At 50.7% G+C, this 67,519-nt stretch overlaps 3 protein-coding genes and 1 pseudogene across 4 annotated transcripts; 2 read left to right on the top strand and 2 right to left on the bottom strand.

Annotated features, from left to right (window-relative positions):
- Positions 1-4,819: 4,819 nt before the first annotated feature.
- Positions 4,820-5,779, bottom strand: LOC311216513 (olfactory receptor 14C36-like; the record flags this gene model as incomplete). The annotated part of the gene is made up of 1 exon (XM_084298038.1): positions 4,820-5,779. One exon carries the CDS (start codon positions 5,777-5,779, stop codon positions 4,820-4,822), a length of 960 nt encoding a protein of 319 aa, XP_084154164.1.
- Positions 5,780-12,327: 6,548 nt separating this feature from the next.
- On the top strand, positions 12,328-21,964 carry LOC311216514 (olfactory receptor 14C36-like; annotated as a pseudogene). Its single transcript has 3 exons — positions 12,328-12,335; positions 12,890-12,937; positions 21,000-21,964. The product of its transcript is annotated as an olfactory receptor 14C36-like (transcript).
- A 7,299-nt stretch (positions 21,965-29,263) lies between these two features.
- Positions 29,264-58,453, bottom strand: LOC311216515 (olfactory receptor 14I1-like; the record flags this gene model as incomplete). Its single annotated transcript, XM_084298039.1, has 2 exons — positions 29,264-29,569; positions 57,800-58,453. 2 exons carry the CDS (start codon positions 58,451-58,453, stop codon positions 29,264-29,266), a joined length of 960 nt encoding a protein of 319 aa, XP_084154165.1.
- Positions 30,062-47,367, top strand: LOC311216662 (olfactory receptor 14C36-like; the record flags this gene model as incomplete). The annotated part of the gene is made up of 3 exons (XM_084298190.1): positions 30,062-30,089; positions 32,139-32,242; positions 46,414-47,367. The coding sequence occupies 3 exons, from the start codon at positions 30,062-30,064 to the stop codon at positions 47,365-47,367; spliced, it is 1,086 nt and encodes a 361-aa protein (XP_084154316.1).
- Positions 58,454-67,519: the final 9,066 nt, after the last annotated feature.

Below are 67,519 nucleotides of genomic sequence, written 5' to 3' on the forward strand. Positions count from 1 at the left end.
AAGTTCTTCCTAACATCTAACCTAAAACTCCCCTGGCTCAACTTAAGCCCATTCCCCCTCGTCCTGTCACCAGGCACGTGGGAGAACAGACCAACCCCCACCTCGCTACAGCCTCCCTTGAGGTACCTATAAAGAGCGATAAGGTCGCCCCTGAGCCTCCTCTTCTCCAGGCTGAACAAGCCCAGCTCCCTCAGCCGCTCCTCGTAGGACTTGTTCTCCAGGCCCCTCACCAGCTTCGTCGCCCTGGGCATAGCAATCATGAATTAATAGAGTTTTTGATTCTTGGAGAGGTAAGAAGAGGGGTTAGAAGAATTGCCACCCTGGAATTCCAAAGGGCTGACTTTGGCCTGTTAAGGAGCCGGCTTGGCAGAGTCCCTTGGGAGGCAGTCCAGAAGGGCAAAGGAGTCCAGGAAGGATGGACACACTTCAAAAACGAAATCCTAAAGGCACAGGAAAAGGTCATCCCCATGTGCTGAAAGATGAGCCAGCAGAGAAGGTCAGCATGGCTGAACAGAGCTTTGGCTAGAGCTGAGGAAGAAAAAGACAGTTTATGACCTTTGGAACAAGGAGCAAGATGCTCAGTAGGACTAACTATAAAGATGTTGTGAGGCTGTGCAGGCAGAAAATTAGAAGGGTCAAAGCCCAGCTGGAACTCAGTCTGGCTACTGCCATAAAGGAGAATGAAAAATGTTTTTATAAATGCCTTAGGAACAAAAGGAGGACTAAGGAGAATCTCCATCCATAACCAGCTCAAGGGTATTGAAGGAGCTGACAGAAGTACTTACCAAGACATTTTCTGTAATTTATCAGCAGGCCTGGCTGTCAGGGGAGGTCCCAGTCAACTGTTGGCTAGCAAATGTGATACCCATCTACAGGAATAGCCAGAAGGAGTACACAGGGAACTACAGGCCTGTCAGTCTTATATTGGTGCCAGGGAAGGTTATGGTGCAGATTATCTTGAGTGCCATCATACGACACATACAGGATAACCAGGTGATCAGGTCCAGTCAGCATGGCATGAAAAGCAGGTCTTGCTTAACAAACCTGTTCTCCTATGGAAAGGTGATGCACTTAGTGAATGAGGGAGAGGCTGTGGATGTTTTCTACCTAAGGTTTAGTAAAGGTTTTGAGTCTGTTTCCCAGAGTTAAATCCAATTGGCAGCAGGTCACAAGTGGAGTCCCCCAGGACTCAGTACTGGGGCCAGCAACAGGACAAGAGGAAATGGCCTCAAGTTGCACCAGGAGAGATTTAGGTTGAATATTGGGAAAAATGTTTTCCCTGAAAGGGTTGTGATGCACTGGAACAAGCTGCCCAGGGATGTGGTGGAGTGGTCATCCCTGGAGGTGTTCCCAAGACGTGTAGATGTGGTGCTTAGGGACATGGTTTAGTGGTAGATGTGGTACTGTTAGGTAAATGGTTGAACTTGATGATTTGAGAGATCTTTTCCAATCTACATTATTCTATGGCTCTATGGTTCTATGAGTCTAACATAAGTCACAATCATTGGAAGGCAGCCACTGCAGTCTGGGAATTCAAGACTATGGCCTGGACAAGTCTGTAGGTTCTGCAAGGGATTCCTCTGGGCTGGCACCACACGTCCTGGAAGACTTTCCAGTGGATTCCTGGAGTTCACTACACTTGAAATTGCCACTGAAACCCGAAGATATTCATGTTTGTCCATGTGTGATAAACTCAGGCTGAAAGACTCAAGAATAGGTGACTTTAAGTGGCTGTGGCAGAACCAGCTGCTTGTCCCAGTCTGGGAATATGTTACATTCCAACTAGGGAAATTAAAAGGGATTAGTGTAAACAGACCCATCAGGTCAATCCTCACAGTAAGGGAAAGTAATAGTTACTGCGCGGTGCATTCGGGCATCAAGAGACTCAAGCAGATGTAATCCAGTTCATCTGTGAGCTAAAACAAACACCGTGAGCAGAGCAAAGGACATGGAGTGGTGCCCTCCCATGAAGGAGGATGCAGAGTGCATCTGTAAGAGGCATTTTGCTTGTGCCACAACCAATGCAGGTTCAGCTGATGTGAAAGCCCCAGCCCAGCACCAATGGAGTGAAGGTCCCTGGGCACAACTGCAGAAAGACTTTGCAAGACCTCTGCCAGTGACAGCTCGAAACACCAAATGCATCTTAGTGGTAGTAGGTCCTTTTGGCATGTTAGGAATGTTTTAACAATTATTGTCCATAAAGAACAGTCCTGTCTGCCTCTGGGCCCTGCACTGGCAATTTAATTCTTCAACCACAGATGCAGTGTGTCCCAGTCTCCCCCTCATTCTAGTCAATTTATCAAGTCTTCAGAAAATACTCCTCAAATTTATGAACCTGTTTGCCTTTGTTATTCCGGACTTCTATTTCTAACAGTTACAGCCTTTTTTTTGTCTTCTTCGAGATTAACTTAACACTGCTATAGGTGTGACTGTCCCTGTGAATGGCTGGTGAAGAATGTTTTAATTACTCGTGAAGTGTCAATAAGAAAACTACTTGTGTTTGTATGAAGTCTTTGATGTCTGGGGGTTTCAGAACAACTGATAACAACTAGTGACTGTTATGGGATACTATGCAAGCCTCTGATATCTGGCCAGGTGGCCAAGAGATTAAGAAGAAGAAAAAAGAAGCTGAAGGACGGTTGGGAGACAAGACCTGCAGGGGATGTTCTATAAACTTGATACGGTGCCAAAGGAGTACAAAGCGGAAGGACAAGAAAAAAACTTGGAGAGGAAGACTACGAGCCTTCAGCATGAAAGACCCCTAGAGACCCCCAGAGGGACCACCGGAGACTGATGCGCATGCTCCAGTAGGAGGGACTGGACCCCGGAAGCTAATTATAATAACCTGTTTTTTTTTTTAGAAGTAGTAATGAATATGTATTAATCTAGGAGCATAAAAATCAGCTACTTGATGTAACTGGTGTGCGTCCTGGTGGAGCGGAGACTCCTGGTGCACCCAGCGCTGTTTGCTTACCTCTATTCTTTTAATAAATCCTATCTTTTTATTTAACCTTATTTTGAAGAATGAGCCATTTCTAACAATTACATGGGCAGATGTCCTCCCTGAAATTGTCCTGCACATCAGAGAGCCCCCTGGGCAGCAATGACGTCACTGCAGAGGGGAGGGCGAGGGGCTGGCAGAGCCCCATCGAGGGGCTGGCTGGGGGTCCCCTCTGCTCCAGCCACCTGCCGGTACGGGGCAGGCAGGAGGGCAGGCAGGGCTTGTGACCACTCTGCTCAGGAAGAGCCCTGGGTGAGCTGGGTGAGAAATCTGAGCCTTAGCTCCAGCAGAAGCTCTTCTCTTTGCTCTTGACTTTTCTTGATAACACCACTTGCAGGTGAGCTCTGCCCTTGCTAAAACCATATCTCCATCTCCACCATAAATTTATGTTTTGGAGCCCGTCCTTGCTGTCACCCCCTGCCAGCTCATTCATGGCTCCTCTCAGAGCCCTGTTCCTGCATCGTCCCAGCCCCACTGCCCCACACATGGTCCCACATCCGTGCCACCACGGCACCGCACATGGCAGTGCACATTCAGGGCTGGGAGGAGCTCCCCCCATTACAATCCCAATGGCACCCTCAGGGTCCCTTCCTGCTATGGCCTTCCTTCCTTTGCAGCGTCCTCCAGCCCATGGCCCCTGCTCTGACCCAGCCACCTCCCATGGGGCCCTCTGCAGACAGCCCTGCTCCAGGTCTGCAGGGCTCTAGGCCAGGACAAAGGCCGACAGAGCTGGCTGTTCCCCCAACACAGACCTCAAGCACGGCTCTTCCACCTCCCTGACCTCTGCCCACCTCCCCACCCTCATCCCAGCCCAGTGGCAGTGGTCCTCAGGCTAGTGCCCACTGCAGGCTGCTGCAGAGCTCTGGGCACTGCCACAACAGCCCCAGCCCCTCTGAAGGGCACAGCAGCTCCTGAGGCACAAAGGGCTCAGCCCCACAGATGGGGACTTCCATGGCACAAGCATACAGAGGTCAGTGTCCCCTGCTGTGTCCCCTTCTCTCTTCTGCAGCAGATCCCCTTGAAGCCTGCAGCCCCTCAGTGCCATCCCTAACAGCACTTGACGTCCATGACATCACTTTCCTAATGGCAGAAATGGTCTCTCCTTGTGCTTCTGGTTCCTTGTGCGGTAGATGAGGGGGTTCACTGCTGGGAGCATCACTGAGTACAGGACAGCCATCACCAGGTCCAAGGATGGGGACGAGATGGAAGGGCACTTCAGGTAGGCAAGAAAGGCAAAAGGCTTCCTGAGAAACAGGAAGACCATGGCCATGTGAGGGATGCACGTGGAGAAGGCTTTGTGCCATCCCTGCTCAGAGGGCATCCTCAGCACAGCAATGAAAATCTGCATATAGCTAATGGACTCTCCTGGCAGCTTCACATTTATGTCCTGGAGGATGTCCTCTGCTGTGTCCCATGTGGGACAGTCATGCCTATGTACCTCAGTGACCATCTCTGCTGCCATTAGACACCAACAGGTTGGTCCTAAATCCTATGCTTGGTCTCTCCCAAATCCATGCAACAGCATGGGGAGCAACTGCACAGCCCTGATTTTGGCACAAGCTGTGAAAGAAGAGTGAAGCATTCAGACTGCACTATGAAGATCCTGTTTTATTAAGCAGATACTAAAACAGGCAGTGCTGTCCTGCTGTCCTACTGTGAGACATGTTTATAGAGCCTCCAGAGTAAACAGAGCGGTATCATTACTCATTACAGACATCTGCAAATGTTTCTCTAAGAACATAAATGGTAATGACATTAAAGATAACAATGAAAATATACATATGAAACAAGGATGAGGCCTTCATGGGGATAGGAATGTCACTTGTGTGGAAAGAAGGGAAATTTATCACTACACAGAAACATCCATGAAATCATTTGTCTAATGGCACCCTTGAGCTCCTGGTTTCTCATGCTGTAGATGAGGGGGTTCAGTGCTGGAGGCATCACCGAGTACAGAACTGCCACCACTAGGTCAGAGGATGGGGAGGAAATGGTCAGGGGCTTCAGGTAGGCAAAAATGGCTGTGCTGAGAAAAAGAGAGACCACAGCCAGGTGAGGGAGGCATGTGGAAAAGGCTTTGTGCCGTCCCTCCTCGGGAGGCACTGTCAGCACGGCCCTGAAGATCTGTACATAGGAAAAGACAATGAAAGCAAAACATCCAGATGTCAAACAAGCATTAAACAGAAGCACCCAAACTTCCCTGAGGTAGGAGTGTGAGCAGGAGAGCCTGAGGATCTGGGGAATTTCACAGAAGAATTGGTCCAAGGCATTGCCTTGGCAGAGGGGCAGGGAAAATGTATTGGCAGTGTGCAGCAGAGCATAGGGAACCCCACTGCCCCAGGCAGCTGCTGCCATCTGGGCACAAGCTCTGCTGCCCAGGAAGCTCCCGTAGTGCAGGGGCTTGCAGATGGCAATGTAGCGGTCGTAGGACATGATGGTGAGAATTGAAAACTCTGCTGATATCAAGAAAACACACAGAAAGACCTGTGCAACACATCCTGTGTAGGAAATGGTCCTGGTGTTCCAGAGGGAATTGGCCATAGCTTTCGGGAGAGTGGTGGAGATGCAGCCCAGGTCGAGGATGGCAAGGTTGAGGAGGAAGAAGTACATGGGGGTGTGGAGGTGGTGGTCGCAGGCTACGGCGGTGAGGATGAGGCCGTTGCCCAGGAGGGCAGCCAGGTAGATGCCCAGGAAGAGCGTGAAGTGTAGGAGCTGCAACTCCCGTGTGTCTGCAAATGGCAGGAGGAGGAACTCGGTGATGAAGCTGTTGTTGGACATTTGCTGCCTGTTGGGTATAGGGATCTGTACAGGTAGTAAAAGATAATGAAAAGTTAGAACAGTCTTCTCTGAGTGAAACCTATACCGTTCCTTGTAGACCCTCCCCCTGCCATACTTACAGGCTTTTCCTTTCTCTCCTGGAATCTTTCAGTTAGCTCTATGACATGAGCTTCATTTTTAAAGTTCACTGCACCATGAGGAGCAGGGAACTCTGCTCCTGGGCTCTTGAGGGAATCAGTCCTGACTCAGTGCAGTGAGTACACAGGAGCACAGCAGCTGGGCAAAGTTTTATATTCAGATTTTGTCAGATGAAATCCTTTCTCACACAGAAGGGCATGTCAACATCTGCATTCCTGTGCTACAGAATGTAGTTGACAGAAAGGAGTTTTAGGGGCAATTTTTTCTACATATCCTCTTCCCCCTCTTCGCGCCAAAGCAGTGTTCTCTACAGTCAGAAATTCTGAGGATTTCTGCTGCACTCACAGTGAATGGTTGTGAGACCTGAGAGGCAAAGGGATTCCCTTTAGCTCAGAGCAGGCTGAGGTGAGCGGGCTGGGCTTGTTCACAATGGCCATGATCTTGCAGCTTTTGGAGATGGAGGATAATCACATTTCTCTTACCCTGAAAAGAAGCCAGACACTGCTAAGAGAGGAGGAATGCTCTCTCACTGCCAATCCCTCAATGCCCAGCCCTTCTCAAGGTACCTGAACAAGGTCTCAGCACCACACCTTTTGCCAAGGACACCTAACATTCATGTCTACAGCCCAATAGCATGTCTTTGCATTTAGCATCTCCTCTACTATGTATGCCTTCCAGATATTACAAACATACTATGGGAAAGATTTCTATCCTCAGGACAGCTCACAGCTCAAAAGACCAAGAGGGCAGCGACTTTTTTGTTTAGGTGGGAGAGGAAACTAGGGGTAGGTTAAGAGGAAGGGGTCTTCACTGAATGGAGGAACATGGACTTTTCTGATGAATTAGCCCTCTGATTTACCTTCCTCTCAATCCTTGATCATATCCCCGCTGACAGAAAGTTTTATTTCTGGGAGCTGTTTCCTTGTCTCAAGTCCGTTTCAGCTCACAGCCTCAACCCAATCTCTGTGCAGTAATCTTTGCCCTTCAGCAACCTCCTGTATGCAGGGGACTGGCTAGTAGCCTGTGCATGTTTACAGGTGGAATAGGACCTGTAAAAATGCCCGGATGGGTGCAGCAAAGATGATGCTGTTGCTTTTGATAGGAAGAGGAGAGTCTGAAGGAACTTTCAAAGCAGCTCACAAACATACTGATCATCAGTACCACAGTTCAGGAGTCTCAGTCATGAGCTCATATTTGGCAGCTCCTTTTCCATTTCTCCCTGCTATCCGTCCCCATTCAGAAGAGCAGGTAACTGGCAAGAGGACAGATTATTCCTAATTGGACTTTAAACATGAAAAATTTGCCTGCGAAATGCCACTGGGTGCTGTGTAGCTGTGAGCAGGCTGCCCTAGGCAGCGGCCTCCCATCAGCAGCAGGACCCTGCCCTGCCGGGGGGGCTCCTTACACCCGCAGCTTCTCCCCGCAGCGCCCTGGGCAGCTCCCTGGGCAGGCTGAGTGCTGAGCCTGGCAGGTGGCAGAGGCCCTGCCCCGGCACACAGCCCCTGGGGCACAGCAGGGACCCTGCTCTGCACCACAGCCCTAGACACCTCTTTCAGCCACCTGGCTGCAGAGCCTGCTGCCAGCCTGTGAAAAGAGAGCACTCAGGGCCCAGCCTTTCTGCATTTTCCTTCTGCCACAGACTTACCCTGTAATGTGCTGCAAGCATTGATTCCTCATCGAGCTTTCAGTATCCTCTCAATTCACGCAGCCCGTAACCTCTATCTCCCTTCTCTCCCCTCCCCGTGCCAGCTGCAGGCAGTGTCCCCAGCCCTGCTGCGCTGTGCACAGGAGCTGCTCCTGGGCAGAGCTGTCTCTCTGCAGCGCTGCCCGCTTGCCAGAGCTCCCCTTGGGCCCAAGAGCCCGGCCCAGCTCAGCAGCAGAGGCCCAGCCCAAGGCCTCCCTTGCTCTGCCCCCCACCAGGCTCCCTGCACGTGGCCCTGGGCTCCAGGGCTCACAGCTCCTGGAAGGCAGCAGGGTCTCTCCTGGGGAAAACACTTGGAAGTAGACCACACAAAACACTGACTGGCCCTCTCTAAATACTGTGCTGACTTATTCCTGAGGCAGCAATTGCCCTACTTGAGTGTGCAGAGCTACAGGATGTGCCAAATTTCCTCTTTCTGTTCAACTTAATCATCAATGAAGTGGATGATGTGCACCCTCAGCAACTTTGCTGATGACACAAAGCTGGGAGGAGTGGCTGATACCCCAGAGGCCTGTGCTGCTATTCAGAGGGAGGAACGATGAGGCAGAGGACTGACCAGCAGGAGAGCAGCTCTGCAGAGAGAGACCTGGGAGTCCTAGGGGACAGTGGGCTGAGCATGAGCCAGCAGTGTGCCTTGTGGCCAAGAAGGCCAACGGGATCCTGGGGTGCATTCGGAAGGGTGTTGCCAGCAGGCCAAGGGAGGTGATCCTCCCCCTCTACTCAGCCTACACAAGTGCTTGGTGTTATTCCTCAATATCCCTAGGAAGGAGACACCACCTTTTCTTTGTGATGTCAAATGCATGAGAAGCCTGACAGGGTCAGAAAAGTGGCCATTTAGTTGCAGAAGAAGCAATAGGGCTGGATTCTCCTGAAATGCTACTTGTTGCTTGACAGAGCGGCACACTGCGACAGCCATGGTGACAGCCTGGCAGCCTTGTGCCTGGGTATTCCTGTGAGATCAGCCAAATGGGATGAAGGCTTTGTTCCCTGTACCGTCTGCTGTGAGAGGGGTTTTGCCTCTCAGCAAAGCATATTGTTGTTGCCTGGGCTCCTTCTGTAAGGTTGACATCTGCCATTGGGGCCCAGAGATGTGCAAAGTCTTGGTTCTCTTGCTTTCCAGTATCCTCTGGCATTCAGTCAATGCGAAGCAACCCAAGGCCTTCACCACAGCTGGTCATCATGGAAAGGGTCACCAGGTCATGTCGTGTCCCCGTCCCGGGTCCCCGGGTCGGGTCAGGACCCCAGCTCCAAGTCACTGGGTCATGACAGCTCCCTGGCCTGGGTCCCCTGGTCAGGTCAGCACACCGGTCCCATGTCACTGGGTTATGTCGGGTCCCTGGGTCCGGTCGGGAACCCAGCCACGGGTCCCCTGGTCATGTTGGGTGCCCTTGTCAGGTCGGGACCCTGGCCCCGGGTCACCGGGTCATGTCAGGTCCCCGGCTCGTGCGCAAATGTCGGGTCCTGACCCTGACCCCAGGTCCCCAGTTTGGGTCGTGTCCCCTGCCCGAGTCCCCGTGTCGGGTCAGGTCCCCGGCCCGGGTCCCTGGGTCGGGTCGGGACCCGAGCCCCGGGTCCCCTGGTAACGTCAGCTCCCCGGCTTGGGTCACAGGGTTGGGTCGGCACACTGACCCCGGGTCACTTGGTTATGTTGGGTCCCTAGGTTGGGTCGGGACCATGGCCCATGTCCCCTGGTGATGTCGGCTACCCGGGTCAGGTCGGGACCCCGGCCCCGGGTCACAGTGTAATGTCAGGTCCCTGGCCCGGGTCCCCAGTTTGCATTGGAATCCCGGCCCCGGGTCAGCTGGTCATGTCGGGTCACTGGCCGGGGTCACCGGGTCGGGTTGGGACCCCTATCCCGGGTCACCGGTTCATGTCGGGTCCACAGCCAATGTCACTGTGTCAGGTCGGGACCCTGACCCCGGGTCATTGGGTCATGTAAGGTCCCACAGCAGGTCCCCGGGTTGGGACGGGACCCTGGACCCAGGTAACCAGTCATGTCGGTTCCATAGTCCAGGTCACTGTGTCGGGTCGGGACCCTGACCCCAGGTCATTGGGTCATGTCAGGTCCCCGGCCAATGTCTCTGAGTCTGGTCGGGACCCCGGCCCCGGGTCCCCGGATCAGGTCAGGACCCCGGCCCCTAGTCACTGGGTCATGTCAGGTCCCCAGCCCGGGTCCATTGGTCAGGTCGAGACCCTGGCCCGGGGTCACCGGCTCATGTCCAGACAGAGACCGTGTCCCCGGGTCGGGTCGGGATCTCGCCCCCGACTAACCGGGTCATGTTGGGTCCATGGCCCGGGTCCCCTGGTCGGGTCAGGACCCTGGCCCATGTCACAGGGTCGGGTCGGGACCCCAGCCCCAGGTCACCGGGTCAGGTCGGGTCTCCGGACCAGGTCCCCTGGTTGGGTTGGGACCCCGGCCCGGGACCCTGGGTCATGTCGTGTCCCCGGCCCTGGTCCCTGGGTTGGGTCCGGTCCGCGGTCCATGTCCCCGGGTCTGGTCGGGCCCACGGTCCAGGTCTCTGGGTCAGTTCAGGTCCACGGTCCAGGTCCCCGGGTTGGGTTGGGTCCCCCGCCTGGGTCCCTGGGTCACGTCGGGACCCTGGCCCCGGGTCACTGGATCCTGTTGTGTCCCCGGCCCGGGTCCCCGGGTCAGGTCAGGACACCGGCCCTGAGTCACTGGGTCATGTCTGGTCCCTGGTCCGGGTCCACCAGTCAGGTTGGGACCCCGGCCCCGGGTCCCCGGGTCATGTTGGGTCCCCGGCCCGGGTCCCCTGGTCATGTTGGGACCCCGGACCTGGGTCTCCTGTGTTGCCTTCAGGGGGCAGTGCCGACATGACCCAGTGACCCAGGGTCGGGGTGCCGAACCCATCCGGGAATCCAGGACGGGGAGCTGACGTGACCAGGGGACCTGGGGCCAGGTTCCCAACCCGATAGGTGGACCCGGGCCGAGGACCCGACCCGACCCAGTGTCCTGGGGCCAGGGACCCGACCCGACCCGGGGACCTGGACCACGGACCGGACTGAACCCGGGGACCCGGGCCGGGGACACGACATGACCCAGGGACCTGGGACCGGGGTGGGGACCCAACCCTGATACCCGGGCCGGGGAGCATATATGATCCAGTGACACAGGTCCGGGGTCCCGCCCCAACACAGTATCCCTGGCCGGGGAACCGACATAGCCCGTTGACCAGGGGCCGGGGTCCAGACCTGACCTGAGTTCCCGGGCCAGGGACCAGACATGACCCTGGGACCTGGGGCCAGAGTCAAGACCTTACCCGGGGACCTGGGTCGGGGACACAAACCGACCCAGGGACCTGGGCCAGGGACGGGACCCAACCCAGGGACCTGGGCCGGGGACACGACTTGACCCGGGGACCGGGGACCGGGGCCCGACCGAACTCACGGACCCCGGCCAGTGACCTGACATGACCCAGGGACCTGGGAACTGTGTCCTGACCCAACCCTTGGAGCCGGGCGGGGACTCGACATGACTGGGTGACCTGGGGCCGGGGTCCTGACCCAACCCAGGGACCTGGTGGGGGACCCAACATGACCCGCTGACCCGGGACCTGTGTCCCAACCCGACCCGTGGACCCGGGCCAGGGACCCGACATGACGCACTGACCTGGCGCTGGGGTCCCGACCCAATCTGGGGACCTGGACCGTGGACCAAACCCAACCCGGGGATGTGGTCTGGGGACGTGACATGACACACTGACCCGGGGCCAGGTTCCCCACCCAACCCGGGGACCCGGGCCGCGGGCACGACACAAACTGGGGACCTGGGGTCAGGGTCGGGACCCGACACTTGAGCACGAGCCGGGGACCCGACATGACCCAGTGACCCGGGGCTGGGGACACAACCTGACCCGGGTACCCGACATGACCCAGTGACCCGGGGACGGGGTGCCGACCCGACCCGGGGACCCGGGCCGTGGAGTTGACATGACCAGGGGACTCAAGGCCAGGGTCCCGAACCGACCGGTGGACCCAGGCCGGGGACCAGACATGACCCGGTGACTCAGGGCCAGGGTCCTGACTTGAACCGGGGACCCGGGCCGGGGACCTGACCCGACCCGGGGAACTGGACCGTGGACCAGACCCAACCCGGGGACCAGGGCCGGGGACACGACATGACCCGTTGACCCGGGTCCGGGGTCCCGACCCAACCAGGGGACCTGGGACTGGGACCTGACCCGAAAGGGGGACCCGGGCCGGGGACACGACACAAACTGGGGACTTGGGGTCAGGGTCGGGACCCGACACTTGTGCATGAGCCAGGGACCTGACATGACCCAGTGACCCGGGGCCGGTATAACGAACTGACCCTGGTACCAAACATGACCAGAGGACCCGTGGCTGGGGTCCCAACCCGACCCAGGAACCCGACATGACCCAGTGACGCGGGGCCGGGGTGCTGACCTGACCCGGAAATTCAGGACGGGGAGCTGACGTGACCAGGGGACCCGGGGCTGGGGTCCCCACCCGACCAGTGGACCCGGGCTGGGGACCCGACATGACCCAGTGACTCGGGGCTGGGGTCCTGACCTGACCCGGAGACCCGGGCTGGGGACATGAAATGAACCGGGGACCCAGGGCCAGGTTCCCGACCCAACCCGGGGACCCGGACCAGGGACCTGACATGACCGGGTGACCTGGGGCCGGGCTCCCAACCCAACCCAGGGGCTTGGTCTGGAGACCCGACATGACCCGGTTAGTCGGGGCCGGGGTCCCGACCCTACCCAGGGACCCGGGCCGGGAACCCGACCTAACACTTGCATGCAGGCCATGGACCCGACATGACCCGGTGACCCGGGGTCGGTCGGGGAGCCGACCTGACCCCAGGGACTCAGGCCACGGACACGACATGACTCGCTGACCCGGGGAGGGTGTCCAGACCCAAACCGGGGACCTGAGTACAACTACCAGATTTGTCTCATGACCAGTAATTTTATCACAACAGAAGGCAGTGTTAGGCAGTAGAGTAAACTAATGACCATAAACCAGCCCCCACAAAGGATAAACAGCACAACAGGGAACACACACAGTATGTAATGTGCTATCCAACACAGTGCTGAGACCAAACACAACTACTACACTGAGATAAAACCAAAATGAAGTCTGTGGTCAGCAACTATGAAGATGACATACTGCTTGTATGCCCGTGATGATAATTGGTGCCCATGACAATATTTGGTGGGTGACCTCAAATTTTACGTCAACTCTTGAGCTCTTTTCATCATATTTTCTCCCCCTTTTCCTTGTAGGTGGGGAAGTGAAAGAGCAGTTGCTGTGGAGTTTGCCTGTGTAGCTGGGTAAAACCACCACATTAGGCACGTGGAAAGGATTCAGCACCAGGATTGTGGCCATCCAGGGATGGCATCTTAGCACCAAAGACATGCTCTACCAGCCTGGTGGCACAGGAGGGGCTGGTTCCCCTGAAGGAGGGCAGTAAAGGGGAAGGCTTAATTTCCAGCTCAGGCAGTTCTGGAACATTTGTGAGAGGCCTGTGGGAGCTGCAGGCCACACCAGTCTCTGGGACACCAGAGGTCTTTCCTCCCAGAACCAGATCCCAAAGAGGCAGCAGCCCCCAGGGAAATCTGGTCCTGGATTGTCCCCATCATGAGGAGGTTGAGCCATGCGCAGAGGAGCCCTGGGGCTCAGAACAGGACCCATCATCAGGAACCAGGGGTCCTGGCTGCCCCATTGTCCCCTGAGCCCAGTGGGACCTTCAGAAAGGGCTCTCGCAGAAGCCACTAGTTCTGTCCAGTCCCCCCCACAGCCCAGGACTTCCAGCTTTGGACAGCTGACAGCCCCTGGGCCACCTGGAAACGGGCTCTTGACACCCACACCTTTACACTCAGAGGATGGAGAGGCACTGGAACACGTTGCCCAGAGAGGCTGAGGATGCCCCATCCCTGGAGGCATTAAAGGCTAGGCTGGATGCGGCTCTAGGTAGCCTGCTCTAGTGGTCAGCAACGCCTGAGAGCCACTGGACCACCCCGTGGGAAGGGACTCCTGACAGCATTACCTTTGGGGGAGAGATGCAGGAGCACTGGGAACAGGGAAGTCGTGTCAGAGGCGATGGTCACCCTCCAGCAGCCCTCCCTCTCGCTTGCTGTTGGCCCTCAGCTCAGGACAAAGGATGCCGGCCCTGGCTCCTCAACCACAGCTCCTCTGCAAGGTGCCCCTGCTCCTCCGCCTGTCAGCGAGGGTCGCCCAGTGCAAGCTTGCTGCCTGCTGACCCCACTCCTGGCCACAGAAGGACAGCGCTGGGGAGCACCCAAGCAGTGCCCAGCAGGGACCAGGCCTTGCAGGGAAGTGCCGGCACTGCCGCTGCTCCAGTGACGATATCCTGGTGATGCAGTGCACCCCCTGTGACATCAGCACGTGTCATTTGAAGTCCTATAAGGTCAGTATCAAGGAGACAGAACAGCCTGGGATAGAAATGACAGGTTTCCCTTCTTGTCCTGAGAAAATGATACCTCCCTTCTACCGTGTTATATTCCAGCATTTTCTGACAAATCTGCCAGGAACATCTCTAAATGGTGACAGAGCCCACAGAATAAAGGAAGTGGAGTACTGGAGAAGTCCCTGCTGTGTCCCTGCACTAACATGCCTCTGTTATTGGGAGCCCTCCCAGGAAGTTGCAGTTTGAGGCTTATCCTGGGGTGGGCTTTTTTCAAAAGATGGGAGTGAAGGCACCTGGGATGCAGCAGCCCCTCAGTATACCTGAATTCCTCTTCACTGCATGTCGCTCACTTGGAGAAGTAGTAGGTCTTATATGGAGGAATTGCAGCGCATGCCAGGGCTTTCCTTCCCAGATATCACATGGGGATCTGAGATTTGAAAAGGCCTCAGCACCATCCCCCGGTCTGCCATGCAGGAGGCAGAGGTGGTACAAGAGGGAAAGGAAAACATATTCCCTGTTTATCATCCCTGCTTGTCTCTTCTGAAGAATCTACCCCCATTCAGCACAACACCCCAAGCTGAGGGACCTGTCCCCCCACACCTCAGCAGCTCCTCCATCAATGTCCCTGCCCTGTGACAGCAGGTGGGGATCCAGCTCCTCCTGCCTGTGCCCCAGGCTGAGGGCATTGGGGCACATCCGGGCTGCAGCACCTCAGCTGTGGCACAAGGGCCAAACTCAGACTTGTCCCAGACCTTGTGCCCAAGAGCCTGGCCATGCACACGCTTTCCATCACAGCTGCCGTGGATAGCAGATGGCCAGAGGAGGATGAAATAAGGGGTCCCATGGAGGGCAAGCCCTGGTGTTCCTGAGGCCAGAAGGAAACAGGCCTGGGCTGTGCTGCCCTGAAAGCAGAGGGCCTTTGTGGTGTTGGTGCAGCGCTGAGGACCTGAGTGTTGAAGGTGTGCCCATTCTCCAGGCATGAGAATGAGCTGCTGAAAATGTCTTTGGCTACGGGCATCCTGTGATCCAAGGACACAGAAAAAATCACTGTGCCTGGACAGTGCCATCAGAGTGATTAAAGGATGGGGATGAGAAGCAGCAGCAGTGTTTGCAAACCAAAGGACACAAGTGTAAACCCTGGTGTGATGTGCCTCATATTCAGATAACACCTACCTTTTGTGGTGGTTTTACCGTGCTGGGCAGCTAAACCCCACAACCGCTCTCTCACTCCCCCTCCTTTAGATGAGGAGGGGGAGAAGTAAAGCAAAGAACAACTCACGGGTTGAGATAAGGATAATTTAATTAAAGGGAAATAATTATAATAATTAAATAAAGACTACCATGAACTAAACAATTTAACTAAGGGGAAATAAAAAAGGGAAAGGGGAAAAGGGAGGGGAAAAGGAAAAATAAAAAGAAGGGAGGAAAACAAACAAACAAAATAAATGAAGGCTATGTGGAAGTACAGAGGAAAGAAATTACTCTCTACTTCCCACAAATGAGCGATGATTGACCACGTCCTTGAAGCAAGACCTCAACGCATGCAGCTGGTGTTCGAGAGAAGGACCGACGTTTTCTCAACGAGAGCCCACCCCTCCCCTCTTCTTCCTGTTTCCACCTTTTATTGCTGAGTGTGACACCACATGGTATGGAATATCCCTTTGATTGGTTTAGGTCAGCTGCCCTAGTGATGTTTCTCTCCTCACTTTTTTGCCCACCCCCTAGGAGGGTTAGAGAAAGGCCCAATGCTGTGCCACTGCTGCTCAGCAGTAGACACAACACTGGTGTGATAACACTGCTGTTCCAGCTACAAGTACAGAGTACGGCACTGAATGGGCTGCTGCTGGGAAAGTTAACATTCCAGCCAGACCCAGTACAGTTCCTCAGCTTGGGGTGCTGTGCTGGATAGGGACATATGGATGGGGGGATCAACAACAGGATATTGTCCTCCATTTGAAGGAGCCACTCCTCTATGGGATGGGCAGCAGGTTGGCGGAGCACTTGGATGAGGGTCAAAATGTCAGTTAGTCAGGGTGACAGCATGGCAGGAGGTAAATCTCTGCAGTCAGGCTGAAGAATTGGGGAAAGTCTTATGGAAGCCATTGGAGTAAGTTGAGTGCAATGACCCCATGTCATACTGGGGGCCTTTAATCGCTGAGTGTCACAGGACAGTGACAGTGCTCGGTGCAAACCTTCCAAATGTTTTCTATGGGTTCTTGGAGACAGCTTCTGTGCACAGGTGCCAGATGGGCCAACCTAGCTGATGTTCACCAGGATCTGGGACTTGCAAACATAAAAAATTGTGTCTTGACACTCCTCTTGAAAAATGCATGTTGTAGTCCAGCTGCTTTTCAGCACATGGAAAGAGATGAGGTTTCATCAGGTACATCAGTGTGCAGTACAGTCAGGGGTTGTAGTCCTGCCTTCAGCATGCCACAGGTCTCCTGAAATGAGAGAGCTTAGATCCTAAATCAGGATGGGTTCCTCCTCCATTGTGGACACCAAGACACAAGTGGTCTCCTGCAGGCAGATCTGGCAGCCCAGCTGCAAGGGGCAGGCTGCCCCTCCACCTCAGCCTCTTCTGTGGTCTCCACCTCCTCTGAAGGCCCAAAGCTGTGCACCATGGGGAGGCTGTGGCAGCCTAGAGGAGAGCATGGCATCCGTCCTAGATCATTCTCCCCACTCCCCTTTTTGCCTGCAGTACTGCCCTACTCTCTCTCATCATGACATGTTGAGGGTACGTCTGCCCTTCCCTTGTGTACCACCTCTGCCTCCTGCATGGCAGACTGGGGGATGGTGCTGAGGCCCTGGCATGTACTCCAATTCACTCTGTAAAACCCATCCTTCTTTCAGAAGTGAGTTACATGCAGTGAAGAGTTCAGTCACTCCGAGGGGCTGTTCCATCCCAGATGCCTTTGTTCCCATCTTTTGAAAAATCCAGGCCCCAGGACAAGCCTCAAACCCAACCATCGTGGGAGGGCTCCCAACAGCAGAAGCATGTTGTTAAAAGGGAGCAGTAGAGGTATCTCCAGGGCTCCACTTCCTTTATTCCATGGCCTTTGCCACCATTTGGAGATGTCCCTGATCTGTTCCTGATCCCAAAAAGAACTGGGCAGAAATAAAAACATCATACGATGGGTGAGCAATTGGCTAACGGGCAGGGCCCAAAGGGTTATGGTAAATGGGGCTGCGTCAGGCTGGCGGGCGGTCACCAGTGGGGTCCCTCAAGGCTCCATTTTAGGGCCGGTACTTTTCAATATTTTTATAAACGATCTGGATGTAGGAATAGAAGGTATTTTGAGCAAGTTTGCTGATGACATCAAACTTGGAGGAGTTGTGGACTCGAATGAGGGTGGAAAGGCCTTGCAGAGGGATCTGGATAGGTTGGAGAGCTGGGCGATCACCAACCGCATGAAGTTCAATAAGAGCAAGTGCCGGGTCCTGCACCTGGGACAGGGAAACCCTGGCTGCATGTACAGACTGGGCGATGAGACGCTGGAGAGCAGCCTAGAAGAGAGGGATCTGGGGGTCGTGGTAGACAGCAAGTTGAATATGAGCCAGCAGTGTGCCCTGGCAGCCAGGAGGGCCAACCGTGTCCTGGGGTGCATCAAGCACGGCATCGCTAGTAGGTCAAGGGAGGTGATTGTCCCGCTCTACTCTGCGCTGGTGCGGCCTCACCTCGAGTACTGTGTGCAGTTCTGGGCACCACAGTATAAAAAGGACATGAAACTGTTGGAGAGTGTCCAGAGGAGGGCTACGAAGATGGTGAAAGGCCTGGAGGGGAAGACGTACGAAGAACGGCTGAGGTCACTGGGCCTGTTCAGCCTGGAGAAGAGGAGGCTGAGGGGAGACCTCATCACAGTCTACAACTTCCTCGTAAGGGGGTGTTGAGAGGCAGGAGACCTTTTCTCCATTAACACCAGTGACAGGACCCGCGGGAACAGGGTTAAGCTGAGGCAGGGGAAATTTAGGCTTGACATCAGGAGGGGGTTCTTCACAGAGAGGGTGGTTGCACACTGGAACAGGCTCCCCAGGGAAGTGGTCACTGCACCGAGCCTGTCTGAATTTAAGAAGAGATTGGACTGTGCACTTAGTCACATGGTCTGAACTTTTGGGTAGACCTGTGCGGTATCAAGAGTTGGACTTGATGATCCTTAAGGGTCCCTTTCAACTCAGGATATTCTATGATTCTATGATTCTATGTTTCTTTCTCGGTTTCTAAAAGACATGGTAAAGGGTGTTCAGAAGGGTGAAATGATCCCTGGCTGTCATGTCTGAGGTGACCTGCCACATGGTGAGAACACAACAGGGGTTAAATGAGGAAATCATTTGTGCTCGTGTTTGACAAACACACTTTAATAGCACTAATCTCACTTCTAAAATGCATCTCCCCTGTGTTCAGAGAGGAGCAGTCAGTGATGACTTCAGTCTGCTTCAAACACCACGCCCCAGCAGAAACCCTGCTGCCTTCAGGAGCTGTCAGCACTGAGGCCTTGGGGACACCTGGAGGGAGCCCAATGGCACAGAGCAGCGATGCCACAGTCGGGTGCTGTGCTGCTGAGCTGGGCCAGGCTCCTGGGCCCAAGGGGAGCTCCTGGCAAGCAGGCAGCGCTGCAGAGAGACAGCTCTGCCCAGGAGCAGCTCCTCTGCACAGCGCAGCAGGGCTGCAGGCTCTGACCACAGGTGGCACTGGGAGAGGAGAGACGGGAGAGAGAGGTTATGGGCTCAGTGGACTGAGTGTATAGTAAGAGATCATTGGAGATTTAATGACTAAAGCACATAATATGGTAAGTTTCTAGCAGAAGGAAAATGCAGAGAGGCCAGGCCCCCAGGGCTCCCTTGTTGCAGGCTGGCTGCAGGCTCTGCAGCCGGGGGTGCAGGCAGGGGTGTCCAGGGCTGTGGTGCAGAGCAGGGTCCCTGCTGTGCCCCAGGGGCTGTGTGCCAGGGCAGGGCCTCTGCCGCCTGCCAGGCTCAGCACTCAGCCTGCCCGGGGACAGGGCACTGCAGGGAGAAGCTGCAGGTGTAAGGAGCCCCCCCAGCAGGGCAGGGTGCTGCTGCTGGCGGGAGGCTGCTGCCTCGGGCAGCCTGCTCACAGTTCCATAGCATAGCCAGGGTGTATTCAAGCCACCTTGCAAGAGAGGAGAGAAGGCAGGAGTTAGCTCCTTGGATCTCTGCTTTCCTGTGCCTTTTCTTTCAGTCTTCTGTTCTTTGGACGAGTGGGAATAGAAATAGACACTGTTATTTCCTAGAAAAGGCTATCATTTCTACACCATCAAAAGGAGCTTACAAGGATCCCCATCAAGTCCCGTTCTTGCCCCTCAACCCATAGAAAGCTCCAACACCACGTGTGCAGGGTCAGCAGGGCCTGTGTGAGCTGGGCTCTAGGACATGCCCCCAGCGAGCTGCCCCTGGGCAGAGCCTTGCTGCCAGGAGGTGTCTGCAGGGCAGAGCTGAGCACCCAGCTCTGATGGGGTGGGATGGGGGCTGTGAGCTGCAGGCAGGTGTGGGGACAGGGAACCAGCTGCAGGCAGGGACAGCTGCAGGCAGCACAGAAGCTCTCTGTGGGAGTGAGAGGGAGCTGCTCCTAGAAACACCATGGCAGGGGAGATTTGGACATCTCTCTGACATCTGTGCACTGCAGACACACTCCCTGGAGCAACCCCCTTCTCATCCACTATAGTACTTCAGACATAATGTCTTGGGAATTTGGTCATGAGTTTCCTTTGGATTTCCTGGGGTGGTGGTGTGAGAATTCACACAAATTCAAACCTGAAATAGGTTTCTGTGTTGGGTCTGTCTGAGCTGGAGTCACCTTTTCCCTGCAGCAGCCCACACAGTGCTGTACTCTGAACTCATAGCTGGAACAGCACTGATATCACTCCAGTGTTGTGTCTATTGCTGCGTAGTGCTGGCACAGCATCAGGACTCCTTCCAAGCCCCCAAGAGCCAGCAGGCTGGGGGTGGGCAAGTGATGGGGAGGAGACATTGCCGGGGCAGCTGACCTAAACCAACCAAAGGGATATTCCATAAGACCTGATGTCACACTCAGCAATAAAAGGGGGGGGCTCTCGTGGGGGAGGGGGCTGTTCCTCCTGAACAACCACTACACGTCTGGGGCCCTGCTTCCCAGGACGTGGCCGAACACCGCTCGCTGATGGGAAGTAGAGAATAATTTTTTCTCTCTCTGTGCTTCCGCGCGGACTGATTGTTTCTTTGTTTCTGTTTTTCCTCCCCATTCCCTTTCCCTTTAATTAAACCTTTCTCATCTCAAACCTCGAGTTCTCTGTGTTGTATCTTCTCCCCCTTCCTCTTTGAGGTGAGGGGGAGTGAGAGAGTGGTTGTGGTGGAGCACGGCTGCCCACCTGAATAAAACCACCACAGTTTCTCAAGTGAAAGTTCAGGTATGGTCTACCTCCAGGGTAGAGGCACTCAATCCTCTATTTGATGCCCGACAGGCAAGCCAGACTGTTGGTAACGGAGGAATAGTGTTTTTATTACAGATTGAGGCTCCTAGAGCATTGCTCTGGAAAAGGTCTGCATGTCTTTAAAGAACCTCAACAAGTTCTTCCATAGACCTCAGCCTACAGCCAGTGCCACCATCAATTTTATTGTTTCTTGAGAGATTATCTGACCTGCTCCTCAGGATCTGCAAAGAGGGAGATGCCCCTCGCCAGCAGGCATCTGAGGTTGCACCCAGTTCCTATGCCTTTGGCTGCAGAGCAGAACTGACTCTCCCTGTACCAAAAGGCAGTTTCTCCTGCTCACAGAAGGAACATCAACAACAGAACCCAGCCAGAACTCTGGCCAGGGAGTTGCACGGAGGTCTTCCAGAAAGGAGTAAGGCAGTGCATGTCTGTTGTGTGTTGGTGAGAGAGAAGTAGCTTAAACGACCTATGCAATAGATTTTGTAGATGTTTGACATTTCACTTGTTATTCCTTCCTTGGACAGAACCCCATGTCCACAGGCAGCACGTGTACAACAGCAGCTCCATCACTGAGTTCCTCCTCCTGCCATTTGCAGACACAAGGGAGCTGCAGATCCTGCACTTTGGGCTCTTTCTGGGCATCTACCTGGCTGCCCTCCTGGGCAACGGCCTCATCCTTACAGCCATAGCCTGCGACCACCGCCTCCACACCCCCATGTACTTCTTCCTCCTAAATCTTGCCCTCCTCGACCTGGGCTGCATCTCCACCACTGTCCCCAAAGCCATGGCCAATTCCCTCTGGGACACCAGGGCCATCTCCTACACAGGATGTGCTGCACAGATCTTTCTCTTTTTCTTTTTGATGTCAGCAGAGTATTATTTTCTCACCATTATGGCCTATGACCGCTACGTTGCCATCTGCAAGCCCCTGCACTACGGGTGCCTCCTGGGCAGCAGAGCTTGTGCCCAGATGGCAGCAGCTGCCTGGGGCAGTGGAGTTCTCTACACTCTGCTGCACACTGCCAATACATTTTCACTGCCACTCTGTGGAGGAAATACCCTGGACCAGTTCTGTGAAATCCCCCAGATCCTCAAGCTCTCTTGCTCTGACTCCTACCTAAGGGAAATTCGGCTTCTCACATTTTGTATTTTTGTTTTGGGGGTTTTTTGTATTCATCGTACTGTCCTATGTGCAGATCTTCAGGGCTGTGCTGAGGATTCCCTCTAAGCAGGGGCAGCACAAAGCCTTTTCCACGTGCCTCCCTCACGTGGCTGTGGTCTCCCTCTTTCTCAGCACTGCCTTTTTTGCCTACCTGAAGCCACCTTCCTTCTCCTCTCCATCCCTGTATCTCATGGTGGCAGTTCTGTACTCGGTGGTTCCTCCAGCAGTGAACCCCCTCATCTACAGCATGAGAAACCAGGAGCTCAAGGATGCACTGCGCAAAGTCATGAGTGGGTGTACATCAGAAGTTATGTACTATCTGTCTTCTGCAAAGCACTCATAATATAACTCATGATATGCCAAGCTTGTCTTTTGTTCTTTGGTGATTTTTGTTTGTTATTAATGAGGGCAACAATGTTTTCCATATAAATTGTCATTATCAATCCTACTCACGTATTTAAACAAAATAAAGGAACCTGCAGTGAAGAGTGTGTCTGAGATGCTTTTTCTGAGAATTTTGCTGGGGGTTCCAGGGTAATGCCCATGGGTGGAAATGAAGAGGAATATAGAGACCCACCATAGCAGCACTGCCAGGAAGCAGCAGGGTTTTGTCTGTCCAGAGCTACTTTCATCCCACTTCTACAATCTCCTTCTGAGTCTTTTCTGTTGGCATAAGCCTGATTGTTCCTGTAGCTTGGTCACAGTACTGGTGTGTGGCAATCCTGTGACCACAGGCAGGGACTGGCAACGGGCATTTTTGTGGCACAGCTGGCCTCCAGAACAGCATTTCCATCCCATAAAGTGATTCTGCTCAGGGTAGTGCCTGGCGGCTCAGGTGTTCCTTCACAGTTGCTGTCAAGAACATTGCAGTCCAGAAATGGTCTGCAAGAGGGACCTGGCTTTGCCTGTTTCTCCATGGGCTCAGGGTGAAGTGATCAGAGCCCCAGCTGGGTGTTTGAGGGCATGGGGACTCCCTCAGGTGTTGCTTGTTGGTGTCCAGCACTCAGGCAGATGGTGAGGAGGCTCCAATTAACCTGCCTGTGGCACTACAGCATGTGCTGGGGCTGGTGGCAGGTGAGCATTTTTTGGAAGGAATCAGGAGCTGCCAGGAGAGCCTAGGGGAGCTGCAGGGACAGTGTGTCCCAGGGGATCATCAGAGAATAGAGCTCACAGAGCACGAGCCTGTGCCAGGTGGAGTCCCTGCAAGATAAAATGCTAAATTGGGGTGTGAGCAGGCAAAGGAGAGTCCTGCAACCCAGGGGACACAGAGGGGACAGGGAAAGAAGTCTGGTGAGTGGTTTTACCCCTACTGAAATGCTATAGGCTGGATATAGTGCAGCACCCAAACACTTCTCATGGCACTGGAAAGAAGGCAGGCTACCTCTGAGCACCCTCGACAGCCACAGAAGAGCTGGTGTGGGAGGCAGTCAGTGGAAGAGCCCTATGAGCTGTCCCTGCCTCCCAGCCTGCCCAGCACAGACCTGCAGAGTGCCCCTGTGTCCTGGACACCACAGCCCCCTTGCTCTGCAAAGCAGTACCACCAGCTGGGACTGTGGGGAGCATGGGGAGAGGGTGCAGAAATGGACCAGGCCAGCACAGGCATGCTCCTTCCTGGGAAAGGCTCTCTGTTGAGGTGGGAAGTCCTGGGAGGAGAGTGGGGCCCCGTGTGTGTGCAGGGGATCCCTGGAAAGAGAAACCCGTGGGTACTTCTGCAGCTTGGAGCAGGCTGCCAGGGCTCGGCGGCAGCAAGAGCTGCCTGAGGATCTGCAGGACCAGAGCTCTCAGCCCAGTTCAGAGAGGTGGTTTGTTCCTCTGCAGCAGGACACAGAATGGCTCAGTCAAAAGTCCAGATGTGCCTGGTACAGTAGAGGCTTCAGCATGCACATTGTGTACATGCGCTGAGGTGAACCTGAGGCTGCACAAATGCCCTCAGCCTTTGTCCATTCCTCATGCTGTGGAGAATGAAGGCTGGTCAGCCTCACCTCAGTCCCTGCGAAGGTGATGGGGCAAGCTTTTCCACAGCCACCTCCAGGCACTTGAAGGACAAAAACAGGATTGATGAACCCATAGAGGAAGGGAAGGAAAGGGAAGCAAAGGGAAGAGAAGGTGCTTACTTGTCTTTAGCAAGGCCTTTGGCTTTGTCTCAAAGAATTCTTATAGCCAGAATGGTGCTATGTGGACTTAACAAATGGATGAGGCTGTGGGTGGGCCAGTTTGCTGGACAATCAGGCCCAGGTATCATGCATGACACATAGTGCTGTCAGCCAGTTCTTAGCATCATCCCTCAGTGATCAGCAGTTGGGCTAACACTGCTGAATGTCATTATTAACTTTCTGAAATACCGGATGGAGCACACTTCCAGATCTTTTCTGGATGGTGTCAAGCTCAGAGGAGCCCTTGGGTAAAATTATCTATTTAGTCTACCTTGAGCAGAAGAGTTGAAGATAAAAATAAGATAGAAATCAGAGGTCTCTTGGAATATTTATTTATTTGTTTAGTGTGATTCAATGACCTTTCCTTTGGAGAGCTCTCTGAAGACTAGCAGGAAGAGGAATAAGAAAAGAGAGAGAGGTAGAGGCAGAGATACATCTTATGTTACTACTACCACAGTCAATCCTGCAAAGAATGATTCAATATTTGAAGCAGTAGTAGAAAATATACTTTATAAACTAAGGGTAGAAAATATACTTGATAAGCTTACATTTTTACTTCCTCAGGCCCTGGCTAACGATGACAGTGACAGGTGAATAATTTGAGGTCTGTGGTTAAGACACTTAACACCCAGTAGGAAGCCTCTGGTCACCTCTGACTCTGGAGCTGACAGGCCAGAAGCAGTAACATGGCTGGGGACAAGGCCTGTGAGGTGACCCCTTCCTGAAGCAGCTGATGTGTCAGCCCTTGTCTCCTGGCTGACATCTGTGCTTTTCCACTTACACCAGCCAGCATCCCTGATAAGGCAGCAGAAGGCACCTGCTTGGCACACTGATTGTGAGATGCCCTCTGTCTGAGAGCCTGACAGGCCCCATGCAGGAAGAGGCCTTGGGTGTGGGTTTTCACATCCCTTCTGCCTGAGCACATGGTGGACCAGCAACAGGCACACATCTTGGTTACATCTACCTGAGAAACTGGAAGGCCAGCAGCAGCCATGTGGCTTGGAAGATCCTGATGAGGATTCTCTGGTGGTGGGAAATAGCAGGAGAGAATCAAAGGGGGGACAAAGTGTTGCTTGGAAGGTGAAGAGTGGTGTTATAAATAGCTCAGGATTCAAATCAGGATTAAATAAAAAAATAGGATTTATTGAAAGAATATAAAGGAATAGAGGTAAGCAAACAGGGCTGGGTGCACCGGGAGTCTCCGCTCCACCAGGACGCACACCAGTTACATCAAGCAGCTGATTTTTATGCTCCTAGACTAATATATATTCATTACTACTTCTAAAAAAAATAGATTATTAAAATTAGCTTCCGGGGTGCAGTCCCTCCTACTGGAGCATGCGCAGTCTCCTCTGGGGTCTCTTCTGGGGGTCTCTAGGGGTCTTTCATGCTGAAGGCTCGTAGTCTTCCTCTCCCCCTTTGTACTTACTGGGCACCATACCAAGTTTATAGAACATCCTCTTCAAGTCTTGTCTCCCAGCCGTCCTTCAGCTTCTTTCTCCTTCCTCTTTATCTCTCGGCCCCCCCTAACCAGATACCAAAGATCCACATAGTATCCCATAACAGTCACTAGTTGTTATCAGTTGGTCTGAAACTCCCAGACACACGAGTAATTAAAACATTCTTCCCCAGCCATTCACAGACACATCTATAGCAGTGTTAGAAATAGAAGTCCGGAATAACAAAAGCAAACAGGTTCATAAATTTAAGAAGTGATAAATTGACTAGAATGAGGGGGAGACTGGGACACACTGCATCTGTGGTTCAAGAATTAAATTGCCAGTGCAGGGCCCAGAGGCAGACAGGATTCATACAGAATTGTTCTTTATGGACACGAATTGTTAAAACATTCCTCACAGTGGGAATGAGGAGGAGGAAATGTCACTGAACAGGTAGTGCTGTAGGACCTGACATCACCCAGAAGGAGTCTGTGGTCAGCCCATGTCACTGCGTTTCAAGGAATAGCCATGGAGACTGGGAAGAAAACAGTAAAAAGCAGGGAAAAGTGGGAAGGGATTGGGCAGTGCAAAACAGCTTGTGGTGGAGAAGACCAAAAGCACTGGCAAGGCTGCAAGGCCCCAACAGCACTAAGGTCTTTGTCCCCCTGGCTATGGCAGTTGTCTCTGCTACTGAGACCCATAAGGACACATGCTGTGCTCATGACACTGGGGCCTTGTTGCCTCCTTGCAACCCAGTGGGGAGGCCAGCAGGTGTCGTAGCATTGTCCTTCACACAGCATCACATACCCCACATCCCACTGCCCCAGGAAGAGCCCTGAGCCATGGGTGAGGGACAGGACCTCCCTGCCCAGGGGCTGGGGGCCAGGACTTGGCCTTCCTGCTTCACCAAACAAACCAAGGCCTTTACTCAGCATCAGAGTTTCCTGCCCAGTGCCTTTGCCTACCTGCAATCATGGCCTCCAATTGTCTGCTCTAACAAGTCCATGGGGAGGCTTTGTCAGTAATGACCCTCACTGGGGCCCATTAGTACTCCCAGACAATTCAAAGTTTCCTTCTGACTTGAACTTCTCCTTCAGTTACATCATTCTCTTCTCACTACCTGAGGTTCATGGATTCAGCACCAAATGCACCATGGGGATCATTACAATTCAGCCATTTTCTTCCAGTCTTCTAGACTTGTACAGTTAATTAGTGAGATTTCAATCCTGCAGTTAAAGAGAAACTTTTCAACAAGCACTTTATAGAAAGTATTTTCTTTATTTGATTAGTTTCCATTAGTTTTAAATTTTGTAAAGAAGTGATAGCACCATTCTCTAGTTGACATGGATCCAATGTGCCTCCTAAGTAGATCTGGATGTGTAGGAAAAGCAGTCCCTTGCAGTCCTAGACTGTATGGGCAACCTTGCTGCTCACCTCTCCATCCCCACCACTTCTCTCATCAGCCACCTGGGACTTGCATCACTTTTCCTTACACTAGACTTCTCCACTGCAGTCTACAGCTGGATGTTACTGCTTTTGTTTTTTTTTTTTTTTGCACTAACTCCTGCCTCCTTTCCTCAGACATCTGTCTGCACATGTTTTTTGTTGTTATTTTGTTGTGTGAGTGTCTTTGTTTTCAGTTTTTATAAAAAAATATATAAAAAAGAAACAAACACCAACAAAATGAAAAGAAATAAACAGAAACCAGAGCCCACAACCGTGAGCTAACTCTAACTTGCCTCCAATGAGGTGCACCATCCACAACGGATGACTGTACAAGAAATTTTTGGCACAGAGTGATAGGAAATGGTAGAAGAGAAATGCAGCTACAGAGTTGGCTACAGGGATGATGAGAGGGACTGCTGAAATACAGGCAAGCTCAACCTCCCCAAAATCCCTAGAAGCAACTGGGTATACGAGAAGTGTCTGAATGACCAAAGAGCAAGAGCAAGTGAAGGGGAACTCTGCAGAACAGTGGAAACTGCACATGTCCACACATTCTGCTAGAAAGGTGACTTCCAGCATGGTCTATTTTGTATGCCCAGGTAGAAATACCGCAGAGACTCAGGAGATGAAGTACAGTACTTAAGAGAAAATCTGGCAATGCAAGTACAGTGGAAGATCAGTATTTGTCTCCCACTATAATAGGCATTCTGAAATATGATAATTTTGATGTCGTGGGAAACCTTTCACATTGTATTAAAGCTGTTCAGTTATTTCAGCTGACTGTAATGTGCTGGTTGAGGTGAAATGTTTGAAATGCTTTTAAAAAAAAGTAGTTAATACTCAGGCCTACAGCAATAAAATGACAATTTGCTGTCCTACATGGAGCTCTGAAGCCACAAAACCCTCCCTGCCCAGGACTGTTCATGCCACCCCTCACTCCTGGCACAGAGAAAATCTGTGGTTTGTTGACCTCTCCTGCCTGTTAGAGCAGAGAAAAACAGAGTTAAAAAGGGTCCCTGAAATGCTCCATCTTTGAATGGGTAAATTTGTGACAATCATACCTATACTCTCTGCCTTTCTTGGTGGAAATATTCACATTTTCTGTCTGTATAGTGAGATATATATTTGTATAGCTAGAGCTGTAACCACAGCTATACGTGCAAGTAAAGGTAAATGTATATACAGAGTTACACATGTACAGATGGATAACTGGGAGAGAGGCAGGCAAGTGGCTGTAATTCTAGGATTTTTCATCACCTGAATTATCAGGAAACCAACCCAGCAATGATCGGCTTGCTGGGTTGGCTAGGGAACATTTCCAAGGATACTAGAGGTTTCCACGTGTCTTTCTAGGTCCAGCTGGTGGTACTTTGCTGAGGGCCACAGGAATCCTTCTCCATCATCCCTTCCCTGAGCAGATTGGTCTCCCCCAGAATCCCACACTGTAGAGTACTTCTTTTGCTGTGGACATCTAAAGCTGGCGGTATCCCTGTGGAAGGTTCCACCTTGGGTGTCTCACTTTGTGGGACTTCAGTCACTGCCCACCCTGGCTCGCAGAATGGCAATAAGCTACTTGTCTTCAGTTCCAGCTGGCTGAAAAAGGACCAGCCATTGGCCAAAGCTGAGCCAACAAGCAATGCTGGTTGTGTCTCTGTGACAGGATATGAAAGAAAGGAGAAATTCTACTGCACAACAGCAGCTGGGAGAGAGGAGTGAGAACCTGTAAATAGGAACAGCCCTGCAGACACCAAGGTCAGTGCAGAAGGAGGACAGGAGGTGCTCCAGGTGCCGGAGCAGAATTTCCCATGCAGCCCATGAAGAGGCCCCTCATGGAGCAGGCTGTGCCCCTACAGCCCATGGGTCCCACAGCAAAGCAGATCTCCATGCTGGAGCCTGTGGAGCAGGTGGACGTGGCCTGAAGAAGGCTGTGGACCATGGCGAGCCCCTGCAGGAGCAGGCCCGGGGCTGGAGCTGCAGCTTGTGGAGAGGAGCCCATGCAGGAGCAGGGGCACTGAGTGACCGTGAAGGAGCAGCAGATACAAAGCATCATGGAGTGACCACAGGCCCCGTTCCCCTGCACTGCTCCAGGCAGGCAAGAAAGTACAAAAGGGTGGGGAGGAGGGAAGCTGTTTTTATTTTGTTTTTAGATCCTCACTGCTCCACTCTGTTAGTTAAAGCTCAATAAATTATCCTAATCTCCCTACACTGAGTCTGTTTTGCCCATGACTGCAATTGGTAAGTGTTCTGCCTGTCCTTTAAAAAAAAAAAACTGGAGCCCTTTTCCACTGTGTTGTCTCTGGCTGTTCCTTTGAGGAGGGGGCGAAAGCGCGGTGTGGTGGAGTTCAGCTGCCCATCAGTGTGAAACCACCACACTCCTCAGCCATGTTATTGGCACCAGCTTTGAAAGAAGAAGCATGACTTCAGGCAGTCAGTTGGGGAGACCCTGTTTTATTAAGCAGATGCAAAGTGAGAGAACTGACAGAGCAGTTTCATTCCTCAGTGGACAGTAGATATATAAAAAACATTTTCCTAAGAAACTAATGAATGGGAATGTCAATGAAGATAAAAGTAACAATAATGATCATGAAACAAATACCCAGGAAGTCATTTGTGGAGAAGGAGGGGTAATTTATCACTTTTCATAAACATTCCTGAAATCATTTTCCAAATGGCACCCTTGACCTCCTGGTTCCTCATGCTGTAGATGAGGGGGTTCAGTGCTGGAGGCATCACTGAGTACAGAAATGATACTATGATGTCCCGGGCTGGAAAGGAGGCTGAGGAGGGCTTCATGTAGGCAAAAAGTCCAGTGATGACAAACAGAGAGACCACAAACAGGTGAGGGAGGCACGTGGTAAAGGCTTTGTGCCGGCCCTGCTCAGAGGGCATCCTCAGCACAGCCCTGAAGATCTGCACATAGGAAAAAAGAATGAAAAAAAAGCACATGGATGCTAAAGAAACACCAATCATAAGTACCCAAACATTCCTGAGGTAGGAATTTGAGCAGGAGAGCTTGAGGATCTGGTGGATCTCACAGAAGAACTGGTCCACAGCATTGCTTCGGCCCAGTGGCAGTGAAAATGTATTGGCAGTGACCAGCAGAGCACAGAGAGCCCCACTGCCCCAGGCAGCTGCTGCCATCTGGGCACAAGCTCTGCTGCCCAGGAGGCTTCCGTAGTGCAGGGGCTTGCAGATGGCAACATAGAGGTCGTAGGACATGATGGTGAGAAGAGAATAGTCTGCAGAGAGGAAGAATAGAAAGAGAAAGACCTGGGCAGCACACCCTGCATAGGAAATGTCCCTGGTGTCCCAGAGGGAATTGGCAACGGCTTTGGGCAGAGTGGTAGAGATGCAGCCCAGGTCGAGGAGGGTGTGGTTGAGGAGGAAGAAGTACATGGGGGTATGGAGGCGGTGGTCGTAGGCTACGGCTGTGAGGATGAGGCCGTTGCCCAGGAGGGCAGCCAGGTAGATGCCCAGGAAGAGCGCGAAGTGCAGGAGCTGTAGCTCCCGTGTGTCTGCAAATGGCAGGAGGAGGAATTCGATGATGAAGCTGCTGTTGGACATTTGATGTCTCTTGACCTTGAGGCCGGTCTAAAAGGAAATAAAAACAACATTTGTGTAGACATAATATATAAAGGAACTTTTCATCATTGTTGCAGAAATTCACTGAAGTGCAGGGCTTGGTGCATAATGTTTTGTGTATTTTTTTGTACTTGTCCTACACACCTGAGAAGTCCTTAAAGGTAGAAATCCTTGGTGTATTGCCCACCAAGTGAAATCTTGGGGGTCCTGCAAGGCAAAGGGACTGTCCCTCAGGGCAGAGTGAGGACAGAAGGTGTATCAATCAGTCCTGGTCTCAGCTGCCCCGTGCAGGCACCTCGGGAGGTTGGTCACACTTAGGTGTTCCTCTGACTTGACCCTTAATGCTACTGAGAGCAGAGGACTCCAGGTTCAAAGTGCGCATCTCCAAACCCCTCACCCATCTCATCATACCTAAGGAGGATCTCAGCACTCTGCTTTTCCCCAGGGACACACAGGGATCACAGCAGCTGCCCATATACAACCATTCAGCAGCATTTCTATGGCCTCAGGACTGATGTGTCTTCTCCATGGCACTGCTAGATAACACAGAGCTGCTAGGGCAGAGTTGTGCCCTTCTGCATGGCAGCCTGCAGCCCAGCAGAAGCCCCACGTAAAGAGTCAAACGTTGTTAGATGTGATGTCCTGAACAGAGAGTCAGCTCATTCCCAGCCACACAAACATTTCCCAGAGGCCCAAAAGTTTGGAAGAAACATCGATGCTTTTTTCATGGACATACCTGAGTGACAGGAACATCATCAGTGTTTGAGCTGCACCTGAATTTTCATCCCCAAAACTGCAGTGAGTACAAAGCAGCTTATAAAATTTCAATGACATTACGGCTGGAGATCTACGCTCGATGAGAAAGAAGACCAGGAGATTGCTAAGGGGAAGGTGTCTGCACTGCAAGGATGGCAGGGAGGTGCCCAAATCCCCCCTCCCATCTTGCTGCTGGGAGCAGCTCCCTCTCACTCTCTGCCCATGGCTGTGCTGATTGCAGCTGTCCCTGCCTGCAGCTGGTTCCCTGTCCCCACGCCTCCTGCCTGCAGCTCACAGCCCCCATCCCACCGCTGGGTGCTCAGCTCTGCCCTGCAGATACCTCCTGGCAGCAGGGCTCTGACCATGGTCAGCTCACTGGGGGCACGTCATAGAGCCCAGGTCACACCAACACTGCTGACAATGGTGGTGTTGGAGCTTTCTATGGGCTGAGGGGCAGGAAAGGATCTTGATGTGATCCTTATAACCCTCAGTGAGAAGGCTTAGCCGTATCAGCCTATTCTTGTAAACTGCAGCTTCTATTTCCATTCCCACAGAAACAAAGGAGAGAAAAATGAAAGCAAATAGTCTGGAAAACTGAGACTGAAGTATCTAACCCCAGATTGTTTTCTTGCCTTAGATACATCCCAGTTTTGCTGTGGAACTGAAAACACTTCCACCCGCAGCTTCTCCCCTCAGCGCCCTGGGCAGCTCCCCGGGCAGGCTGAGTGCTGAGCCTGGCAGGCGGAAGAGGCCCTGCCCCGGCACACAGCCCCTGGGGCACAGCAGGGACCCTGCTCTGCACCACAGCCCTGGACACCCCTGACTGCACCCCTGGCTTCTCCTGCCTCCAGGAACTGTGGCTGCATTGCCCTCCAGCCAGAGACTTACCGGGTTCAGGGCTGGGAAGTCTTCTCCGGCAGTGAGCTCTGGGCATCCTGCCACTTCTGCCTGCCTTTAAGCACTGTGTCTCTGCAGGCAGTGCCCCCAGCCCTGCTGCGCTGTGCACAGGAGCTGCTCCTGGGCAGAGCTGTCTCTCTGCAGCGCTGCCCACTTGCCAGGAGCTCCCCTTGGGCCCAGGAGCCCGGCCCAGCTCAGCAGCAGAGGCCCAGCCCAAGGCCTCCCTTGCTCTGCCCCCCACCAGGTTCCCTGCACATGGCCCTGGAGCTACAGGGGAACCTGCTGGCAAACAGCCTGAAGGAATCCCTGGAGCTCCAGCCCTCTGCTGGGCAGACACACTTCTTGACAGTAGGCTCATTTCTCCTAGCACAAAAACAATTATCTGTAACAATCACCTCTTCTTACATCAGCTGATGGTGGGACACCCAGATAAGGTCATAGAAGTAGCTCCTTTAACCCCCTGCTTAAGGAAAGGATTCAGCAGAGTCAGTTAAAACATCTCCTGCTGGGTTTTTGTCCTGGGGCTGGAATGGGACTCAGATCCCTCCCATGTCTGCCACAAACCCACAGGACCTGAGAGTCCTCTACATTCAATTTAGTTGTACATAACATGGGCAGCGACAGGTGAGCTCCTTGTCTCATCTCCAGGATCATTAATGGAGATGGAGGAAATCAGGGGGTTGCAAACACCTGGTGACATGTCAGGGGGCAGAGAGGTACGTGCAGGCATCTGCAAGCTCTCATGGAGGTACCATGAGGGACAGGGCAGCACCTGAGTGCATCCCCTTGGAGGATGGTGGGGAGTGCCTTTGGCCAGCTGAAATGACAGCAAATGCACCCATTTAGGACAACTAAACCTGTCCCTCCTCAGTAGGCTCAGGGCAGCCTGTAGAGGCATCCACCTGACCCAATGGAGAACTGTGCCACAGGGAGAGCTGAGTCTCTCTCTCCCTCTTCTCCACCTGGTTTTCCCTCCATCTCCAGGGACTGTAACGGCACTTGTCTCTTGGACATCCCTACATTGCCTAATGAAATTTGGGGTAGCTGCTCCATTTAAAGGCAATTCCAGGCCTGCAGTGCTACCTGAGATGCCAGTGCTGCCCAGCACCACTGGAGCATGCAGCTGACATGGGCAGCACAGGACCCACAGGGCAGCTCTGGCCATTCATAGCTGGTACTTAATGGGCACCCCTGAGGGCATCTCTGACAGACCTGGTGCTTATGAGCAAGTGACCACTTCCCAGAGAGCCAAGGTCTGTCCCACTTCTATCTGGTAGAGGCAGGCAGTGCATGGATATGAAGCACATCACACTGGAGTTTCCACTTGCGTCATTCAGCTTGCAAGCACTGATGCTGCTTCTTACCTCCATCCTTCATTCACCCCTTTGATGGGTGAATCCATCCACACACAACGCAATGATTTTTTTTCTGTGTCCCTGGATCACAGGATGCCCATAGCCAAGGATATTTTCAGCAGCCCCTTCTCCTGTCTGGAGATCTGCCCCAGCTACAGCACTGGCCCTCAGGGCTGCACCAAAACCACAAATGGCCCTCTCCTGTCAGGCTGGCACAGCCCAGGCCTGTTTCCTTCTGGCCTCAGGAACACCAGGGCTTTCCCTCCTTGGGACCCCTTAATTCATCCTTTTGTGCCCATCTGCCATCCACGACAGCATATCTGCTGTGATGGAAAGCCTTTGCATGTCTTGGGTCTTGGGTAGAAGGTATGGGACAAGCCTGAGTTTGGCCCTTGTGCCACAGCTGAGGTGCTGCAGCCCAGATGTGCCCCAATGCCAGCCTGGGGCACAGGCAGGAGGAGCTGGATCCCCACCGAAAGGAAGCTGTGTCAGCGTTAAGGAGTATACTGCATCTGTCCCAAGCTGTTCTCCCTACTCTCCCCTTTGTCTGCAGCACTGCCCTACCCCCCTCCCTTACCATGAGGTGCTGAAGGTAAGTTTGCCATTCCCTCGTGTGCCATCTCTGCCTGTGGCATGGCATGGGGGATGTCCTTGGCGAGGGTGCTGAGGCCTTCTCAGAGCACAGAGCCTTGTGGGACATGAGGGGAGGAAGGCCCAGGAATGTGCTGCAATTCCCTCCATATAACACATCCTAATTCTCCAGGTGAGCGACATGCAGTGAAGAGGAGTTCAGGCACACTGAGGGGCTGCTGCATCCCAGGTGCCTTCGCTCCCATCTTTTGAAAAAAACCCAGCCCCAGGACAAGACTCAAAATCCACCTTCCTGGAAGGGCTTCCAAGAGCAGAGGCGTGTTGGTGCAGGAACACAGCGGGGACTTCTCCAGAGCTCTGCTTCCTATATCCAATGGCCTTTGTCACCATTTGGAGATGTTCCTGGTGGATTTGTCAGGATCCATTGGGAAAGAACTGGGCTGAAGGGATCTGACAGTTTTTCTGTACAATAAGGGAAATCTCTCCTCTCTCTCCCAAGCTGTCCTTTCTCCTTACTGCTGACCTCACAGACATGGGCCGATGTCACAGAGGGATGCCCTGCATCATCAGGATATAAACACTGGAGCAGCGGTACTGCCGGCACTTCTCTGCAAGGCCTGGGCCCTGCTGGGCACTTCTTGGGTGCTCCCCAGCGCTGTCCTTCTGTGGCCAGAAGTGGGGTCAGCAGGCAGCAAGCTTGCACCGGGCGACCCTCGCTGACGGGCGGAGGAGCAGAGGCACCTTGCAGAGGAGCTGTGGTTGAGGAGCCAGGGCGGGCATCCCTTGTCCTGAGCTGAGGGCCAGCAGCAAGCGAGATGGAGGGCTGCAGGAGTGTGGCCATCAACTCCGTCCTAACTTCCCTGTTCCTAGTGCTCCTGCAGCTGTCCCCGAAAGGCAAGGGTGTCAGGAGCCCCTTTCCAAGATGTGTCACAACAGCTGTCAGCTGTCCAAAGCTGCAAGTCCTGGGCTTTGGGGGGAGACTGAACAGGGCTGTTGGCTACTGCAAGAGCCTTTCCTAAGTGCCACTCTGGGCTCAGGGGACAATGTGGCAGTCAAGATTCCTGGGTCCTGATGCTAGTGCTGTCCTGAGACCCAGGGCTCCTCTGGGCACGGCTCAGCCTCCTTGAGATGGGGACAATCCAGGGCAAGTTTTCCCTTGGAGCTTGTGCTTCTTTGGGATCTGGGATCTCTGGGAGGAAGGACGTCCGGTGTCCACACTGTTGTGGCCTGCAGCTCCCACAGTCTTCTCAGGAATGTGCCAGAAATGCCTGTGTTGGAAATCAAGCCTTCCCCTTGTACTGATTTCCTTCAGGGGAACCTCTGTTCCTTCTCTTCTGTGCAGCCAGGCTTGCAGAACATGTCCTGGATGCTTGATCATTAATTTAGACAATTGTTGTTTTATTGTTTGATTCAGTCTTTCTACTTTCCCTGAGCTTTGTGGGTGCCACGGAGTATGGTATTCCCACTGTTATAAATGAGGTCTCAACTCAACCTGAATTTTGTAATATTTCTAAAACAAATATTTCTAAAAGGTATAAAAGGCAAGTAAACAGCACTGGGTGTGCGGGGAGTCTACGCTCCACCAACATGCACACACAAACATCAAACATTCTAAATATATAGAACATTGCTTTATGTACTAAATGCGAGTATGCCTGTACATATGTACAATCAGGAAAGGTAACAAACAATCCTTTAAGTTCCATAACTTAACAGTCTCCATTTTCCATTCCTTTTCTTGATTACTAACAAGGCTCCATTTTCCATTCCTTTTGAACATTATGTCTCGCTTAAAGTTGTCAAGCAACTTGGCCTTATATATCCCGTTCTTCCCAGATTGAAGAAAAACATATCCATCTCCTTGTGAAGGCCAAGAGGCCTGGGTCAAAAGGCACGTCCAGGTCAGCAGGGGGCGTAACAGCAAAGGCCTTTGATGGCTGTAGCAGCAGAGGGGCCCATGGCATAGCAGTCAGATCAGTAAAGGAGCCCGCAGCTCCCTAACTCTCTGGCAAACCATATGCTTCTGACTGTGGTCCCACATGTCTCTTTAAGGCCTCAGAGACTGCTCGCCAGGTGCCGAGCAATCCCACTGCAACCTTGCCATTTTTAGTTGCAGAGTCCCACACCTTGACCTCAGTTTGGTCCCATATTTCAGGCTCATAAACTGTCCAATTATTAATAAGGAGAATAAGCTGTAAGGTTACCAGGACAGTCTTTGTTCCTAAGGACGTATGATTCCCCATAATGCGCAACTGCTTACCAGCGAGAGGCAGTTGTGTGCACAGGTCTGCTTCTCTCAGGTCGCGAATCTCTCCAGTTCCAGTGCGCCCATTTCCAGCGACTTTCAGTAGGAGTTTCTCTGAGCGGTTTGCTGAGTTTGGCCGAACCTATCTTCATGAGGCGATCAATGTGCCTGTTCCCATCCTGGTCTCCATTCTGCCAGCCTGTTCCTCTTCACTTCTTTTTCCTGCTTCTTTATTGATGTAACTTCATCGTGTTGCCTTTTTTCTTTTCTTTTCTTTTCTTTTCTTTTCTTTTCTTTTCTTTTCTTTTCTTTTCTTTTCTTTTCTTTTCTTTTCTTTTCTTTTCTTTTCTTTTCTTTTCTTTTCTTTTCTTTTCTTTTCTTTTCTTTTCTTTCCTTTCCTTTCCTTTCCTTTCCTTTCCTTTCCTTTCCTTTCCTTTCCTTTCCTTTCCTTTCCTTTCCTTTCCTTTCCTTTCCTTTCCTTTCCTTTCCTTTCCTTTCCTTTCCTTTCCTTTTCTTTTCTTTTCTTTTCTTTTCTTTTTTCTTTCTTTTTTTTTTTTTCTTCTCCTTTCTTGAGAACAGGCTCCCCTCTTATACCCTTCTCTCCACAGCAGTTCTTTTCAACACAACTTTTCATTGGTCAAACAACTTGGAATGTAACAACAACAGCAAACACCCAGAAACTTCCATGCCTTAATGGCTGGAGAACAAGAGAACCATCTGGAGAACAAGAAACCACCGGAGACTGCATGGAGTCTCCTGAATCACCCTTCTTTGTTCCCTCTAAACTTTTTTATATTCCTGATGGCCTCATCATTTAGAGTCTAATGTTATTTCAACCATGGGGTTTTCCAACCCCCATGGCCACATTCGTAAATCTCCCCCTTCTTTATAAACATCAACCATTTTCTCAACACGAATTACCACTCCATATATAACACAACTGAATACCTAATGATTGACATAATAATTTTATTATTTTAGAAGTAAAGAGTGTGCCGTGATCAGAATCAATGTACTGGATTATCCCATATCTAGGTATCAGGTGTTCTAATAGAATTTTTACCATTGTTTGTGCCATAGCTCGTACTACGGGATAAGCTTGTACCCATTGCTTTAAATGATCTACTATTACCAATAGATATTTTATCCTCTCTACTTTGGGCAATTCAGTGAAATCAACTTGTACTTTCTCAAAAGGCCTATAAGCTGTTTTTTTGTTTGTTTGTTTGTTTGTTTGTTTGTTTTTTCTCCCTCCTGTGGCTGCTTGTTGAAACTTTCTTATTTATCTTCTGACAAGTTAAGCAACGTTGTGTAATTTGCTTTGCTATTTCAAAACAAAACAAAACAATGCAACCAAATTGTTTTAGTAAATGATCACTTAACACCTTTGTACCCCAATGTGTTTGTGCATGCAAATGTCCCAATATTTGCTTCGCATAAGCTTTTGGCAATATCTCTCGACTGTCTGGCAGTGTCCATTTTCCTTGTTCTAACTTAGCCCCTATTTTCTCCAGTTTCCTTTGTTTGCTTTGTTTTGTTTTACATTGCATTTTAGAGTTGGCCAAAAAATTCCATAGGGTTTTTCTTTTGGATCTTGTTGGAACAGATTCTCAATTCCCAATTTAACCAGACTTTGGTATTTACCATTCATTATTTCTGGGGTGACTATAGTCTCAGTGTGGGGGTGGGGTCGATCAGGGGAATGCAATTGTCAACAGTTCTCTCAGCGGTCCCATTGGCAAGCTGAGCTCACTCATAAACTCAGGCTGTTTTAAGGGTTAACTGCTTTTCTGTTTCCATGACAACTCTCTTGGACCCATCATGGTCCCTCTGCCCCAAAGAGCTCACACAGGTGATTTTGAGATCACAGCCTCCTGTTAACATTCCTACATCCTCTTTCCCTGCTCATTCAACTTCAAACAGCTCTGTTAAATACTACATGCCACGCCTTTAACACCTTCAACAACTCTTTCAACCCTTCCTTTATCTTTCTCCAGCCTGTACTTTTCTAATGCCAACACCAAAGGCTGAGTCAGGGGCCAACTTAATTCGACTCCTTTTCCCTCTAAGATGCTGAAACAACATATCAGTATAATACATGTACATTTAATCCTATTTTCATTCTCTCCTCAAAAACAACATTAATTGCAAGATAGTGTTATAGTCGATTGATCCATAAAGTGGCCATTCAGTTTATACAGTGGCCACCACTGATTGCAATACTTAGTGAAAGTCCTCTTGCTTTCTGTGCCCCCAGTTCCAACAATATCCTTTGAATGTGCCAATATGCACCCAAGGAGGCTTTCTTTAAAACACCTTTGTTTTGGATGTTACTCATTTCCTTGATTTCCCATTCCCTTTTATTTGTTTATTTATTTATTTATTTATTACTATTCCTTACTAGTTACTGTCCTTTGTTTCAATTTCCATGCAAACCTTTTTTACTGCAGGTTTTTACTATATTTTCCTAATCTTCTTCTCAAATGTCCCAATTCTCTGGGATTAAACTCTTCTTCCCACATACAAACTTTACCATTTCAGATTATTAATGGGACCCATTTCAATCATAAATCCATGGAACTTCAGGAAAAGAGCTGAAGCACTCAGCCTTCCGTCTTCTAGACAAACATTATCACCTTTTCCACAAAAATTTACATTTTAACAGGACCAAATTTCAAGCCGAATGCCAATATTTCTCATGCACTTTGTTAGTAAGCCCATACAAAACAAGGAATCACTCCTGTGTATCCATCAATATGGGGGTTTAAAAGGTATTGACGCCTAAATAAATTCGCTCTCCCCTTTCTTACCAAATTCTCAGGGCTCAAGCCCGAACCACCAAAGAAATGACTTCCTCCATTCTACCGTTTTTATAATCAGTCAGCCCCCTACACCCAATACTTGGGAAACTGACCAAACACCACAGCAAATACACCAACACTTCTCAACTGTTAGTTACTTAGATAATGCTCCTGCCTTTTTTCTTGTCACACTCAAAGCATTTAAGAGCAAAAAATAGGATCACAAGATACACTGCCAGGCCCATATATTAGGCACCACCACACAAAACTTGGATAAAACAGCACTTCTTTTCGGTCTGTCACGCACTTCGTTCATCTTCTCCCACTCCCCTCGTGGAGAATATGGAACCACAGATCAGAACTCCACACTCGCTTTGCAGCAACGCTGAGTCTCACTCACACAGCACAATCACACAATCACACAGAGAGGCCTCTAGCACATCTCATTCATACCACAAGAACATAATTTAGAATGATAACCAACCAAACAAGTATTGTCTCTGACTGCATGACTTATTCCACTTTGTTTCAAACCCTTACACTTACACAAATACTTTCAACACAAAATACCTGGACATTTAAGAACAGGACATACAATTATTAACACTCCAGTTAGTATCCCTCCAGCAGCTGAAAACATACCGTTTGTCCGCAGCTTCAGGAGGTCTTTGTCTGCTCCTGCGGTGAGCAGCTGAGAGTGGAGTCCCCTCCAAGCAAAACACTCAGGGTGCACCTAGGGGCGTCCGCTCTACAGCTGATCCCGCAGCCGAGCAGAGTGTCTCCTGCCTGGCTCACCAAAATGACTCACGGAAAGCTGACTCCACAATCAGTAAGATTGTAAAGTAGGTATGTTTACTCAGTGCTGTCCAGCACGGGGGGGGGTGGAAGGGAGAGGGGGGTAGTCCCACCAAAGTCGTGCACGCCTAACGTGGCAACTTGCTTTGGTTATATCTAGTAAAGAGTTATATGTACATGAAGTTTCCCAATACTCCTATACATATGCATAACCTGTCCCTTTGTGAACAGTCCTCCTTATCTCAGACCCCTTGATTAACGTCCAAACCATGAGGTTGTTTTGATCTGGTTCTTGGGGTCCAAGGGGCTCCTGTTATCTGGAGGCCTAAGCTCAGCACAGCACAGTAGCACATATTCATTCTTAATCAATTGCTCTCTAATTTCTAATTCCAATGTTTCAGCTACAGCACACTTGCTCTCTTCCAGATCCACAGGTATTCTACTATTAACATTAATGTTCAAAGCCTGACAGACCCCATCTTCCATGGACCCAAATATCAACCAAAATACATGGGGTCTTAAGGGTTCTTTTGGTCATTCTATCATATAATACTGGACCATTTTTAATTTACTCTTTCATTTTCTGGGTCCCCTATTGTTCCAATTTCTAATCATTATTCCTAATAGACTTTCTGGTAATTTGCTCCCTTTCTTCTGGTCCTTGGTCTTCAATTCTGTCTGACCCATCTAGGAATTTTACTATGGCAATTCCCACAGCCCTTGGTTACCTTAGTAAGAGTGTCTTGCAGGAGGTTTAGGACCTATCACCCACCCACGAATCCTATAGCAATCACTTCGGTCCTTCACTGGCCAAGTCCCTCACGGGAGATTGGAACCGCAGTTAGAAGACCTCCACACTCTGGAACTAAGTTCCGTCTCAGTCACACTCTTATACACACAGGCAACCGAATCCCACCCAACCGAACGGTATACTCCTTAAACACTTACGACTCCGTCGTCTTTGTTTGTATCTTAGCGCACAGAATTATGGGCAAAATACAGTGCTGCAGCCGGCAACGGAGCTCATAAAAAAAATCAAAATCTTTGCTTACCTTTATTCAGGTTTAAGATGGCATTAGTCCTGACCTAACTCAAACAGGAGCCACCAAATGGTGGGGCACCTCTCCTAGATCAAATCAGAATTCGGGAACCAAAGCCAACCCGGATGAGCCCCCATTTGTAATAAATGGCTCAGTCTTCAAAGTAGACTATAATCAAAGTTTACAATTTATTAAAGGAATAGAGGTAAGCAACCAGCACTGGGTGCACCAGGAGTCTCTGCTCCACCAAGATGCACACCAGTTACATCAAGCAGCTGATTTTTATGCTCCTAGGCTAATACATATTCATTACTTCTAAAAAAAAAACAGGGTTATTATAGTTTCTGGAATCCGAACCCTCCTACTAGAGCATGCGTATCAATCTGTGATGGTCCCTCTGGGGGTCTCTGGGGGTATCTCGTGCTGAAGGCTCATAGTCTTCCTCCCTCTTGTCCTTCTCCTTTGTCCAGCTTGGCTGTATGTCAGAGACTTGTGCAATGTCCCCTGCAAGCTTTGTCTTTTAGTTGTTCTTCAGCTCTCCCTGTCCCTTAATCTCCTGGCCAGGTATCAGAGACTTGCATAGTGTCCCATGCAATAGTCATAATAGTTAGCAGTTATTCTGAAACCCCCCAGATATCAGAGACTTCAAGGAAAAGTCTACAAATACATTTCCCTTCAAGCTCTCTATTGACACAAATTGCTAAAACATTCCTTTGCAAGATACAAGAATTATATACATTAACCACTCTGTTTTATTTTAACATGATCCAGGCATATCTGTCATTATCTCAACCCTTTATGGCCCCACACAGGATTCATTTGGGAAGGAGGGCATCTCACAGGATGACTTGTGGTTATACAAGGGTATGTATGACAGAAGGTCACATTCATCATACCATGCGGCCCTAGCATTGTTCCATACTGACACGAATCAGATGAACATATCTCACAATATGATGAAAATAGCTCAAGGCTTGAGGTAGAACAGGAGGTCACCCACCAAATATCCTCATGGGTACCAATTATCATCACAGGCAAGACAGACTTAGCATAGGTAGATTAATATAATTTATTGACTATCAGTGGCAGACTACAACCTTGAGGAACTACAAGCAAACTAAAAACACCATTCCCCCCATCCAGCCTCCTGTAACTCGTTCCCCTGGGTGGAACAGGAGAATTGGGAATTGCAGTCAGTCCCTGACATAGTTTCCTCTGCTCCTTGACAGTAAATCTCTGCCCTCTCTGGGTCCCTCCTGTGAGTTGCCCTCCTTCCCAAATGAATCCTGCGTGGGGCCATAAAGGGCTCAGATAATGACAGATATGACCGGATCATGTTAAAATAAAGTTGTTATAAGCAATATATCAGCTTCATAGTTGCTGACCACAATGTTCACTTTTTGTTGGTGTAGTAGTTGTGTTTGGTCTCAGAACTGTGTTGGGCAGCACATTACATATTGTGTGTGTTCTCTGTTGTGCTGTTTATCCTTTGTGGGGGCTCATTTATGGTTATTAGTTTACGGTCTAACACTGCCTTCTGTTCTGATAAAATTACTGGTCATGAGACAAATCTGGTAGTTGTACTCAGCATTGCTGCCACCTCCATGCTTGAGGAACTTTCTCTCAGAAACTATTTATAATTAACAGTCTTTACTTTTCTCTTCGGGGAGACAATCTATGGAAAGGATGGGGGGGGGGGGGGACAGTTCTCCCCACAGCTAGTTACAATAGCTCTTCAAAACTTGGAATCCTTGGAATGTTCAAACCAGCCTGTACGTATTGTTATGTGTCCTGAATGTGTTTCAGGTTTTGTTTATGGTTAGAGTAAACTATTTCAGAATGCCACACAATGATCTGCCCTGAGGCGGGATAATTATGAGGGGCAGGGTGTTTGGGAGGGTATGCGCAGGCACCTAGAACTGTGGGTACCTCCAATGCTTTCTAACTTCACCCCTGAAGAAGTGCAGAACCCTAAAATAAATAAATAAATAAATAAATAAATAAATAAATAAATAAAATGGCAGAATGCTTGAAAAAGGAGTGTCATCACCCTGGCGATTCCAAAGAGACAAAAATCACTGCAATGTGCTGGGGCTTGGCCTATGCTTACTGAGTTGCAATCTACACAACTCCAATCCCTGCGACTAGGCCAGAGAAGCAACCTGTGCCTCTGTCACTCATACATACATATGAGAAGAAACAGGAGAGACAAAATCAGCTTGTTTAGCTAGGAAAGAAGCTCCTACTCATACAGGGAAGGAGGAAGAAGAAGACGAGGCATGCTCCTCCCACGTAGAGCCATCACAGGAAAAGGTGGATGAAGACAGATAACGTAAAAGGAGCAGTAAGCTCCTGATCACCATTCCTTGGGGAGCTGTGAGATGTGTGAAAAGATTTCAGCCATCATCTAGGCCAGCATATTGTCACCTGGCTGCTCTGATACTGGGATAACAGGGCTGGTAGCCTGGAATTAGAGGGCAGGAAAGCCAAGCAGCTGGGATCCCTCTCCAGGGAAGGGGGCATTGACAAAGCAGTTGGAAAGGGGGCACAAATCCTCCCTCTCTTGAGGTAACTCCTGTCAGGTGTAAAGGAAAGGTATCCCTTCAAGGAAGATGTTGTATGTCACCCAGGCAAATGGACCACCAGGGAGAGAGGCAGCCCACATCTGATGGAATTGGCCATGCTGGAGGTGATTTATGGTGATTTATGCACATTCAACTGTTTTCTACCTTGCCCGGTCCCTCACAGGATCCTTCAGTTGTGGGGTTGCTGTAGCTACCCCACAACTGAAGTAGCTACCCAAATGGTGCACCAGTGGCAATATGGCACCACCAAAGAATCCCTGATTCCCATATATATGCTGATTCGTCAACTGCAGAGCCAAGGACTGATCAGCAAAATTTGTTCACCCTTTAATAATCCCATAGGGTCAGTGCAAACATGTAATGGAGATCTGAGACTAACAGTGGAGAATTGTGTCTAGAATGAAGTCACACCAAATTGAATAGATCATCTATAGTCTTCTCTCCTTATAGTCTTAGCTCTAAGAGCAGTTAAACGATCTCGTACAGCACCTGAATGCTGCTGTCTGATCCCTTCCTGGGATCATAAGGAGCCAGTACCTTCAGGCCAGAACACACTCCCTGTACCTTTGGATGCAGGCCCCTAGGTCCCATGGACTGTTAAGGGTGTAGTTTGCAAAGTAACCACTGATTTTCTCCCCACCCACCACCTGTTGTACCCCTGCAGAGTCCTGCCTCAAGGCACAAAGGGCAGGGAGACCTTGCTGGTGAGAGCTGAGGCCATGTGGAGATGTCCGAGACACAACAGCCATTACAGCCAAGGGTTGTGTAGAAGAGGAAGGAAAAAAGAGAACATTTAAAAGAGAACAGAATAGGTTTAGCTCTCCCTGTGACACATGACTCCTTTTGCTCTGCTGACAGCCTCTGCAGGCTGACCTGCATGTAAGGAGTAGGGACAGGTTCAGTTGTCCTACATGTGGCATCTGCTGCCATTTCAGTTGGCCTGAGGAATGCCCCATCAGACCAGAGGATCAACCTCAAATTTCACCAGGTATTTCCATCTGAACAGCTCCTGCCTGTCCTCCATCTCCACTAAGGAGCTACTGTGGCTCAGTAATTCGCATTAAGGTGCCTATGTTGTGGACACCTGAACTGAGGCCTGAGGAATCCCAGGTTCTGTGGGTTTCTGGCAGGCATGGGAGGGAGCTGAGATCCCTTTCCAGCCCCAGGAATAACAATCAGCATGAGATGCTTTGACTAACTCTGCTGAATTCCTTCCTTAAGTGGGGATGAAGGAGATCAGTCCCTGACCACGATATCATGTCCAAACTGATACTGGGGCAAGAAGATGTGATTGTTACATTTAATTGGTTTTCTCTAAGGAGAAATGACCCTGGTGTGAAGAAGTGTGTGTGCCAGGTGAGGGCTGGAGCCCCAGGGAAGCTTCAGACTATTTCCCAGCAGGTTCCCCTGCAGCCCCAGGGCCATGTGCAGGGAGCCTGGTGGGGGGCAGAGCAAGGGAGGCCTTGGGCTGGGCCTCTGCTGCTGAGCTGGGCCGGGCTCCTGGGCCCAAGGGGAGCTCATGGCAAGTGGGCAGCGCTGCAGAGAGACAGCTCTGCCCAGGAGCAGCTCCTGTGCACAGCGCAGCAGGCCTGGGGGCACTGCCTGCAGGGACACAGTGCTTAAAGGCAGGCAGAAGTGGCAGGATGCCCAGAGCTCCTTGCTGGAGAAGACTTCCCAGCCCTGACCACAGTAAGTGTCTGGCTGGAGGGCAATGCAGCCACAGTTCCTGGACGTAGGAGAAGCCGGGGGCGAAGGCAGGGGTGTCCAGGGCTGTGGTGCAGAGCAGGGTCCCTGCTGTGCCCCAGGGGCTGTGTGGCGGGGCAGGGCCTCTGCCGCCTGCCAGGCTCAGCACTCAGCCTGCCCGGGGAGCTGCCCAGGGAACTGTGGAGTGAAGCTGCGGGTGGAAGGAGCCCCCCCGGCAGGGCAGGGTCCTGCTGCTGGTGGGAGGCTGCTGCCTGGGCAGCCTGCTCACGGATCTACAGCACAACCAGGATGTATCCAAGGGACTTTGCAAAAGCTGGGTCAAGGCAAGGGATTTCAGCTTCAGTCTCAGCTTTTCTGAGCCTCCTGAGCTTTCAGTTTTGTGTTCTTTGGCTCGGTGGGAATAAAAAGAGATAGCATTATTTCCAAGATGAGGCTGACGCTTCTAAGCCGTACCACTGAGGGTTAGAAAGACACCCATCAAGTCCCCTTCCTGCCCCTCAGCCCCTAGAAAGCTCCGCCACCACTCGTGCAGTGTCAGCAGGGTCTGTGTGACCTGGTTTCTAGGATATGTCCCCAGCAAGCTGCCCCTGGGCAGAGCCCTGCTGCCAGGAGGTGTCTGCAGGGCAGAGCTGAGCACCCAGCGGCTGGGATGAGGGCCGTGAGCTGCAGGCAGGAGGCGTGGGGACAGAAATCCAGCTGCAGGCGGGGACAGCTTCAGGCAGCAGAGCCATGGGCAGGGAACAGCAGGACAGTGCTAACAGCATAGTCTGCCACCTCCCTGCTTTCCCCTAAGCCCACAGGATTCAGGGCATGAGTCATGATGAATCTCTGTCAACAGAGTTCCTGAATCCACAATAATTGGGCAGCTCAATTTGGGAACTGTATCGAGAGGTAGATGATACTGACTGAGACCAGGACAGATGGAGAGGCTGGCTGTCCTCACCTCACTAAGGACAGTCACTTTGCCTCTCAGGGTTCACAAGGTCTCACCTGGAATACATTACAAATGCCAGGGGTTTCTACCATCTAAAAATGCTCCTGAGTGTGACACAGGCAGAGGGAACAAAATCAACCACAAATTCTTTTTTGCAGTCAGGAGTGTTGAGAGTGGTAATGCTGTTAAGTTCACATACATCAGAGGCAGATTTAATCAGAGATCATTCCTGGTTCTTATTTACCTTGAGCTATAGGGCAGGTTCTTGAAGAGCCCACAGCAGAAACCCTTGGTCCCAGTGGCACCCTCAGCTAGCACTAACCAGAACTCAAGCAAGAGAGCAGCAGAAATGTCTCAGAAAGGGAAAAGTCACTGGGGGCGTTTCAATGAGAAATGGAGCAGTTTTTCTCAGACATGTCTCTCCTAATTATCACTGTCTTTTCTTTCTTGGGTATACCCGTTTGTCCAGGAGGATCAGATGTCCAACACCAGCTCCATCACCAAGTTCCTCCTCCTGCCATTCGCAGATACGAGGGAGCTGCAGCTCCTGCACTTCGCACTCTTCCTGGGCATCTACCTGGCTGCCCCCCTGGACAATGGCCTCATCCTCACCGCTGTAGCCTGCGACCACCGCCTCCACACCCCCATGTACTTCTTCCTCTTCAACCTCGCCCTCCTTGACCTAGGCTGCATCTCCACCACTGTCCCCAAAGCCATGGCCAATTCCCTCTGGGACACCAGGACCATTTCCTATGCAGGGTGTGTTGTACAGGTCTTTCTGTTTGTTTTTTTGGTATCAGCAGAGTATTATCTTCTCACTGTCATGTCCTATGACCGCTACATTGCCATCTGCAAGCCCCTGCACTATGGGAGCCTCCTGGACAGCAGAGTTTGTGCCCAGATGACAGCAGCTGCCTGGGGCAGTGGGATTCTCCATGCTCTGCTGCACACTGCCAATACTTTTTCTCTGACATTCTGCAGAGGCAACGCTGTGGACCAATTCTTCTGTGAAATACCTCAGATTTCTAAGCTCTCCTGCTCCAATTCCTACCTTAGGGCAGTTGGACTTGTCATATTTAGCTCCTTTTTGGGAATTGTATGTTTTGTGTTCATTCTTTTTTCGTATGTGCAGATCTTCAGAACTGTGCTGAGGATGCCCTCTGAGCAGGGACAGCACAGAGCCTTCTCCACGTGTCTCCCTCACCTGGCAGTGGTCTCTCTGTTTGTCAGCATTAGCATGTTTACCTACCTGAACCCTTCCTTCTTCTCCTCCCCATCCCTAAACCTGGTGGTGGCAGTTCTGTACTCGGTGCTGCCTCCAGTATTGAACCCCCTCATCTACAGCATGAGGAACCAGGAGCTCAAGAAGTCCATCAAGAAAGTGATTTCATGGAGACGTTTCCAGATGTTCAGAGGAAGTTGACTGGACCTTTCACCAGCTCTAAACTGCTTTTTCTGCAGATTAATTTTAGTTTATGACATCACAGGCCAAAGCTGCCTTTAATTCTAGAGGGGAAGAGATTTGGTTTCATTAGTTTTGCTTAGTTTCATTTTCCCTTGTGATTATGTTTTCCACAAGGAAATGCCCTTATTCAACCCTTTGTACTTGAGTACCAAAATATAGTTTGAGCCTGAGGGTTAACAGAAACAAGGAGCCAGGCTCTCTGTGTATTTAAACCAGATAAATCTTGGTCTGAGACCCAATCTCAGCAGATCAGGAGTGAATGGGAACTGGGGCTGTGGTGGCAGTGCCCAGAGCCCTGCAGCAGCCTGTGGTGGGCATTGTCTTGGGGCCAGCCCAGCCTAGGCTGCTGGGCTGGTCTGGGCAGAGGACAGGGAGGTGGGAGAGCTGGGGACTACCTGGGCCAGGCTGAAAGCTGCCCAACAGAGAGAAACATCTGTGTTGAGCTGAGATGTGTGGCCATGCAAGGGAAGGATACGCACTGCTGGCTTCAGGTTGTGTGGCAAGGATGGAAGACAGGCCAGTGCAGGAGGGAGGAGGCCAGGCTGTGCCCTGCTGGCACAGACAGAGCAGGAAGGTGGCCCAGGGCTTTCATCACATACAGACTCTCTCATCAGCCATGTCCAGCACTGCCGCTCCCCCCAGGTTTAGGGGTGCATTTGGCTGCCAGGCCATCTCCATCCTTGTGCCAGGCTCAGGGCCTGTGTCAGGGGAACAGCCAACCCTGCTGGCCTCTGTCCTGGCCCAGAGCCCTGAAGACCTGGAGCAGGGCTGTCTGCAGAAGCCCCCATGGGACTGGGGCTGGGTCAGGGTACAAACCGGGGGCTGGGGGCTAAGGAGGCTGCAAAGGCAGGAGGGCCATGGCAGGGGGGGACCCCAAGTGTGCCATTGGGATTATAATAGCAGGAGCTTGACCCAACCCTGAATGTGCACTGCCATGTGCAGTGTCTTAGCAGCACGGCTGTGGGTCCAGGAGTGGGGCAGTGGGGCTGGGATGATGCAGGAACAGGACACTGAGAGGGGCCATGAAGGATCTGCCAGGGTGTGACAGCAAGGACAGGCTCCAAAAAAGAAACTTAGATATCTTAACTTTTGACGGACATACGCTTTTAGGAAAGGCAAAGCTCACCTAGAGTTGGTGTCTGCAAGAATATTCAGCCATGTGTACACAAAGACACAATCTTGTAAACACACATGGATATGCACACGCAGGCGGGTACGGCAGAGCGCTCCCAGACCAACTGCAACTGGAAGAAGGCAGGACAGAGAGATGCGATCAGGTACAAGGCATCTGGAGTCTCTAGAGCAAGGACCAGACCTCTGGTCCCCACTGCTCCCCTCCATCTCTCTGTGCCATTTGCCCATTGCTCACATCTCTGCCCACCAAAGGCACATGAGATGCTGCTGTCCCTCACAGCCCTGCCTGTATTCTGCTCCTTTCTCGTGCTGTGCTTTGTCACACCCAGCACTTTCTTGTGCCTTTTCCCACAGGCTCCCACCCCATGTCCAGGTGGTGTCACTGCAGGGCAGCCCTCCCCAGGGCCCAGGCATCTGCCTGCAACTTCCACAGCTGCTGCTCTTGATGGCCTCCTGAGGCCTGCCTTCTCCTGGCCCATCGCACTGTTGTGAGAAGGTGACCTCAGCAGCAGGAGCCCAGCCATGGTGGACAGAGTTGTCCCCTGTCAGAGCTGCCCCCTGTGTCCCATGGGGTTTGTGATGCACTCGATGACATCGCTGTGTCTGCCTGCCTGCCACCCGGCAGTCAGGTCACTGCAGTAGGAATTGCATCACAACCCACCTCCCAGCCGTGTCACTGGGACCTTTCTCCACGTGTCTCCTCTCCCCAGCTCCCAGCACTGCTGGGTTGGTTTCCTGATAGTTCAGGTAATGTAAAATCCTAGAATCCCAGCCACTTGCCTGTGAGTCTCCCAGTTATCTATATGTATGCAGTAACTCTGTATATACATTTCCATTTACTTGCACATATATCTGTAGTTACAGATGTAGCTATACAAATATATATTTCTATGCATACAGAAAGATGTGAATATTCCCACCAAGAAAGGCAAATAATACAGTTATGATTGGAACAACTTTAGCCATCTGAAGCATTCCATGGAACATTTTCACTCTGGTTTCCTGTAACATGCAGGAGAGAGTGACAGGCCATGGAAAAGATCCTCCTTGAAGCAATGTCAAGGTACATGCAAGACAAAGAGGTGATCCAAGAGAGCCAGCACATTTTCATCAAGGGTAAATCGTGCTTGACCAATCTGGTGGCTTTCTACTATGGAGTGATTGCATCAGTTGACAAAGGAAGATCGATCGATGTCATCTTCCCGGACTTCTGCAAGGTCTTTAACGTGATCGCACATGACATCCTGCTCTCCAAATAGGAGAGGTATGGATTTGATGGGTGCACTGTTCAGTGGATAAGGAATTGGCTTAAACTCGCACCCAGAGAGTGGTGGTCAATGGCTCTATGTCTGAGTGGAGGCTGGTGATGAGTGGTGTCCCTCAGGGGTCTGTCCTGGGACCAGTACTGTTCAGTATCTTTATCAATGACATAGACAGTGGTATCGAGTGCACCCTCAGCAAATTTGCAGATGACACCAAACTGAGTGGTGCTATTAGTATGACAGAAGGAAGGGATGATATCCAAAGGGACTTGGACACACTTGAGAAGTGGGCCCACGTAAACCTAATGAGATTCAACACATCTAAGTGCAAGGTGCTGCACCTGGGCCGAGGCAATCCTGGACGTGAGTACAGGCTGGGAGAAGAACTCATTGAGAGTAGCCCTGCAGAGAAGGACTTGGGGGTTCCGTTAGATGGAAAGCTTGATGTGAGTTGGCAGTGCGTGTTTGTGGGCCAGAAGTTCAACTGTGTCCTGGGCTGTATCAAGAGATGAGCAGCCAGCAGGTGGAGGGAGGTGATTGTCCACCTCTACTCTGTCCTTGTGAGGCCCAACTGTGTAATTGCATTTCTATTCATCATTTCAAACCTATGTCAATCTTTTCTTGTATAGCCAACCCTTGGAAGGTGCACCTCATTGGAGGCAACTTGGATTTGGCTCACTGTTGAGGACTGTGGGGTTTGTTTGTTAGCTTGGTTGGTGTTAGATGTTAACAACAAAACCAACAACAAAAACTGTGCCTGTGTGCAGCCAGTTGTCTGAGGAACAGCGGTGGGAATGGGTGCAAAGGAGCTGTAACAACAACCTGCAGAATACAGTGTAGAAGTCTGGTGTAAGGAAAAGTGATGCAAGTCCCAGGTGGCTGATGAGAGAAGTGGTGGGGATGGGGAAGTGAGCAACAAGGCTGACCACACTGTCTAGAACATCAAGGAACTGTTTTCCACCTCTCCAGACCTCCTTAGGAGGCAGATTGGATCCATTACAACTAAAGAATGATGCTATCGGTTCTTCTGAAAACTCTAAACTAATGGAAAATAATCTTAAAGAAGGAAAATGCACTAAGAAATCTGGTCATTGAAAATTTTATCTTTAAACTGCATTCTTGAAACCTCACTAATTAACTGTACAAGTCTGGGAGACTGGATGAAAATGGCTGAATGGTAATGAGCCCCATGGCGCATTTGGTGCTGAGTCTATGAACCTCAGGTAGTGAGAAGAGAATGATGTAACTGAAGGAGAAGTTCAAGTCAGAAGGAAACTTTGAACTATCTGGGAGTATTAATGGGCCCCAGTGAGGGTCATTACTGACAAAGCCTCCCCATGGACTTGTTAGAGCAGACAATTGGAGGCCATGATTGCAGGTAGGCAAAGGCACTGGGCAGGAGACTCTGATGCTGAGTAAAGGCCTTGGTTTGTTTGGTGAAGCAGAAAGGCCAAGCCCTGGCCCCCAGCCCCTGGGCAGGGAGGTCCTGTCCCTCACCCATGGCTCAGGGCTCTTCCTGGGGCAGTGGGATGTGGGGTGTGTGATGCTGTGTGAAGGACAATGCTACGACACCTGCTGGCCTCCCTCTTGGGTTGCAAGGAGGCAACAAGGCCCCAGTGTCATGAGCACAGCATGTGTCCTCGTGAGCCTCAGTAGCAGAGACAACTGCCATAGCCAGGGGGACAAAGACCTTGGTGCTGCTGGGGCCTTGCAGCCTTGCCAGTGCTTTTGGTCTTCTCCACCACAGTCTGTCCTGTACTGTCCTATCCCCACCCCAAATCACCCTTCAAGCAGGTATCCTAACCCATCAACCTTCTGGTACACTGTGAGCTGATCAGACAGATGAAACCTTACCAGCATCTTCCAATCCACATACCTGCTGCTGGCCTTCCAGCTTTTCAGGGAGATGTGACCAAGCTGTGTGCCTGTTGCTGTCCCACCGTATAATCGGGCAGAAGGGACTTGAAAACCCACACCCAAGGCCTCTTCCTGCATGAGGCCTATCAAGCTCTGTTGTAGTTAGATTCCAGGGGCTGAAGCTGATTGGTTCAGTTTAGCAAAGAGCAGACTATATGTATATATATAATTACATTTATAAATACATATGTATAAATTAAACAAGATTTATTATGAGCTATTTGCATACATACAGACCCCAGGGTGATGACACTGGTACCAATGAGCACAGTGGTTTTCCCAGTCAATGATGTACTAGAGGAAGGAGTCAGTAGGCATACTGCTTGAACAGTTGTCCCCACTGAGGCAATGTTGTCCTTGATAGTGCATCACATCTCTCTCCTCTGGTGGAGTACTCATTTTATCCCCTCCTATCCGGTAGCTGTTCTGACACGTGGGGCCAACACATGTCACAATGGCCACCATGCTCCTCCTTGGTGTTGTATAAGCATGACTACAAATGCACATGTGCACCATTTGAGTTGGGGTTGAACTTGCTCCGTGCAAGTTGTTACTTCATCCATCATTATCTTCCCCTGCTGCCCTCTGGCCAGCTTTTCCAGCTGCAAATGTCGTGAGTACAAGCTAAGCCATAAACTTTCTCTAGCCTTGCCACAGTCTCAAATTGTCTCAAATCTCGGTTAGTTCTGCATTTTTCTTTCTCTTTCCCCCTGCGTACATACTCATCAACTTACACGCCTCCCCGCAAGGACAAGCTTTTCCCCAACAGACAAAACAACACAATCATAGTCATAAGATCACTATGCTTTTACACTGGCTCTCAGACAGAGGGCATCTCACAATCAGTCTGCCAAGCAGGTGTGTCCTGCTGCCTTATCAGGGATGCTGGCAGGTGTGAGCTGAAAAGCACAAATGTCAGCCAGGAGGCAAGGACTAACACATCAGTTGCTTCAGGAAGAATTCACCTCATAGGCTCTGTCCCCAGCCATGTTACTGCTGCTGGCTTGTCAGCTCCAGAGGCTGAGGTGACCAGAGGCTTCCTACTGCATTTGAAGTTTCTGAGGCACAACAGTCCTTATACTAACATACCCACCCAGCACCCTCTTTGTGGGACACAACCTGACCTAATAAAGAGGAAACTTTTAAAGTTAAACTTATCAAGTAAATTTTCTACAACTTGTTATAAATGAGGTTACAACTCAATCTGAATTTAGTAGTATTTATAAAAGGCAAGTAAACAGCTCTGGGTGTGTGGAAAGTCTGCGCTCCACCAACATGCACACACAATTGTGGGATTTTCTATATAAAGAATGTTGCATCTACGTATTCATAAGAAACCCAAGTACGTCTATACATATGTATGACCTATCCCTGCTTTGTATCATAATTAGCATTTCCATAAATTCCTCCTTTTTGTGCCAGCGCAGTGTCTCTTGGTGGTGGTCGTTGAGGGTTGTGGGGATGAAGGCTAATGATTTTTTTCATCACCACTAGTAACCTGTTGTTCCTGTGCAGGCTCCGTGGTTTCCTTGATCTCATTCAAACCACAGGAGTGGCTTCAACCAGCTCCTTTTCTTCTGCATAGGTTCTGTCCTCCTTATCTTCAAACCAGAAGGCTCCCAAAAATAACAAAATATGATTGATACTAACTTATGCGAGACTGTCTTTTCCTGCATCTCGTTAACTCTTAAAACTACACTAATAATACGATTATCAGATAACATTAAACAACAATCTTTAACAATTTACTCAGTGTTTTCCATTGTTCTATACCAATCATCTAATTGACACGAGTTACTACTCCATGTATCACAAACTGCTTCAAATATACACTCTTCAGAGGATCTACTGTGTTCATAGTAACACATGATGTATCTCTACCTCTGCTCTCTCCTAATTCCAAGATTCAATAAAGACATTCAACAGTGTTGGCCCAAGTGCTGATCACTGAGGGATACTGCTAGGAACTGTCTGACAGGAGAACTTTGCACCACAGATGACACCTGGACTTGATTGTCCAGCATGCTTCCCACCCACAGCCTCATCCATTTGTAAAGTCCACATAGCACCAACCAGGCAAGAAGAAGTCTCTGGAAGACAATGTCAAAAGCCTTCCTAAAGTGCACGTAGACAGCATCCCTTTCTTTCCCCTCACCTATGGGTTCAGCAATCCCGTTTTTGTCCAAGTGCCTGGAGGTGGCTGTAGCTTGGTCCATCACCTTCTGAGGGACTGAGGTGAGGCTGACCAGCCTGAATTCTCCCCACCCTCCTCTGTCCTCTTCCAGAAGAAAGGTTTGATGTCATTCCAAGTCTCCAGAAAGCTCTCTGGTCCCTCTGGCACATTTCCTGACACAGTCCAAAAAGGCAGGGGAGGGTGATGCAACAGACAGGGGCATTTGCAATGAACCTGTGCAGGGCAGGTGAGATGGATCTCATGGGGATGGTGGGGATTGTTCATGGAAGCATCAGGGCTTTGTGAGGCATCCACATTTGAGCTGGCCTTCTGCACTTCTCATACACAGAACAGTATTCAGAGACACAAGTCCTTCCCTTGCACACCCAAAGGCAGGGCATTGCAATGGTTGTGGTGTCTCTCTGGCTCCTTCTGCCTCTCCTAGAGTCTGGGAGGCATCTCAGCCCTGTGGTGCATTGCCCTTCTGGGTACTCGTTTGAGATACCCTATGGCATGAAGAATGGACATAGACTAAAGACATTAGTGCCCACTCAGGTTCCCCTCAGCACATTACAGAATCATAGAATCATTAAAGTTGCAAAAGACCTCCAAGATCATCTGGGCCAACCACAGCAAAATCAGATGATCGGGAGTAGAGCAAAAGCAAAAGCAAAAAGCAGCCAATGAGAAGTTATCTTGCAGAAGTCGCGCCCTTATGTGCCCAAGTGGCAAGGACAGTGCTGGCTTCCCTCTCTAATGTGGAAAAGGCTGGGTCCCCTTCTCAAGAAAGAATTTTTGCCAGGAAGAAGTGCTTTTCTGTGATTCCTCTTTCTGCACAGCAGAATGACAAAAAGACAAACATTTCATCAAAGCTTTTCATAAAGGCCCTGCTGCAGACAGGAAGCCTCACCGTGATCTCTGGAGGGAACCCAGAAGACTGTAACGAGCACCAGGAAGATCCAGCAAGCTCAAGATATCTTCTATAGAGTAGAAAGTTTTTGAAATCATGAATTGGAAAGAATTCATGTCTGTGAGTGAAGGAGAAAGACATATGTTATGTCAATATGGCAGTGCTGAAGGCCCTTACAAAATCAGAGATGATGAAGTTTCCTTTCGGCATTTGTGCCTTGGCCTAGGAGGTGGGGAATGCCCAGTGCTGGGGCGTCTGTGCTCAGCTGTACCCTGTGAGTTGACCTTGCTCTCTTCCCCTCTGTCACTCTCCACACTTGGATGGACACATGAAACATCCACAATCCTGGAGGATGCATGAACCTCCTGGAGTGACGTCCCTTTATTGCAGGGGGACAGTGAAACACATGAGATGCAGGGAGAGAGCACAGTGTGTGTAGCAGTGAGTGCGTATGACCTCATGAACGTAAATGATTCCATAATTCTATAGAGAGCATGGTCAATGGGGCATAGGGCACCCTCAGCAGATTGCTGAGGACACAAAACTGGGAGAAGTGGTTGATAGAGAAGAAGGGTGCTCTTCCATCCAGATAGACCTCAGCATGCTGGGGAACTGGAACCTCAGGAATTTTAACAAAGGGAAAAGGAAGTCCTTCCCATAGTGAGAAATAAGTCCTGCACCAGTACAGGCTGGGGAGGGACTGATGAGGAGACAAGGACCTTGGGGTACTGGTAGACAGCAAGCTGACCATGAACCAGCAGGCTGCCCTTGTGTCAACGGTGGCCAACAGCCTCCTGGACTGCATTAGACAGAGCATTGCCAGCAGGTCAAAGGAGGCGGTCCTTCCACTCTGCTCAGCACTGGTAATGCCATTTTTGTAGTCCTATGTCTGTTGCTGGGCTTCAAAGTACAAGAAGCACATGGTTTGAGAGAGCTGGTACTATTCAGCTTGGAGAAGAGACCATTCCGAGGGTGTTCTTGTCAATGTATATACATGTCTGACAAAAGGACAGGATAAGGGAATCAGGATGTTCTCAGGGTGGCTGAGCAGCAGGACAAGAGGCAATGGCCACTAACTGACCCTAAGAAAACTTCTCTTTACTGTAGGTGACTGATGAACATTGCCCAGAGAGATACTGCAGCCTCCATCCTTGGGGATGTTCTAAACACTGCTGGACCCTGTCCTGGCCAACCTGCTCCAGCTGGCCATGCTTGAGTAGGAAGCGCTTGAACTAGACAGTCTCCATAGGCCTCTTCCAACCCTCATTATTTTGTGATTCTGTAATGCCCAACAGTGTTTCTGAGAAATTTTCTGTGGTACTCTCATCCTCGATGAGTCCTGCAGCCCACGGATCAGAGCTGCATTTTGAGGATGAACATGGTCACTGGGTAGTGCTGAGGACAGGGCCAGACAGGGATTACAAAAGCCAGCAACGTCACAACACACAGAAGTGCCCATTACCCCTGCCTCCACTGTCCAGCCCCTTCCCCTGACAAGACTTAGGGTCACAAAGGACCTCTGGAGCTCTCTCGCACCATAGTCTGCTCTGAGCAGGGATAACTTAACTAAGAGATCGGATTGGTCAGTACTTTCTCCTGACCAAGTGTTAATTCACATTCGTGGTGATTTATTTTCTCCTTAAAACCATTATAAATTTCTTTCTGCCTTCTTCAAGCCTAATTGTATTAGGTGTGGCTGGGATTGAGTTAACATTCTTATAGCAGCTTAAATAGTGCTGTTCTTTCCATTTTTTCAAGGGCAAGAAGAAGAGACTTATAGGCTGGTCAGCCTCACCTTCTTCCCTATGAAGATAACAGGGCAGCTCATCCTGTCAACCATTTACAGGCAAAGAAAGGACATGAAAGTCATCGGCAGTAGTAAGCTGGATTCACCAAAGGGAAGTCATGCTTGAACAACTTGAAAACGTTCTATGATAAAATGACCGATACCTCAAGCATTTTGTGAAATTGTGTGATCTTGGACTAAGGCTCCTGTGATAGCTTCTCCTATCTGTTCATGCAACAACAAGCCAATCGGGATCTTGGGCTGAGGGTCCCATGTGCACAGTGATGGTCAACAGTTTCCCAAGCTAATATAGTATCCACATTTTTGTCTATCAGAAAATTTCCAGCCCAGGTCAGCTCCTGTCTGATCTCTCCCCATTCCTCCTCTAATCAGGCCTGGTGCTCCTGGCCTCCTCCAAGTGCTCCTCACAGGACCCTGAGTGCTGCTCCGCAGAGAGAGGGGACCGTGATGCCCAAGGTGTTGGAGCTACTTTGTACCGGCTAAGATGGTCAAAGTAGGAAACACCCACAAGTGCACAAAAGTCCAGTCCTCATTCTGCAACACACCTCTCTTTGATCCCTGCCTCTGAACCTATGGAAAATGAAGCACAGCCAAGGCAATGGAGACTGCAATTCCTGAAGCTAATTCCTGCTTTCATAAGGAAAAAGAGACCAGCCTTCTGTTCCTGCAGTGAGGATACACCATTTTATTAGAGATGCTCTTCAGGAAGACAGAAATAACACCTTGATGACAACTGTACAGAAGGCCTTTGGGTTAGCAGGCACAGCAGGTTCATGCCTTTGGAGATGAGGGGTGGATAAATACATTTGTATGTATTTAACATGATCATCAGACTTAAAAAGAAAAAATGCACAGACCTTCCCTGGAGTAAATGAAGGAAAAACCTGTCAGGAAACATGGGCATCTTCCTGCTCCTGACTGTGAACCCATTGAATCAGTTTCCTGAGGGCATATTTGAGTTCCTGATTCCGCATGCTATAGATGAGGGGGTTCACTGCTGGAGGAACCACTGAGTACAGAACTGCCACCAGCAGATCTAGAGGTGGAGAGGAGATGGAGGAGGGCTTCAGGTAGGAAAACATACTGGTGCTGATAACCATAAACACCACGGCCAAGTGAGGGAGGCATGTGGAAAAGGCTTTGTGCTGTCCCTGCTCAGAGGGCATCTGCAACACAATAGTGAAGATTTTAATGTAAGACAGGATAATGAAAACTAAACATCCCAGAGCAAGGACAAAACTGCTGGCAAACACCCCAACTTCCCGGAGATAGAAATCTGAGCAGGACAGTTTGAAGATCTGGGGGATTTCACAGAAGAATTGGTCCACAGCGTATCCTTGGCAGAGGGGCAGTGAAAATGTATTGGCAGTGTGCAGCAGAGCATTGAGAATCCCACTGCCCCAGGCAGCTGCTGCCATCTGGACACAAGCTCTGCTGCTCAGGAGGGTCCCGTAGTGCAGGGGCTTGCAGATGGCAACGTAGCGGTCGTAGGACATGACAGTGAGAAGAGAATATTCTGCTGAGATGAAAAATAGAAAGAGAAAGACCTGTGCAACACACCCATCATAGGAAATGGCCCTGGTGTCCCAGAGGGAATTGGCCATGGCTTTGGGGACAGTGGTGGAGATGCAGCCCAGGTCGAGGAGGGCGAGGTTGAGGAGGAAGAAGTACATGGGGGTGTGGAGGCGGTGGTTGAAGGCTATGGCTGTGAGGATGAGGCTGTTGCCCAGGAGGGCAGCCAGGTAGATGCCCAGGAAGAGCCCAAAGTGCAGGATCTGCAGCTCCCACGTGTCTGCAAATGGCAGGAGGAGGAACTTGGTGATGGAGCTGCTGTTGGACATCTGATGCCTCTGTACATGGGTCCTGTTCATGGAAGGAATTACAAGTGAAAAGTCAAATGTACAACACCTGTTGCATATCTTGTAGGAAGTGCCCTCCACACCACATCAAAGACATACTACCTCCTGCTCGATTCTGGAAGAAATTTGTAGTGCTCCTTGGCCAGAACTCTGACTGAGCTCTGTTGGCTAAGGCTCGGTCTGTCAGCAGGAGTCTGTGAGCAGAGCCCTTGGGCACTGGGGGAATCAGTCCTGCTCTGCTTCCAGAAGGCATAAATGAACTGGGTGCAACCTCAGATGCCCACTGTCCAGGGACATCCTTCTCATTGCAGATCTGGAGGAGTAGATCAAATAATCCCTCAAGAAACAACAAAATTGATGTTGTTGCTGGCTGTAGGCTAAGGTATCTAAAAGGTCTTTTTAAAGTGCGTCACTGAGCTGTACATCTTTTACAGAGGAATGTTCTTGGAGCCTCAGTCTCTGACACAAACACTATAATTTCATTACTAACCCCATGGCTCCCCAGCAGGGCATGAAAAAGTTAACTGATACTCAGGACAGCTCTTATCCTGGAAGTAGCCCCTACCTTGAACGTTGCCTTGACTAATCTAGTACAAAGATATCTGAATTCTCCCCCAGCACAAGTGAATCCAGAGCTCATGACCAAGTTCCCCTAAAATTATGGATGGAGATCAATTCTGTAGGGGGAACAGAGAGCAAGGGGTTACTGCGGAGAAGGCATCTAAAGTGCAGGGATGGGAGGGAAGTACACAAATCCCCCCTGCCATAGAGTTTCTTAGAGCTTCTTGGGTTTCCTTCTCCCTGCTCATGGCTCTGCTGCCTGCAGCTGGCTCTCTGTCCCCACACCTCCTGCCTGCAGCTCACAGCCCCCATCCCACCCCATCAGAGCTGGGTGCTGAGCTCTGCCCTGCAGACACCTCCTGGCAGCAGGGCTCTGCCCAGGGGCACCTCGCTGGGGGCACATCCTAGTGACCAGGTCACACAGACCCTGCTGGCACTGCACGGGTGGTGGTGGAGCTTTCTATGGGCTGAGGGGCAGGAAAGGGAGTGGTTATGGTCCTTTTAAGCCTCTTGTGAAGGCTTAGGTGTCACAACCTCTACTCTGAAATAATAACCTCTATTTCTATTCCCAGTGAGCCAAAGAAGAGAAAATTGAAAGCAGAGAGTCTGGAAACCTAAGCCTGAAGTAGGAATTCCCCACCTTCTCTGTGTTCTTGCAAAGCCCCCTTCGATACAACCTGGTTGTGCTGTGGAGCTGTGAGCAGGCTGCCCCAGGCAACAGCCTCCCACCAGCAGCAGGACCCTGCCCTGCCGGGGGGGCTCCTTACACCCGCAGCTTCTCCCCGCAGTGCCCTGGGCAGCTCCCCGGGCAGGCTGAGTGCTGAGCCTGGCAGGCGGCAGAGGCCCTGCCCCAGCACACAGCCCCTGGGGCACAGCAGGGATCCTGCTCTGCACCACAGCCCTGGACACCCCTGCCTGCACCCCCAGCTTCTCCTGCCTCCGGGAACTGTGGCTGCATTGCCCTCCAGCCACAGACTTACCGGGTGCAGGGCTGGGAAGTCTTCTCCCCCAGTGAGTTCTGGGCATGCTGCCACTTCTGCCTGCCTTTAAGCACTGTGTCTCTGCAGGCAGTGCCCCCAGCCCTGCTGCACTGTGCAGAGGAGCTGCTTCTGGGCAGAGCTGTCTCTCTGCAGCGCTGCCTGCTTGCCAGGAGCTCCCCTTGGGCCCAGGAGCCCGGCCCAGCTCAGCAGCAGAGGCCCAGCCCAAGGCCTCCCTTGCTCTGCCCCCCACCAGGCTCCCTGCACATGGCCCTGGGGCTGCAGGGGAACCAGCTGGGAAACAGTCTGAAGGGATCCCTGGGCTCCCCTCCCTCCCCTGGGCACACACACTTCTCACCAGCAGTGTTGTTTCTCTTAGCAGAGGATGAATTAGCTGTAACAATAACTTCTTTATGCCCCAGTATCAGTTTGGACATGAAGTCACGGTGGGGCACATTTCTTCCTCCTTGTGGCCACTTCCAACCTTCCAGGATGCACCAGAAGGGACAAGAGAACACATATCTGGGCCTTCTTTCTGTCTGGGTCCTCCTGGGTATGTAGGCAGAGGGGATCCCACAGTCAGCATGTCCACCAGGTGTCTTCTGCTGGCCTAGAAGGGCCACTGGCAGATGTCAGCCCAAAAGTATAGATCCCAGGGAGAAGTCAAGGGTGAACTGTCAGCTACTTCAGGCAGAAGTGACCTCACAGTCCCTTTCCGTGGTATGTTCCTGCTGCTTCCCTATCATCTGCAGGGACAGAAGTAACCTCACAGTCACTGCCACAGTCACATTCCTTCTGCTGGGGCAGGAGATCCTGAGGCAGAGCTGAGCTCCTCAGAGCATTCCCACCCATCTCCTCCTTGTGGCCCACAAGCTGATGAGATCCATGGCCCCTCACATTCATCTTTGAATGCCATGTGACTGCACAGCAACCTCACGGTTCCTGCCCTGACCCAAGGGGCCAGGCACCTCAAGTTAAGGGTTGGGAGAGGGGTTGAAAGAATGGAGAGGGGCACAGGAATAGGGGCTTTGGGTGTTAGTTGTTCGTGTATGGGATTAGGGACTAGAGCTCAGCTTTCTGGGTTAAAGATTAAGCAAAGGTTTAGTGGGAGGGTTTGGTCTTCTGCTTGTGGTGGCAGGTCTGTGTTTTTTTAGGTATGGGCAAGTATTTTGGTTTAGGGTTTTGTTTAAGGCTGTCAGGAAGTTGTGTAGAGTTAAGCAGAGCATTTTACTGCTAATATTTAGGGCAGGGATCAGGGTGATCAAGAGAGTAAAGGTAAGGACAAGGGTCTATTGGCTGAGTTTGGGCTTCAGGGGATACTTTGAGGTCAGGCATTAGAGCAGTGGATTCCTGTCATGGTGTGGAGTAGTATTTAGATTTAGGGAGTAATGTCACTGCTAAAAATAGGGAAAGGGTTTATGTGACTGTGTTACAGCAGAAACATTACCTGAACCTTCCAGGATCTCTGAAACCATTAATTTTACTGGCCAAGCTCCTCTTCCCTCTCCCATATCTCCCATCTCTCCTGGCCAGACTTCCCCTGACTTCCCCATATCAGTCATCTCCATAGGGGCAGTTTTCTGATGGCTTTCATGATCTCAGAGTCTCTGTCTCACCTCTGTTGGCTACTCCATTCCTGAGATAGACACGGCACCTAAGCCAGGATGGAAAAGGACACAAAGGTCTGTAGGAGCATCCTGCACAATGTGCCCAGCATCTCTGCACCACACTGAAATGGTGCTTCCTGCCTACAACTTTTGGATCTAGAATGGCTGCTATGGATCCAGGGTAACTTTTCCCAGGCCCTCATACATGCTTCAGTTTGTTACGGGCATCTTGGAGGCAGTGGCAGTTTCTTTATACAAAACTGAAAGCAGTCCTGAAGGATGACCTTAGGCAAAAGCTGAAACCTGAAAAAGCTGAAACATGAAAGCCCGTATCAAAGACCTCTTCCTCTATGGTGTTTATCAGGTACTTGGGAAGAGAGGATCTCACAAATTACATGCAAAACAGGTGCCTTCTGCTTGCCTTTCAGGTGCATTCGCAGATGTGAGCCTAAAGGCACAGATCCCAGCCAGAAGTCAAGGGATGACCTGTTGGCTACTTAAGAAAGAGCTCAACTCACAGCTGTTTAACAGCCATTCACTTTCTGCTGGACTTTGAGTTTCCGAGGCACCACTGACCTCATAATACCACACCTACATAACACCTCCTTTTTGTCCCAGGACCTGTCCAGGTAGAATTGAGCTGGTTGTGATCCTTCCAGCCCATGGCACTGCTGCTGGACTCCCAGCCTCTCTGACGCACAGGAGCCAGTTCCATGCCAGTCCTGGGCAGTGCTAGGGCAGGAGGGACCTTGCAGGCAGTGTCCAAGCCCTGTGCCTATTGGTGGTCTCTCAACTCCTTGCACAAAGTGAAGATCACACTGGCGTCCAGAAGCCATGTGCCTGAAGCTGGCCTAGAAGACACTCAGGGGAAGTGCCCTCCCAGTCCCATCCCCATGCCCATCCCGTGCCCATCCCCACCCCCAGCCCCAGCCCCAGCCCCAGTCCCAGCTGACGATGTTGCTTTTCAGAGCGAGGGGGTTGTGGTGCCTGGGGAACAGGGGCACTCTGCAGGACCAAGCTGGGCAGGCTGGGAGGCAGACCCAGCTCATTGGGTCTCTGCCATTGCCCCAGGGCTGCAAGAAATTACTCGCCAGACTCCTTTGCCGAGCTGCTGTATGCCCTGGAGCTGCAGAGCTGTCCTCTGCCAGCTCACACCAGATTTACCACTTGAGCTCTGGTCAGTCCACCTGGAACAGGCTCACACTCTGCGATTGTCTCCCAGGCTCATATTGCCCCTGCAGATCACCTGGGCTCTCCTGGAAGCTCCTGTTTCCCTCCAGGTTAAATAAATAAATAAATAAATAAAATCTCATCTGCCATCAGCCCCATCATGTTCTGTGGAGCCCGAGTGCCTAGGAATTGGAAATACTCATCAGCTGCCTGGCTACTAGCAACTAACAGGGAACGTGTGAACCAGCCCCAGATCCCTAAAAGTCCATTCTGGGACTCCGCTTTCACTACACCAAGCCCATGTGGAAAGCAGTAAAGCATGGAGCCTCTTTGAAGTTTCTTCCTTGGGCTTGTTCTTGACAGCAGCTTTGCAAGAAGGCCTCAGCCTTCAGGCAGTGCCCCGAGGAGATCCCCTCTTAGGCAGGAAGTGCTGCAGTAGAGGCCAGCTCTGCCACTGCTGTGCCCACCGCCTGTCCCTGCCTGCAGTCCCAGCTCAGCCCCACAGCAGCACTAGTACCAAGCTACAAGAGCAGCCAGGCCTGACTCCACCAGCAGGGCCCAGCAGGAGAGGGTGGCAGTGGCAAGAGAGCAGCTCTGCATGCACCAAGCATTGGTGCTCCCTGGCCGTGCTGCTGGGATGGGACTCTTTTCCTCTGCACACAGGCACTGTCCCTGCAGAGCCAGACAAGGTCTCAGAGGAAGGACGCCAGACAAAGTAGGCGGTGCAGGGTCCTTTATTTTGTTTCAATTCACAGAGAGCCTGGCTCCTCATGTATAGAGTCTTTGAGCTACACTTGATAAGTAGACACTGAAATGGAAATGTCACAAACTATATTATTTTAATGGGCAAAATAAGTCAAATTAAAAGTATGAAAAACCTCTAATAAAAATGCTTCCAAGCACACAAACAAACAAAAGGATATTGCCTACAGGAGTAGTAATTCACATTATGAGTCAGATGCAGAAGCAGATTGGAAATATACTGTGTCTTAAACACATCCAGTCACCAATTTCCACAGGGCAGTCTTGAGGTCCTTGTTCCTCATGCTGTATATGAGGGGGTTCAGTGCTGGAGGCACCACCGAGTACGGAACTGTCACCACCAGGTCCAGGGATGGGGAGGAGATAGAGGAGTGCTTTAAGTAGGCAAATAAGGCAGTGCTGATAGACAGAGAGACCACGGTCAGGTGAGGGAGGCACGTGGAAAAGGCTTTGTGCCATCCCTGCTCAGAGGGCATCCTCAGTACAGCCCTGAAGATCTGCATGTAGAAAATAACAATGAAAACAAAACAACCAAAGGCTAAACAGACACTAAAAACAAGTGCCCCAACTTCCCTGAGGTAGTCATCTGAGCAGGAGAGCTTGAGGATCTGGGGGATTTCACAGAAGAACTGGTCCACAGCTTTGTCATGACAGAGGGGCAGGGAAAATGTATTGGCAGTGTGCAGGACAGCATTGAGAATGCCACTGCCCCAGGCAGCTGCTGCCATCTGGGCACAAGCTCTGCTGCCATCTCACAGTTACTGCTTTCTTAAATTCTTCACAACTTATACATTCCTAACAATCATCCTGCACATATTTTTGCCCGTTACTTCTACTAACTATCATCCTTATCTCAAATTCCTTGAGCCCCACGTTGGGCGCCAAAAAAGACTGTCGTGGTTCCGCTCGAGTGGGCAGCCGAGCTCCACCACAGCCGCTCTCTCACTCCCCCTCCTCAAAGAGGAACGGGGAGAAAATATGTGAAAAGGGCTCAAGGATTGAGATAAGGATGAGAAAATCACGCAATAATTATTGTAACGGGCAAAACAGACTTGGCATAAGGAGATAGTAAGATTTATTGCCTACAACTAACAAGCGAGAGAAGTGAGAAAACAAAGGAAAAAAAAAAAACAAAAGCACCTTCCCCCCCATCCACCCTCTTCCACCTCCTCCCCCCCGAGCGGCGCAGGGGAACAGGGAATGGGGGTTATGGTCAGTCTACAGCACTTCTTCTCTGCCGCTCCTTCTCGGTCACTCTCGTCCCCTGTGCTGTGGGGTCCCACCCACGGGATGCAGTCCTTGATGAACTGATCCGGCGTGGGCTTCCCACAGGCAGCAGCTCTTCCAGAACTGCTCCAGATATGGGTCCGTACCACGGGGTCCATCCCTCAGGAGAAAACTGCTCCAACCTGGCTCCCCTACGGGCTGCAGCTCCTGCCAGATCACCTGCTCCTGCGTGGTCTCCTCTCCACGGGCTACAGGTCCGGCCCGGAATCTGCTCCGGCAGGGGTCTTCCACAGGCGGCAGCCTCCGTCGGTGCAGGGCCACCTGCTCCACCGTGGTCTCCTCCACAGGCTGCAGCGTGGAACCCTGCTCCACCGTGGTACTCCAAGGGCTGCAGGGGGACATCCTGCTTCACCATGATCCTCACCACAGGCTGCAGGGGACTTCTGCTCCGGCGCCTGGAGCACCTCTCCCCCTCCCTCTACACTGGCCTTGGCACCTGCAAGGCTGTTCTCTCACTCCCGGCTGCTGTGTGGCACAGCGTTTTTTTCCCTGTCTTAAATATGCTCTCACAGAGGTGCAAAACAACATCGCTTATTGGCTCAGCTCTGGAAAACAATGGGGCCCTTCCCAAACATGGGGCAGCTTCTAGATCTTTCTCACAGAAACCACCCCTATAGCCCCCTACTACCAAAACCTTGCCACGTAACCCCATTACAACTTCTTCTTCATCTTCGTCGTCGTCGTCGTCTTCTTCTTCAACTTCGTCGTCGTCGTCTTATTCTTCTTCTTCGTCATCGTCGTCGTCTTCTTCTTCTTCTTCATCATCGTCATCGTCATCATCATCGTCATCTTCTTCTTCTTCATCTTCATCGTCGTCGTCGTCGTCTTCTACTTCATTGTCGTCATCGTCGTCGTCTTCTTCTTCTTCTTCTTCTTCTTCTTCTTCTTCTTCTTCTTCTTCTTCGTCATCTTCGTCGTCATCGTCGTCTTCTTCTACTTCTTCTTCTTATTCTTCTTCATTTTCTTCTTATTCTTCTTCTTTCTTCTTCATTTTCTTCTTCTTCGTCATCGTCGTCGTCGGAGTCTTCTTCTTTTTCTTTGTCGTCGTCGTCGTCATCGTCGTCTTCTTCTTCTTCTTCGTTGTCGTTGTCGTCGTAGTCTTCGTCTTCTTCTTCTTATTCTTCGTTGTCGTCATCATTGTCGTCTTCGTCTTCTTCTTCTTCTTCTTCTTCTTCTTCTTCTTCTTCTTTCTTCTTCTTCTTCTACTTCTTGTTCTTTGTCATCGGCGTCGTCGTCATTGTCGTCATCGTCGTCTTCTTCTTCTTCGTCGTTGTCGTCCTCATCGTCGTCGTTGTCGTCGTCGTCTTCTTCTTCTTCTTCTTCTTCTTCTTCTTCTTCGTTGTCATCATCGTCGTCATCTTCTTCTACTTCTTTTCATCGTTGTCGTCGTCGTCGTTGTCATATTCTTCTTCTTCTTCTTCGTCGTCGTTGTCGTCGTCGTTGTCGTCTTCTTCTTCTTCTTCGTCGTCGTTGCCATCATCGTCGTCATCGTCGTCTTCTTCTTCTTCTTCGTCGTTGTTGTCGTCATCTTCTTAATCGTCTTCGTCTTTTCGTCTTCTTCTTCTTCTTAATCGTCGTCGCCATCGACGTCGTCGTCTTCTTCTTCTTCTTCTTTTCATCGTTGTCGTCGTCATCGTCTTTTTCTTCTTCTTCACCGTCTTCGTCGTCATCGTCGTCGTCTTCTTATTCTTCTTCATTGTCTTCTTCTTCTTTTTCTTCTCCTTCTTCTTCTTCATCTTCGTCAGTGTCGTCATCATCTTCATCATCTTCTTCTTCTTCTTCTTCTTCTTCTTCTTCTACTTCTTCTTCTTCATCTTCTTCTTCTTCGTCTTCTTCTTCTTCTTCTTCTTTGTCATTGTCATCGTTGTGATCTTCTTCATCTCCTTCGTCGTCGTTGTCGTCGTCTTCTTCATCGTCGTCATCGTCTTCTTCATCTTCTTCTTCATCGTCGTCGTAGTCGTCGTCGTCTTCTTCTTCTTCTTCTTCTTCTGCTTCTTCTGCTTCTTCTGCTTCTTCTGCTTCTTCTTCTTTCTTCTTCTTCTTCTTCTTCTTCTTCTTCTTCTTCTTCTTCTTCTTCTTCTTCTTCTTCTTCTTCTTCTTCTTCTTCTTCATCTTCTTCGTCCTCGTCGTCGTCGTCTTCTTCTTTATCTTCGTCGTCATCGAGGTCTTCTTCTTCTTCGTCGTCGTCGCGATCATCGTCGTCATAGTCGTCTTCTTCTACTTCTTCTTCTTATTCTTCTTCATTTTCTTCTTATTCTTCTTCTTTCTTCTTCATTTTCTTCTTCTTCGTCATCGTCGTCGTCGGAGTCTTCTTCTTCTTCTTCGTTGTCGTTGTCGTCGTTGTCTTCGTCTTCTTCTTCTTATTCTTCATCGTCGTCGTAGTCGTCGTCGTCTTCTTCTTCTTCTTCTTCTTCTTCTTCTTCTTCTTCTTCTTCTTCTTCTTCTTCTTTTTCTTTCTTCTTCTTCTTCTACTTCTTTTTCTTCGTCATCGTCATCGTCGTCATCGTCATTGTCGTCATCGTCGTCTTCTTCTTCTTCGTCGTCGTCGTCCTCATCGTCGTCGTTGTCGTCATCGTCTTCTTCTTCTTCTTCTTTCTTCTTCTTCGTTGTCATCGTCGTCGTCGTCTTCTTCTACTTCTTTTCATCGTTGTCGTCGTCGTCGTCGTCATATTCTTCTTCTTCTT

Source organism: Netta rufina, assembly GCF_964035555.1.
Source record: "Netta rufina genome assembly, chromosome: 18".
NCBI lineage: Eukaryota > Metazoa > Chordata > Aves > Anseriformes > Anatidae > Netta > Netta rufina.